A 63915-nucleotide genomic window follows, 5' to 3' on the forward strand; every position below is an offset into this window, starting at 1 on the left:
TTTACCCAAATCGCTAAACGGGTTGACCTTAAGCCACATAACCAAACGGGTCGACCTTTACTCATATTACCCATATTATCCAAGTCAATGTCAAAGATAGTATACTTTAGAGATAAGGGAAACTACATATACATAGCCATTTTGTTCAAACGATTTCCTCCCCTGGTAAACCTTAAGCATATGCTTCTAGCGGCAGGACTTGTTGGCATTTGACCGTGACACAAATTTTTCAGCTATCACGTGGCTCATGTATATATGTTGTTCGGCTAATTCTATGTCTGGCGGTGGGTCGTCTTTAAGCTCTTCGATATTCCCCCACTCTCATACCACCATTTTGGTCGTAGCAAGTCAACAAATTATAAGAAACATTTAAGTTTCATGATCACGGTAGTCCTATACGTCGGTGATATTTGGGCCCAAGAAAGATAATATCAAGGTATCTTACTAATAATGTCAAAGAGCATACGTAAAGTATTTCTGTTGAGACTGCCTGTCCATCTCAAAATCGATTGGCCGCGGCTCTGAGTCAGTGGCGGTACTAGAATTTTTTTCACCGGGGGCAAAAAAAAAAATTAAACGTAACAAATTTTTTGGGCAAAATATGGAGTCTTTGGGGCAAAAAATGGAGGTTTTAACTAAATTATGGAGGTTTGCGGCAAAATTTGAAGGTTTGGGGGCACAATTTGAAGGTTTTGGGTAAATTTTGGAGATTTTTGGACAAAATTTGAGGTTTTGGGGCAAAAAAAAAATCCACCAGGGCAAAGTCGAAAAATTCAAAATTTTTACACTGAAAATTGCAAATCCACTTGGGGCGACCGCCCCCGCTTGTCGCTTCATAAAACCGCCCCTGCTCTGAGTTGTTCTTCAAGTCCACTTCATCGCTACGTTACTTGCATAATTTGAAAATGTCCGTTTTGTCTTTATATTTAAGTATGGTTGATTGAATTTATATAAGAATAAGATAAGAAATAAATAGTTAAATGTAACTGTTGAAAGCTTCGACGAGCCCAACACACCCACTATAGAGGACCTAGGTTACACTCACTCACTAGACCAACACTTTGACGTTGGTTAGCCTTTAATTTTATAAATCCTTAGTGCACAATAATACTTAGGCGACAGTGTCGACCATATATCATTCAGGCGGTATAACCGACCATATATCACTTAGGCGGCAGAACCGACCATATAATAAAAATAACACAAGTGCACTAAGAACTCAAACACGAACTAAGGCTTAGCCAGGAAACTTAACAAATAACACTTTTATTAATACAAATAAACAATTACAATATTATGGACTCAACTCACACTCTTACTTCTTCACAACTTCTACTTCTAACTCTTCTTCACTTCTTACTTCTTCTCTACTTCACACTTCACTTACTCACACCTTACAAATGAAATCACCACCCATATTTATACTAGTCTATGGAAGTTTCTAGAAACTAGATATTTTCATGAAAAAATAAATATCTAGATATTTCTATATAAATATCTATATTTTTCTTTTCTAGATTTTTCTTTTTTAGATTTTTCTTTTATTTTCTAATATCTAGATATTTTCTTATACATATTAATATCTAGATATTTTACATATATACATCTACAAATTCCATATTATTTTATAATATCAAATTTGCATTGCATTTTAACACTCCCCCTCAATGCAAATTTTCTTCCGTTGATGACTTGCAGATCATTCCAAGTGCTTCTCTGAATTTTTCAAACTTTAGTTTACTTAGGCTCTTGGTGAATATATCTGCAACTTGTTCATCTGTCTTTGTTGGCACCATCTTGATCTCCCCTTCAAGGACCTTCTCGCGAACATAGTGATAGTGCACTTCTATATGTTTTGTTCTCGCATGAAAGACTGGATTTTCTACTAGACGTATAGCTGATAAGTTATCGCAGAAAAGCTTTACTTGATAATCTGTTGATTGATGAAGATCTTCCATTATCTGCTTCAACCAAGTAATTTCTTGTGTTGCTGATGTTGCCGATCGATATTCTGCTTCGGTGCTTGACAAGGATATTGTTGGTTGTCTCTTGCTGCACCATGATATTACTCCTGATCCAAGACTAAACATGTATCCAGTTGTTGACCGTCGTGTATCATAGTCTCTGGCGTAATCGGCGTCACAATATCCAGTCACGTGACATTCTTTTGTTTTCTTGTATAAAATACCAAAGTTGATAGTGCCTTTAACATACCTTAAGATGCGTCGTACAACATCAAGGTGAGGCTTCTTCGGATTGCTCATGTATCGACTAACCACTCCAACTGCATAAGATATGTCTGGCCGGCTTAGTGTGAGATAAATAAGACTTCCGACCATCTTTCGATACATGGTAACATCTTGAAGAATTTTTCCTTCGTCTGCTCGTAGTTTTGTATTCGGATCCATCGGAGTTGAGATAGGTTTGCAATTAAACATTCCGTACTTTTGTAAAAGATCTCGCGCATATTTCTGTTGTCCCAGAAATAATCCTTCTCTTTTCTGCTCTATTTCGAGTCCAAGATAATGTTTGAGTTCTCCAAGCTCCTTCATATGAAATCTGATAGACAGATTCTCTCTTGTTCTTTGGATCTCCTCATAGTGATCTCCCGTGATGATTAAGTCATCTACATATACTAGCACTATGGTTAGTTTTCCTTGATCTTGTTTCACAAATAAACTAGAATCTGAAGGAGCAACTGTGAAACTACTTTGTACCAAGAACTCGCCAATCTTCCCGTACCAAGCTCTTGGAGCCTGTTTCAAGCCGTATAGTGCTTTCTTTAATTTACAGACATGCTCGGGATGGTTTTTATTCTCAAAGCCTCTTGGTTGATCCATATAAATGTATTTGTCAAGTTCTCCATGTAAGAAAGCGTTCTTGACATCCATCTGCCACAGCTTCCAAGATTTGCTAGCGGCTAAAGTTAGTAGAGCTCGAATTGTTGTGATCTTCGCCACTGGACTAAACGTTTCTTCATAATCCAGCCCATATTGTTGAGAAAAACCTATAGCAACAAGTCGAGCTTTATACCTTTCAATGGAGCCATCTGATCGAGTCTTCACCTTGTAAACCCATTTACAAGATATTGGTTTTACATCTTTTGGCTTTGGAACTAAACTCCATGTCTGGTTTTCTTTTAGTGCATTAATTTCTTCTTCCATCGCTTTCTGCCACTCTCGACTTTGTGCTGCTTCTTCATAAGTGGAAGGCTCAATAGGTATTGATTCATCCACATGAGCAGCATTGGCATACCTCGGATTAGGTTGCCTCGGTCTTGTTGATCTCCGTAATTCTTGTACATGCTCCTCGACATCCATTTGGCTTGGACGAACCTCCTTGGATACAGATTGATGCACACCAGTTTTCCATGGACTCGTTTCCTTATAGTACGACTCTTCTCCTTCTTTAGTTGGATCTACTATTTGCTCTTTACGTTATTCTATTTCTTCTGGAACTTCTTCTAATCCATGAGATTCTGGAAGCTCTATATTTTTAGGTGACCACCATGAAAAACCTTCATCAAATACCACATTTCTTGAAGTATGGCACTTTTCAGTATTTGGATCACAACATCTCCATCCTTTTCTTGATTCATCATAACCGACAAAAATGCACCGAAATGCCTTCTTATCAAATTTGCTTCGTAGATGATCTGGTACGAAGACATAGCATACATATCCAAAAACCTTGAGATGATTGACGGTTGGCTTGATCTTCCATAATCTTCCATATGGTGAAATATATCCCAACTTTGTTTGTGGGAGTCTGTTAATCACGTATGATGTCGTCCTCATACATTCAGCCCAAAATCTGCCAGGTACATTCTTACCATGAAGCATACTTCGACAAGTTTCGGCAAGGTGACAATTCTTGCGTTTCGCCACTCCATTCTGCTGTGGAGTATTGGGGCAAGTTAATTGCCTTCTGATATTGTGCTTTTCAAGATACATATTGAACTCATTCGATAAATATTCTCCTCCATTATCTGTGCGTAAGCACCTAATCTTATTATTGAGCTCACTTTCTATCTTCTTCTTAAACTCTTTAAACTTCTGAAAAGTCTCCGACTTTTCCTTCATGAAGTAAACCCACATATACCTTGAGAAGTCATCAATGAATGTCACCATATATTTCATTCCTCCAAGTGATATTTGTTTCACTGGGCCAAAGACATCTGAGTGTATGAGCTCTAGTGGTGTCTTGGACTGGTGCTCTGACTCCTTGAATGGCAATTGGTGAGCTTTTGCCAAATTGACATCCAACACATATTGTATCTGTTCGGATATCAATTTGAGGAAGCCCATTTACTATGCGTTTCACCATCATCTCCTTTAACTTATTGTAGCCCACATGCCCAAGACGTTCATGCCAAAGATCAGCCGTCGCATTCTTTCGAGTCTTATCCACATATGCTGTTTCAGCAGATAGTACATAGACCGACTCTATTCTTCTTCCTTGCATAATTGGATTGCCAACCACCTTCACCCTCTTGAATACGGACACATCTTCTGGTCCAAAGAGCACATAATTTCCTTCTGCTGTCAATTGTGGTACTGACAGTAAATTCTTCTTTAGGCCAGGGACAAGATACACCTTCTCGAGTTGGAGCTTATGAGAGCCGCCTTCATTTGGAATTATTGTCTTTCCAATGTGAGAAATAGACAACCTTGAATTGTCGGCTGTCAACACTGTAGTGACCCGAACTTTTCCATGTTTATATATATTAATTGAGATTGATATTTACATGATTAAATGTTTCCAACATGTTAAGCAATCAAACTTGTTAAGACTTGATTAATTGAAATATGTTTCATATAGACAATTGACCACCCAAGTTGAGCGGTGATTCACGAACGTTAAAACTTGTAAAAACTATATGATGACATATATATGGATATATATATAGTTAACATGATACTATGATAAGTAAACATATCATTAAGTATATTAACAATGAACTACATATGTAAAAACAAGACTACTAACTTAATGATTTTTAAACGAGACATATATGTAACGATTATCGTTGTAAAGACATTTAATGTATATATATCATATTAAGAGATATTCATACATGATAATATCATGATAATATAATAATTTAAAATCTCATTTGATATTATAAACATTGGGTTAACAACATTTAACAAGATCGTTAACCTAAAGGTTTCAAAACAACACTTACATGTAACGACTAACGATGACTTAACGACTCAGTTAAAATGTATATACATGTAGTGTTTTAATATGTATTTATACACTTTTGAAAGACTTCAATACACTTATCAAAATACTTCTACTTAACAAAAATGCTTACAATTACATCCTCGTTCAGTTTCATCAACAATTCTACTCGTATGCACCCGTATTCGTACTCGTACAATACACAGCTTTTAGATGTATGTACTATTGGTATATACACTCCAATGATCAGCTCTTAGCAGCCCATGTGAGTCACCTAACACATGTGGGAACCATCATTTGGCAACTAGCATGAAATATCTCATAAAATTACAAAAATATGAGTAATCATTCATGACTTATTTACATGAAAACAAAATTACATATCCTTTATATCTAATCCATACACCAACGACCAAAAACACCTACAAACACTTTAATTCTTCAATTTTCTTCATCTAATTGATCTCTCTCAAGTTCTATCTTCAAGTTCTAAGTGTTCTTCATAAATTCCAAAAGTTCTAGTTTCATAAAATCAAGAATACTTTCAAGTTTGCTAGCTCACTTCCAATCTTGTAAGGTGATCATCCAACCTCAAGAAATCTTTGTTTCTTACAGTAGGTTATCATTCTAATACAAGGTAATAATCATATTCAAACTTTGGTTCAATTTCTATAACTATAACAATCTTATTTCAAGTGATGATCTTACTTGAACTTGTTTTCGTGTCATGATTCTGCTTCAAGAACTTCGAGCCATCCAAGGATCCATTGAAGCTAGATCCATTTTTCTCTTTTCCAGTAGGTTTATCCAAGGAACTTAAGGTAGTAATGATGTTCATAACATCATTCGATTCATACATATAAAGCTATCTTATTCGAAGGTTTAAACTTGTAATCACTAGAACATAGTTTAGTTAATTCTAAACTTGTTCGCAAACAAAAGTTAATCCTTCTAACTTGACTTTTAAAATCAACTAAACACATGTTCTATATCTATATGATATGCTAACTTAATGATTTAAAACCTGGAAACACGAAAAACACCGTAAAACCGGATTTACGCCGTCGTAGTAACACCGCGGGCTGTTTTGGGTTAGTTAATTAAAAACTATGATAAACTTTGATTTTAAAGTTGTTATTATGAGAAAATGATTTTTATTATGAACATGAAACTATATCCAAAAATTATGATTAAACTCAAAGTGGAAGTATGTTTTCTAAAATGGTCATCTAGACGTCGTTCTTTCGACTGAAATGACTACCTTTACAAAAACGACTTGTAACTTATTTTTCCGACTATAAACCTATACTTTTCTGTTTAGATTCATAAAATAGAGTTCAATATGAAACCATAGCAATTTGATTCACTCAAAACGGATTTAAAATGAAGAAGTTATGGGTAAAACAAGATTGGATAATTTTTCTCATTTTAGCTACGTGAAAATTGGTAACAAATCTATTCCAACCATAACTTAATCAACTTGTATTGTATATTATGTAATCTTGAGATACCATAGACACGTATACAATGTTTCTACCTATCATGTCGACACATCTATATATATTTCGGAACAACCATAGACACTCTATATGTGAATGTTGGAGTTAGCTATACAGGGTTGAGGTTGATTCCAAAATATATATAGTTTGAGTTGTGATCAATACTGAGATACGTATACACTGGGTCGTGGATTGATTCAAGATAATATTTATCAATTTATTTCTGTACATCTAACTGTGGACAACTAGTTGTAGGTTACTAACGAGGACAGCTGACTTAATAAACTTAAAACATCAAAATATATTAAAAGTGTTGTAAATATATTTTGAACATACTTTGATATATATGTATATATTGTTATAGGTTCGTGAATCAACCAGTGGCCAAGTCTTACTTCCCGACGAAGTAAAAATCTGTGAAAGTGAGTTATAGTCCCACTTTTAAAATCTAATATTTTTGGGATGAGAATACATGCAGGTTTTATAACTGATTTACAAAATAGACACAAGTACGTGAAACTACATTCTATGGTTGAATTATCGAAATCGAATATGCCCCTTTTTATTAAGTCTGGTAATCTAAGAATTAGGGAACAGACACCCTAATTGACGCGAATCCTAAAGATAGATCTATTGGGCCTAACAAACCCCATCCAAAGTACCGGATGCTTTAGTACTTCAAAATTTATATCATATCTGAAGGGTGTCCCGGAATGATGGGGATATTCTTATATATGCATCTTGTTAATGTCGGTTACCAGGTGTTCACCATATGAATGATTTTTATCTCTATGTATGGGATGTGTATTGAAATATGAAATCTTGTGGTCTATTGTTACGATTTGATATATATAGGTTAAACCTATAACTCACCAACATTTTTGTTGACGTTTAAAGCATGTTTATTCTCAGGTGAATATTAAGAGCTTCCGCTGTTGCATACTAAAATAAGGACAAGATTTGGAGTCCATGTTTGTATGATATTGTGTAAAAACTGCATTCAAGAAACTGATTTCGATGTAACATATTTGTATTGTAAACCATTATGTAATGGTCGTGTGTAAACAGGATATTTTAGATTATCATTATTTGATAATCTACGTAAAGCTTTTTAAACCTTTATTTATGAAATAAAGGTTATGGTTTGTTTTAAAAATGAATGCAGTCTTTGAAAAACGTCTCATATAGAGGTCAAAACCTCGCAACGAAATCAATTAATATGGAACGTTTTTAATCAATAAGAACGGGACATTTCAGTTGGTATCCGAGCGTTGGTCTTAGAGAACCAGAATTTTTCATTAGTGTGTCTTATCGAGTTTGTTAGGATGCATTAGTGAGTCTGGACTTCGACCGTGTTTACTTGAAAAATGATTGCTTAACAAATTTTGTTGGAAACTATATATTTTTAACATGTGAATATTATGTGATATATTAATCTCTTAACGCGTTTGATATTATGTGATAGATGTCTACCTCTAGAACAAGTCCCATTGACTCACCTAATAATAATGAAGAGTCAAATGTAAATTGGAATGATTCGTGGACTGATTCACAAGTTTCCGAAGAGGAACCGGAAGAAGAGTCGGAACCGGAAGAAGAATCGGAACCGGAAGAAGAATCGGAACCGGATGAAGAAATAGAACCGGTGGGGGAAATAATAAAACGGTTAAGTAAAAGAAAATCCTCAACCAACCGACCAAGGTTAATTATGGTCAATGGTGTTTCCGCCAAGGAAGCAAAATATTGGGAGGATTACCAATTCTCCGATGAATCGGATTCCGACGAGAATTCCGATGATGTTATAGAAATTACCCCAACTGAATTTAAAAAGGCAAAAGAAAATAATAAGGGAAAGGGCATAAAAATAGAGAAATCTAATTCCAACCCCGATGAACTTTATATGTATCGTCAACGCCCGAAGTCCTTAAGTTGTAACAATGACCCGGGAACCTCTAAACCACCAGGTTTTTCTAAACCAATGTGGACAACGACGGCTCGTATTAGGGGAACATCATATATCCCTAGAAACTTGGCAAAACGAACCAAAACCGAAGAAGAAGAAACGAGCGAGTCGGAATAAGATAGTTGTATTCGTGTGGTGTAATATATGTAATATAGTGTTCGTATGCTTTATGATATATGTAAAAATTGCTTGTATTAATAAGTATTTTTTTATGAATCTAACTCTTGTCTATTTTACAGTTTAAAAACACAAAATGGATAGACAACCAAATATTTTAAGAGACCTACCCGGAGACATGATTGATGAAATCTTGTCTAGAGTCGGCCAGAATTCCTCGGCACAACTATTTAAGGTGAGATCAGTTTGTAAGACATTCGAAGAACGTTCCAAGAATGTCTTGGTTTATAAGAGACTTTCGTTTGAAAGATGGGGGATATCACATTGGGAAACCCATAAGTTACGATGTGTTTACTTTGACGCATATATTGCGGGGAACCCAAATGCTATTTTACGCAACGGGTTAAGAAATTATTTTGACTCAATATATCCGAATATTGGACTTCGTGATTTAGAAAAAGCGGCTAACATGCAACATAAAGAAGCATGTTATGCTTACGGATTAGTAATGTTCGCTTCTCACCAAAGTGAGAACAAGAACATCGGGCTACAACTATTAAACAAAACGTTTCCACAAGTGACGGAGTCGGTAATTGGGGTAAGAAATGAGGTTTTTAGATTATTACGGGACTGTTGGACATTACGTAACCCTCGTCCCTTTGACGACGTTACAACACGCTGTCTTATCAACGGCCATAACGGTTATGTTGCACAAGACCAAGGATGGGAAGTAGTCCTAGTAAAACCAGAATGCATGACTTGTTTCTGGACGTATGAATTACGTGTCTTTATTGCCTTTGCTGAACGACTTGTGTACTAGCTAGAATTATCTTCACAACTATCTTGTATCAAAGTTATTGTGTGCTATATTTCATGCTTTATGTAAAATAAGCGGTATTGTAAGTTTGTAAAATATTGTATAAAAGTTTGAACGCGAAATATTATTATAATCAGTTTTTCATATAGAATTGTAGTAGTTGAATTGTATATTAGCTACTAAGTATGAACTTAACGGGTAGGTACTACCCGAATTTAAACTTATAAAACGCTAATATGAAGAAAAAGCTTTTATAAATGAGTTCATATTATGCTACGAAATACTATTAACTACTCTTAATATTCTGTATGATTAACTTGTTCCATTTAACTATTTTGAAGGAAATGGCACCGACTACTCGACACACCGTGAATATGAATGAAGAGGAATTCCGTACTTTTCTAGCTTCAAACATAGCCGCAGTACAGGCTGCGCTACATACCAACAATAACCTTGGATCTAGCAGTACAGGAAATCGTGTAGGATGCACCTACAAAGAATTCACTGCCTGCAAACCTTTGGAATTTGATGGAACCGAAGGACCGATCGGATTGAAACGGTGGACCGAGAAGGTCGAATCGGTGTTTGCCATAAGTAAGTGTACTGAAGAGGACAAAGTGAAGTACGCTACGCATACCTTCACAGGTTCTGCGTTAACATGGTGGAATACCTATCTAGAGCAAGTGGGACAAGACGATGCGTACACACTACCGTGGTCAGCATTCAAGCACTTGATGAACGAGAAGTACCGTCCCAGAACCGAGGTCAATAAGCTCAAGACAGAACTTAGAGGGTTACGAACCCAAGGATTTGATATTACCACGTACGAAAGACGATTCACAGAATTGTGCCTATTGTGTCCGGGAGCATTCGAAGATGAGCAAGAGAAGATCGACGCGTTTGTGAAAGGATTACCGAAAAGAATCCAAGAAGATATAAGTTTACACGAGCCCGCCTCCATACAACAGGCATGTAGAATGGCTCACAAACTCGTGAACCAAATAACAGACTGCTGAAGAGGCCAATGTGAAGCAAGTCAAAAGAAAGTGGGAGGAAAACGGTGATAAGAATCACCAATACAACAACAGCAGCAATTACAACAATAATCGCAACAATTATCCCAACAATCGCAACATCAATCGCAACTACAACAAACGGCCCAACAACAACAACAACAACAACAGCAACTACAACAATCATCCCAACAACAATAATAACCGCAACAACAACAACAATCAGAAGCAGCTATGCCAAAGGTGTGAAAAGTATCACTCGGGGTTCTGCACCAAATTTTGCAACAAGTGTAAAAGAAATGGTCATAGCGCGGCGAAGTGTGAGGTCTACGGACCAGGGGTTAATAGAACGAAAGGAACAAATGGTGTCGGAACGAGTAATGGTGGAGCAAGTAGTGTCGGAGCAAGTTATGCCAATGTAGTTTGTTATAAATGTGGAAAACCGGGCCACATTATTAGAAATTGCCCGAACCAGGAGAACACGAATGGACAAGGCCGCGGAAGAGTTTTCAATATTAATGCGGCAGAGGCACAGGAAGACCCGGAGCTTGTTACGGGTACGTTTCGTATTGACAATAAATCTGCTTACGTTTTATTTGATTCGGGTGCGGATAGAAGCTATATGAGTAGAGATTTTTGTGCTAAATTAAGTTGTCCATTGACGCCTTTGGATAGTAAATTTTTACTCGAATTAGCAAATGGTAAATTAATTTCAGCAGATAATATATGTCGGAATCGAGAAATTAAACTGGTTAGCGAAACATTTAAGATTGATTTGATACCAGTAGAGTTAGGGAGTTTTGATGTGATAATCGGTATGGACTGGTTGAAAGAAGTGAAAGCAGAGATCGTTTGTTACAAAAATGCAATTCGCATTATACGAGAAAAAGGAAAACCCTTAATGGTGTACGGAGAAAAGGGCAACACGAAGCTACATCTTATTAGTAATTTGAAGGCACAAAAACTAATAAGAAAAGGTTGCTATGCTGTTCTAGCACACGTCGAGAAAGTACAAACTGAAGAAAAGAGCATCAATGATGTTCCCGTCGCAAAAGAATTTCCTGATGTATTTCTGAAAGAATTACCGGGATTACCCCCACATCGATCCGTTGAATTTCAAATAGATCTTATACCAGGAGCTGCACCAATAGCTCGTGCTCCTTACAGACTCGCACCCAGCGAGATGAAAGAACTACAAAGCCAATTACAAGAACTTTTAGAGCGTGGTTTCATTCGACCAAGCACATCACCGTGGGGAGCTCCTGTTTTGTTTGTCAAGAAGAAAGATGGTACATTCAGGTTGTGTATCGACTACCGAGAGTTGAACAAACTTACCATCAAGAACCGCTACCCACTATCGAGAATCGATGACTTATTTGATCAACTACAAGGCTCGTCTGTTTATTCAAAGATTGACTTACGTTCCGGGTATCATCAAATGCGGGTGAAAGAAGATGATATTCCAAAGACTGCTTTCAGAACACGTTACGGTCATTACGAGTTTATGGTCATGCCGTTTGGTTTAACTAATGCACCAGCTGTGTTCATGGACCTTATGAACCGAGTGTGTGGACCATACCTTGACAAGTTTGTCATTGTTTTCATTGATGACATACTTATTTACTCAAAGAATGACCAAGAACACGGTGAACATTTGAGAAAGGTGTTAGAAGTATTGAGGAAGGAAGAATTGTACGCTAAGTTTTCAAAGTGTGCATTTTGGTTGGAAGAAGTTCAATTTCTCGGTCACATAGTGAACAAAGAAGGTATTAAGGTGGATCCGGCAAAGATAGAAACTGTTGAAAAGTGGGAAACCCCGAAAACTCCGAAACACATACGCCAGTTTTTAGGACTAGCTGGTTACTATAGAAGGTTCATCCAAGACTTTTCCAGAATAGCAAAACCCTTGACTGCATTAACGTATAAAGGGAAGAAATTTGAATGGAATGATGAACAAGAGAAAGCATTTCAGTTATTGAAGAAAAAGCTAACTACGGCACCTATATTGTCATTGCCTGAAGGGAATGATGATTTTGTGATTTATTGTGATGCATCAAAGCAAGGTCTCGGTTGTGTATTAATGCAACGAACGAAGGTGATTGCTTATGCGTCTAGACAATTGAAGATTCACGAACAAAATTATACGACGCATGATTTGGAATTAGGCGCGGTTGTTTTTGCATTAAAGACTTGGAGGCACTACTTATATGGGGTCAAAAGTATTATATATACCGACCACAAAAGTCTTCAACACATATTTAATCAGAAACAACTGAATATGAGGCAGCGTAGGTGGATTGAATTATTGAATGATTACGACTTTGAGATTCGTTACCACCCGGGGAAGGCAAATGTGGTAGCCGATGCCTTGAGCAGGAAGGACAGAGAACCCATTCGAGTAAAATCTATGAATATAATGATTCATAATAACATTACTACTCAAATAAAGGAGGCGCAACAAGGAGTTTTAAAAGAGGAAAATTTAAAGGATGAAATACCCAAAGGATCGGAGAAGCATCTTAATATTCGGGAAGACGGAACCCGGTATAGGGCTGAAAGGATTTGGGTACCAAAATTTGGAGATATGAGAGAAATGGTACTTAGAGAAGCTCATAAAACCAGATACTCAATACATCCTGGAACGGGGAAGATGTACAAGGATCTCAAGAAACATTTTTGGTGGCCGGGTATGAAAGCCGATGTTGCTAAATACGTAGGAGAATGTTTGACGTGTTCTAAGGTCAAAGCTGAGCATCAGAAACCATCAGGTCTACTTCAACAACCCGAAATCCCGGAATGGAAATGGGAAAACATTACCATGGATTTCATCACTAAATTGCCAAGGACTGCAAGTGGTTTTGATACTATTTGGGTAATAGTTGACCGTCTCACCAAATCAGCACACTTCTTGCCAATAAGAGAAGATGACAAGATGGAGAAGTTAGCACGACTGTATTTGAAGGAAGTCATATCCAGACATGGAATACCAATCTCTATTATCTCTGATAGGGATGGCAGATTTATTTCAAGATTCTGGCAGACATTACAGCAAGCATTAGGAACTCGTCTAGACATGAGTACTGCCTATCATCCACAAACTGATGGGCAGAGAGAAAGGACGATACAAACGCTTGAAGACATGCTACGAGCATGTGTTATTGATTTCGGAAACAGTTGGGATCGACATCTACCGTTAGCAGAATTTTCCTACAACAACAGCTACCATTCAAGCATTGAGATGGCGCCGTTTGAAGCACTTTATGGTAGAAAGTGCAGGTCTCCGATTTGTTGGAGTGAAGTGGGGGATAGACAGATTACGGGTCCGGAGATTATACAAGAAACTACCGAGAAGATCATCCAAATTCAACAACGGTTGAAAACCGCCCAAAGTCGACAAAAGAGCTACGCTGACATTAAAAGAAAAGATATAGAATTTGAAATTGGAGAGATGGTCATGCTTAAAGTTGCACCTTGGAAAGGCGTTGTTCGATTTGGTAAACGAGGGAAATTAAATCCAAGGTATATTGGACCATTCAAGATTATTGATCGTATCGGACCAGTAGCTTACCGACTAGAGTTACCTCAACAACTCGCGGCTGTACATAACACTTTCCACGTCTCGAATTTAAAGAAATATTTTTCTAAAGAAGATCTCACTATTCCGTTAGATGAAATCCAAATCAACGAAAAACTTCAATTCATCGAAGAACCCGTCGAAATAATGGATCGTGAGGTTAAAAGACTTAAGCAAAACAAGATACCAATTGTTAAGGTTCGATGGAATGCTCGTAGAGGACCCGAGTTCACATGGGAACGTGAAGATCAGATGAATAAGAAATACCCTCATCTATTTCCAGAAGATTCGTCAACACCTTCAACAGCTTAAAATTTCGGGACGAAATTTATTTAACGGGTAGGTACTGTAGTGACCCGAACTTTTCCATGTTTATATATATTAATTGAGATTGATATTTACATGATTAAATGTTTCCAACATGTTAAGCAATCAAACTTGTTAAGACTTGATTAATTGAAATATGTTTCATATAGACAATTGACCACCCAAGTTGAGCGGTGATTCACGAACGTTAAAACTTGTAAAAACTATATGATGACATATATATGGATATATATATAGTTAACATGATACTATGATAAGTAAACATATCATTAAGTATATTAACAATGAACTACATATGTAAAAACAAGACTACTAACTTAATGATTTTTAAACGAGACATATATGTAACGATTATCGTTGTAAAGACATTTAATGTATATATATCATATTAAGAGATATTCATACATGATAATATCATGATAATATAATAATTTAAAATCTCATTTGATATTATAAACATTGGGTTAACAACATTTAACAAGATCGTTAACCTAAAGGTTTCAAAACAACACTTACATGTAACGACTAACGATGACTTAACGACTCAGTTAAAATGTATATACATGTAGTGTTTTAATATGTATTTATACACTTTTGAAAGACTTCAATACACTTATCAAAATACTTCTACTTAACAAAAATGCTTACAATTACATCCTCGTTCAGTTTCATCAACAATTCTACTCGTATGCACCCGTATTCGTACTCGTACAATACACAGCTTTTAGATGTATGTACTATTGGTATATACACTCCAATGATCAGCTCTTAGCAGCCCATGTGAGTCACCTAACACATGTGGGAACCATCATTTGGCAACTAGCATGAAATATCTCATAAAATTACAAAAATATGAGTAATCATTCATGACTTATTTACATGAAAACAAAATTACATATCCTTTATATCTAATCCATACACCAACGACCAAAAACACCTACAAACACTTTAATTCTTCAATTTTCTTCATCTAATTGATCTCTCTCAACTTCTATCTTCAAGTTCTAAGTGTTCTTCATAAATTCCAAAAGTTCTAGTTTCATAAAATCAAGAATACTTTCAAGTTTGCTAGCTCACTTCCAATCTTGTAAGGTGATCATCCAACCTCAAGAAATCTTTGTTTCTTACAGTAGGTTATCATTCTAATACAAGGTAATAATCATATTCAAACTTTGGTTCAATTTCTATAACTATAACAATCTTATTTCAAGTGATGATCTTACTTGAACTTGTTTTCGTGTCATGATTCTGCTTCAAGAACTTCGAGCCATCCAAGGATCCATTGAAGCTAGATCCATTTTTCTCTTTTCCAGTAGGTTTATCCAAGGAACTTAAGGTAGTAATGATGTTCATAACATTATTCGATTCATACATATAAAGCTATCTTATTCGAAGGTTTAAACTTGTAATCACTAGAACATAGTTTAGTTACTTCTAAACTTGTTCGCAAACAAAAGTTAATCCTTCTAACTTGACTTTTAAAATCAACTAAACACATGTTCTATATCTATATGATATGCTAACTTAATGATTTAAAACCTGGAAACACGAAAAACACCGTAAAACCGGATTTACGCCGTCGTAGTAACACCGCGGGCTGTTTTGGGTTAGTTAATTAAAAACTATGATAAACTTTGATTTTAAAGTTGTTATTATGAGAAAATGATTTTTATTATGAACATGAAACTATATCCAAAAATTATGATTAAACTCAAAGTGGAAGTATGTTTTCTAAAATGGTCATCTAGACGTCGTTCTTTCGACTGAAATGACTACCTTTACAAAAACGACTTGTAACTTATTTTTCCGACTATAAACCTATACTTTTCTGTTTAGATTCATAAAATAGAGTTCAATATGAAACCATAGCAATTTGATTCACTCAAAACGGATTTAAAATGAAGAAGTTATGGGTAAAACAAGATTGGATAATTTTTCTCATTTTAGCTACGTGAAAATTGGTAACAAATCTATTCCAACCATAACTTAATCAACTTGTATTGTATATTATGTAATCTTGAGATACCATAGACACGTATACAATGTTTCGACCTATCATGTCGACACATCTATATATATTTCGGAACAACCATAGACACTCTATATGTGAATGTTGGAGTTAGCTATACAGGGTTGAGGTTGATTCCAAAATATATATAGTTTGAGTTGTGATCAATACTGAGATACGTATACACTGGGTCGTGGATTGATTCAAGATAATATTTATCAATTTATTTCTGTACATCTAACTGTGGACAACTAGTTGTAGGTTACTAACGAGGACAGCTGACTTAATAAACTTAAAACATCAAAATATATTAAAAGTGTTGTAAATATATTTTGAACATACTTTGATATATATGTATATATTGTTATAGGTTCGTGAATCAACCAGTGGCCAAGTCTTACTTCCCGACGAAGTAAAAATCTGTGAAAGTGAGTTATAGTCCCACTTTTAAAATCTAATATTTTTGGGATGAGAATACATGCAGGTTTTATAAATGATTTACAAAATAGACACAAGTACGTGAAACTACATTCTATGGTTGAATTATCGAAATCGAATATGCCCCTTTTTATTAAGTCTGGTAATCTAAGAATTAGGGAACAGACACCCTAATTGACGCGAATCCTAAAGATAGATCTATTGGGCCTAACAAACCCCATCCAAAGTACCGGATGCTTTAGTACTTCGAAATTTATATCATATCCGAAGGGTGTCCCGGAATGATGGGGATATTCTTATATATGCATCTTGTTAATGTCGGTTACCAGGTGTTCACCATATGAATGATTTTTATCTCTATGTATGGGATGTGTATTGAAATATGAAATCTTGTGGTCTATTGTTACGATTTGATATATATAGGTTAAACCTATAACTCACCAACATTTTTGTTGACGTTTAAAGCATGTTTATTCTCAGGTGAATATTAAGAGCTTCCGCTGTTGCATACTAAAATAAGGACAAAATTTGGAGTCCATGTTTGTATGATATTGTGTAAAAACTGCATTCAAGAAACTAATTTCGATGTAACATATTTGTATTGTAAACCATTATGTAATGGTCGTGTGTAAACAGGATATTTTAGATTATCATTATTTGATAATCTACGTAAAGCTTTTTAAACCTTTATTTATGAAATAAAGGTTATGGTTTGTTTTAAAAATGAATGCAGTCTTTGAAAAACGTCTCATATAGAGGTCAAAACCTCGCAACGAAATCAATTAATATGGAACGTTTTTAATCAATAAGAACTGGACATTTCAAACACGACTCTCTTTCCTTTGTAATCATCCATTTCTTGCAGCTTTGTCTCATCATTGGTCATATGATTTGAGCACCCAGAATCGATGATCCAATCATCTTTGTAGTTTATTGTTGACTTTAAGGTTGCTGCAAGAGCTTGATCATCCATGCCAGCTTCAACAGAAAATCCAGCTTCTGCATCCCATGTTTCCTCATTAATGGTTGCTTCAAATGTGACCTCTTTCTTCTCATATCTTGCGGTTGTCACATTTCCTTCAAAAGTTCGCCTTTTGGGGAATTTACAATCTCGAGCAAAATGACCCTTCTTGCCACAATTGAAGCATTCACCATTCTTTCTCTTATCATTTTCCCCATGTTGTTGGCGATGATCTCTTCTTCCTTGTTGAGCTCCCCGAGCTCCCCCTGAAGCGTTGCCTTTTGACTTTGGGTGACTCTTCCATCCATATGTCTGACTTTCTTTCATCGCATCTTGTCTTTGAGATGTTACTTTCTTCTTATTGGTGAAGAGTGCATCTTCTCCGTCTTTTATGATTACTTCATTCATCTGCTTGGCTAATGCCTCTTGATTAGCCAGTAAATTCTCCAGCTCTATTAATGATGGTTGAGTAGGTCATCCTCTCACAGCGGCTATAAATCCATTATACTCGGACCTTAAGCCGTGGATGATAATTCTCTTCATCCTTGCATCACTCACTTTCTCTTCAGGAGCAAGTTGAGATATCTCACGACAAATAGATTTCACCTTGGTGAAATACTGAGAAATAGATAGACTTCCTTGTGAGATAACTGCGAGTTCATTTTTCAAGAGCTGGAGGCGTGCTTCATTCTTCTTTGAAAATAATTTTTCAAAAGTTTCCCAAGCTGCCTTTGGTGTTTTCTCGTCACGAATGTGCTCCAATAGATCCTCCTCGATTGTAGTCTTCAATATAAATAAAGCCTTCCCGGCCTTGATGTTCCATTTTCTCATGGCTTCGGCATTTTCTTTCGGTGGAGGCGTTGTGTCACTACCATCAACTATTTCCCATAAATCCTGTCCTTGTAGGTAGGATTCTATGCAAGTCCGCCAATAACCATAGTTGTGGTTATTGAGACTCTTGATTCCACTGCTCATACTTGCAAGATCTGCCATCATGACGTCCAACGTCCAATAAACTTGGTCCCAGACCGATGAGCTTTCACAGTTCCTAACTGTGATCCGACAGAATCTCCCTTAGAGCCTTGGTGAAAACAAGTCGATGTAAACGTCCAACGTTTACTGATGAGTACCTCCACTAGCAATGGTCCCGAACGACCTGCTCTGATACCAATTGTTGAAAGCTTCGACGAGCCTAACACGCCCACTATAGAGGACCTAGGTTATACTCACTCACTAGACCAACACTTTGACGTTGGTTAGCCTTTAATATTATAAATCCTTAGTGCACAATAATACTTAGGCGACAGTGTCGACCATATATCATTCAGACGGTATAACCGACCATATATCACTTAGGCGGCAGAGCCGACCATATAATAAAAATAACACAAGTGCACTAAGAACTCAAACACGAACTAAGGCTTAACCGGGAAACTTAACAAAGAACACTTTTATTAATACAAAGAAACAATTACAATCTTATGGACTCAACTCACACTCTTACTTATTCACAACTTCTACTTCTAACTCTTCTTCACTTCTTACTTCTTCTCTACTTCACTCTTCACTTACCCACACCTTACAAATGAAATCACCACCCATATTTATACTAGTCCATGGAAGTTTCTAGAAACTAGATATTTTCATGGAAAAATAAATATTTAGATATTTCTATATAAATATCTATATTTTTTTTTCTAGATTTTTCTTATATTTTCTAATATCTAGATATCTTTTTATACATATTAATATCTAAATATTTTTCCATACATATTTACAAATTTCATATTATTCCAAATTTGTATCGTATTTTAACGTTAACAAATAAGTGTAAATTGAAGAATTTCATTATATTTAAACATGAAGTTGTACACGCTGTCACAGCGCTTGGTCTAATGGATAAAATTGGCGGGAATCCGCGCAACCCTAGTCATATTGGCGGGAAAGCAGAAGCCTACTTAATACTACAGTTAGCGCGGGAAGCCGATGAACACAGTTCACATATCACATCCATCACACACAAATCCACAAAACACAACAATTTGCATCTGTATCTAATCTTAATTTAACTAAATCTGGAGATGGTGGGACGTCAATACGACTGCCTGACTAACCCGCTCGGTGCCGTCCGGTTCACTTTTGACAAGGCGGTTGCTTCCGGTTCAGACCCGGCCTCTTTCGACCGCAAAGATTGGGGCGTCTCCGATATCTTCCGTGACTTCCTGTTTGATAACCATGGCCTTAATCAGGTACTACTATACATTTCTAGGGTTTATGTTACTTTACGATAATTGATAGTGTATATTTTATAGATTGCCGCCGGAAAAGGTTCTAGGGTTTATGATTTTGTATAACTGTTTTTTTAAGTTTGTTGATTGATTGATGAAATACTAGTTAATAAATTTAATTTATTAATTATTATTATTATAGGTCCCATTACTTACTCCGTTAACAGTTTCGTCGATTCAACCGAATTCGTTAGTTCGGTTTCGTGGAATGGTACAAGATATGTTGGGGAATGAGTTTTATGCTGGTGTTTATAAGGTATGTTATGCCTGCCTTTGGTTAACAACATTTATTTAGAATACAATTAAAATTTGGGATTATTATTAAGATTGTGCAATGTAATGTAGAATGAAGGGACGTGGAATACCAACAAGTTTACAGACATTTCTCAATTTCCTATGGGTTCTTCGTCCGATACACGATTATGGGAGCGTCGGCTACTCTACTGTGTTCCTGTGAGTACTCGCAAATTTAAAAAGAGAGGGCTTGTTAGAATCGAATTTACACTGTCAGTTGCTTATGTTATTTTGTTATTGAGTGCACAATTGTTTGTTTCTTTGTAGGTCCCTGGACTAAACTCATGGGCTGATTCGACTTCTGATGGTGCGATACATACGTCTACCGCATTGGCAAACCGAGAGAAGCGACAGAGGGATACCTATTCTGTTTCTGAAGAGGTGGAAATGCAAGTATGTTTGTAGTTAAGTTGAAATTATTAAGCATACCTTTAAAAAAGTTGAAAGCTTGACATGTTGTTTGACGTATAAGTTTGTTGATGATAGGATACTGGTAATGAGATGCCGAGTTCTCCACGTGCTAAGAAAATGGTGAGCTAATAAATTGTTTCGAACGACTATATATTGATTTTGGTTATTTTCTTTATATAGTTTGTCAATCAAAATAATTTTTACATTGTAGTTTGTTTATACTAAAATCTTGTTTGAACAGCGAGAAGGTGAATCTATTCCAATGGAGAATACGATTGAGGAAACAGGCTGCGGTTCTAGCACGGTGCCTGATTCTGATAGAAATATTTTCGCTTGTCTAGTGAAGGTGAAATTCTTTTTCATCTTAAGCCCCAATATCACATAATCGATAAAACTCAAAAAAGTCTCAATTTTTTTTAATTTTTTTTTGCAGATATATGACTCTCCAGAGTCTGAATTGAAGCTAAACGATGTGTTTGAGTTTATTGGTGTCCTTACATTTGACCCTGATGTTAAAGATGATAAAAGTGGTGAAAATGAAAATGAATTCGCAAATTCTTTTGTAGAAGAAGAATCAGTCAACCTACCGTCTAGCAAGGTTGGACTTTTAGCAAGTCTGTTCTGTTCTTTTATGATTGTTTTAACATGTTACTATTATGTTTTAGGTGCCACGTCTTCATTGTATTGTACACCGAAAGCTGTCACTAAATTACATGATTATTACCTCACCAACATTGGAGGTAGGTGGTGTTGATCTGATTCGTTGCTAAACCACTACTTTATTGTTTGTTGATAATGTTGATTACGTATTGCTTTTTGTGATCTTACAGCCAAAACCGCATTTGGTGAAAGGAATACGTGAGTCCCTGTTGCGCCATCTTACTGTAATTCTTGGTGACGATGAGTTAGCGGCTCATTTTTTGTTGTTACACTTGTTGTCAAAGGTTAGAATTTGCATCAAAAGTCTCAATTTTCCATTTACCTGTGACTGTATAGTTTGACCCGATCTGTCACCGTGTCAAATGGGTTAAATTCGAAAAATCAACTTTCAATGGGAACAGAACAAATGAGTTGTGAAAACTGTATTTTAATGCATATAACCTCAGAAATTGTTTTATTCGAAAGAAAAGTTTGTCACTGACGAATAGAGTTATGGATTAATCCATTTTGACCCATACCAAATATTAACCTGATTTGACCTAGCCCATTTTGACCTGTTGCCCAATACACCTGATATGCTTTTTTTCACCTCTACATAGCGTGTGATTCTTTATCAGTGATGCTTTATCCTTTTTATAGTAAGAATTGTTGGTACAGGTTCATGTAAGAGTGGACTCGATTGCAGTTGGGAAATTATCACTCAATCTAACTGGTTTTGACAAGTCAAGTATCTCGGTGTTTGGTAACCGTATAAACGATGCATTGAACAACCTCTTACCATTCACTCATCGTATGCCCCTAACAGTTGAATATCTTAACAATGCTTCACTTAGCCCTGTAAAAGATTACGAAACAAACAGGTATACTAGTGTAATGCTTTAGTATTTCAGTCTTTAACGTCTAAACTTAAATTTTATAACATATAAACGTTTTTGTGTCATGAATTTGCAGACTTGTGCCAGGCGTTCTTCAATGTGCAGAAGGCTCACATTTTACAATAGACGAGACAACGTTACAATCAGGGACTTTAAACAGTAATGGTGTGGAGAATACTCAATTGCTAAAGGATTTAATGGATCTCCAAAAGGTAGTTTGTATGTAAACATTGTTTATACAATGTGATAGACTATAATGTTGTGATTTATTTATATTTTGACTTATTTGCAGGTGGAATATGATTTTAAATATTATAAAATGAAGATGGATGCAGATGTTCAAATACTGATTCTTTCTGAAGGAAAATCAAACATCTTACCAGCTGATATTGTTCTCCCTTTTCACCCATCGTCTGTGGGCTCCATTGGAATTGAAAATGAACAAACGTTAAATGCGTGGAGATGGTATTTGGCGAGTCTTAGATCGTTGCCACATTCTATTGGGACAGAAATACAAAAGGTACATCTGAGTTGATTTTGTTATTCATTTACAACTTTCTATCGTATTGTATACAAGTTGTTTTAATTGTAAGGGATAAACGGGAAACACAATATCAAGATGAAATTGTTATATTGATATTAATTAATTAATGTGTACAATGCAATGCAATGCAATGGCAGGTGGTGGAAGATGATATGGTTGCAGCTAGACAAGTTGATCTGAGTTTGGGGACTGAAGATTTTAACAGGTTTGTTTTTGGCTGATTCTAGTCCCATCATATTATTGTAAGTAGAGGTGGCAAAATGGGTGGAACTGTTGGGTTGGATGATGGTTCGAAATGGTTAATTGTTGGTGTTCATGTTCACAAGGGATTTTATCTCTAAAACTTGGTTGTCAAGTGTGACGTACAAAAATATAAACAAGAATCTAGTATTTCAAGTTTTTGGTTACTTTTGTTCTGTTAGACATCTTTAATCCGGTTTCTTGTAATCAAAATTATATTGATTTGATGTCTAGGCCACGCCTATTGCTTATGAATTTTGCAATTTCTAATTTACAGATGGCTTACTATGGGTCGTTTAATGTCGTTGAGCATGGGTGAGACATGTCTTACACATGAACACTGGCAAATGGTGAAAGAATTCGAAAGGCTAAGAAAAGAGAGGCTCCAGTAAGGGGCAGTCAGTGAGAACCCATGATCAATTGGGTAGCTTTTGTGTTTCAGATTTAAATATGTTGTTTTAAGCATCCATGTAGCACCTCGTTTGAATATACGATTCCCTTTAATTCATGGCTACTGCGTTTTGGTCTTCCCATTTCCTGTCTAACTTTGGAAACATGTTTGGAAGAATGAGCTTGCACATAATCATACTGCTACTAGATGTTATTTCAAACCGATCATGTTAGTTTTTTTCCTGCAAATAACAAAAACTTACTGAATCAAGTTAGTTTTTTTTTTGGGTGCAAAAACGGATGAACTTTGTTACAAGGAAGTTCATCAATAGATGAAACCTCCTAGAAACATACAAACTAAACTAACGAGCTAAACTAAAAAGACGAACAAGCTAACAACACAAAAGCGGAACTAAGTCTAAAAATGACTCAAACTAAAACAAAAGAGATGAAAGTCAATCTATCCGACGAAACGGAAGATTAAGAACCATCTACTACCCAACGATCAAAAGCGCACAATAAAGTAATCAAACGTCTCTGATAAATACGCCGAAAGCTTCCATTTCCACCCATTGGACCCATTTTTTCTTCCTTTTCTTCTTATTATGCACCGAAACGTTAGTGGAAGGTAGAAATTGAGATCGATTAATGTGTAGAAATTAAGTTAGTAATCAAGAGGTTGTATACGTTTTAGACTTTTAATATACTTCCGACTTCTTAACACTAACCAAACAATATAGAAACGATATAAGCTAAGCATAGATCTCTAATCAAGAGCGAAGCACTAACCAAATTCGACAATTAAAAACCTCTTAAAAACGGCTCAATCTCTTAGCATTTTCCATCGTGAAGGTTGCCATAATTCTTAAATCTTAAATCCTTCAATAAAACATTCACAATCCGTCAATAAGTTACAACTCTTAATATAAGTCAACTTACTCGGCACTCTGTCATGAAAAGAGATAGTACTAAGATAAGAAACTGTAATGTTAGAATCCACAACAGGATCATACCTTGCTTTTGTTATTATGCAACTTATATTCACTTGGTTCACGCAGACTTGAAATGAATTTAAGCGAACTAGCAAGTAATTTCAGATTTTAGTTTGCATTTTAGCGAAAGGTCTTTTTCGCGAAATAATTTGTATAAAGCAATTAAGGGTATATTAGAAATTTTGAGAGGATATATCAAATATGAAATTAGAAATATCAATTCTCATTTTCAATAGTGTGAAAAAAAACTTCATTTGAAGTAGGGGTGTTCATCGGTTCGGTTTTCGGTTTGTTCGGTTTTTGGTTTGTTCGGTTTATTCGGTTCGGTGTTTTTTTAGGCAAAACCGAAAACCGAATTCAAAGTTAAAGCCAAACCAAACCGAAAACCGAATTCAAATTCATTTGAAGTAGGGGTGTTAAAACCGAATATTATGAAAAAACTGAGAACGTTGATAGTTTAATTGTGGCGTTACTGATGTCTTAGTTATTTATATCCTAAAACAATGACGTATTATTAAATTATCAAGAATTCGATGATTTATTAATATTTATAGCTTAATTATGACGTTTACTGCTTCTGTTATTAAGAAGAAGAACATAATAATTTAAGTAACATAATTATAATGTGAGCTACCAAATCTTCATATGGGTGAGAATATACTTTATTGATTGAATCCCAAATTATAATGACACTAAAACATAAATATACAAATTAAATATATAAAAATTTTGAATTCGGTATTGAAATCGGTTTTTGGTTAAACCGAATTCAGAATTTTCAAAACCGAAAACTGAACCGAAAACCGAATTCAAATTCGGTTTCGGTTTGACGCGATCCGAAAACCGTTTATCAAATTCGGTTTGGTTTTCGGGTTCCACGGTTTCAAACCAAATACTGACCACCCCTAATTTGAAGTCGAAATCCGTGTCTAATTTGGTAAAAGAAATAAAGTTCTGACGATGTCTAGTTTTGAGAGAGCAAATATTTTGATTATTTCATTAATTTTTTCATGAATAAATTTCACATGTCACTGTAAAATTTTTCTTCTATGGTCTAAAAAACCTCATTTGACGTCGAGCGCGATACAAAATAATTCAAATCCCCACTCATCTTCCTTTTTCTGTTGATCAATCGATTTCTTCTACTGTGATTCTTCACAACCACCATTAAAATTAGAAAAAAAAAATAAGTATATAGAAGATAAAAATTCAAATGATAATCAGTAGACAAAAATTAGAATCCTTCATATCAATATTCGTTACAATTCATCCTCATGAAACCTACAACGTTTTCTACTCCACTTGCTCTTTTTTCTTCGTAATTATTATTCACCTTCTATCAATTCATTATCTAATTTCCATAATTAAACCCTGAATTCATTACAATTTGAATCAATTTAATTGCAGGTATTAAGTGCATATTTTGTTGTTTTACCTCTACGAGATGAAGGCGCTATTTCATTAGGTTTAGATAACCTCCCTGGCCTATTTGTTGGATCATTGATTTTGACTTTAATTGCTGCCCCTCTTTCAACCCTAACTTTCTCATCATCCAAGTTTTCTAAAGCTAAGGTACGTATACAATCCCTAATATATATATATTTTTTTGTTTAATTTAATTATGTATATGTAATATGTAATATTTATATGTATATGTATCATGTATGTAGTTCTATTTAGCATTTACATGATGTGTTATTAGAGTGCTCCCAACCATGACAAGCTTCCTCATCTGGAGCAGCACCACATTAGTATTCCTTCCCAGGACTAAACACTAACAAGTAACAACTATGACATACTTACTCATAAAATTGGGACGTACTATATTATTTAATTAATTAAATGTACAAATATACATGCAAAAAGTACCATTAATATTCCATACCTCTTCCAAAAAATGACCTTTACTTCCATGCTGCTTTCTACTTTGAATAGAAGGAAACGCCAGGGCAGAGCAGGGCGTCCGTCAGGGCGGTTTGCTGCCATCGGCGCCCTGGGCGGTGGTGGTGACACAACCGTTGGGAGCACTCTTATAGGTTTTTTGTTTGAATTGATTGTTTTGTAATTTTTGTCATAGGGAGGTGTTTTTATTGTTTGGTAGGACATGATGATTACTGTTCTTGAAAGATTCTACAAATCTTCAGTTGACATTTATTCAAATAAAGAATATATTTAATCTTTTAGTGTAGTTAAACTCCTTTTTGGCTGTGACATTGTGCTCCATTGTTATTAGACCATGCATGTTATACGAATAAGAGTGTTGGCTAATGACAAAGACACATGAGAAGAGGATGGAAGTAGCAATTAATGAGGATGATTAGGTGGACGTGTGGTAAAACTATGTTTTTTTTGGAACGACAAACACACACACACACTGACACACACCCATAGTCCACTGTTGATTAGTTACCTCGATACCACTATGTTATTAGCCCTTTGGTTGTGGTAAAATCATGTTACGTGTGGTAAAACCTTATTAACCAAATTATAGCCTTCCATTATCACTTGACTTGTCTTGTCAAGTAACACGATGCCATCAAGAAGGCGTGAACAACCCATACGTGCTTTTTTGTTTGACCTTTTGGAGCAAGATAAGTGTACAACATCTATAGGACTACACTTTCCAAATTGTGTTTGAACTCCTATAGCTTCTGATCTAGAATTTATGTAATGGTAAATGTAATGTTCGTTACTTACATAGCCAAAATTAGACTCTCATTCTGTTATATGCCATTAATTCATTGAATAAGAATAGCCTAAATGAACTGCCAGAAGAATCAAGTAACTAATGAACATTTGGTACAGACCAGAATTTGCGGTTTTGCACACAACTTCCAAACTACATACCATAGATTGTACAAATAACAATGTCTCTTGAACATCGTTTTCTCGTTAAATTTATATGGATGCATTCAAAATACATAAATATATTTATTGAGCTATAAAGCTTAGCTAGCTCATTCCTCACTGATTCTGAAAATTCTTTACTTTTTTTGCAACAACTGTGTTTATTTTATCTACATAAATTTGTTTATGAACTTATATATTTTATTTAGTCGTATATCTTGAAATGTTATTTGATATAAATGTAATTTGAAATGCTACAAAAATTCCTTTTTCTCGTGGCACTTCCTTTGGCTGACGTCTAGCTTCATGACAATACATACATCATGGAGATTTACTCCTTTATAGATCACCCTGTAACAAATATTTGTTAAATTCCAGGCTTTGGTGTTCATACACAGGTTTTTTAGTGCAAGTCTTGTTCTGTTTTTCATTTTATGGATGGTGTCATCTCCTTCAAGAAATCCTAGTGATTCAGAGTACCATGGACGGTTCTACGTTTCAGTTAGAATTGGATTCTTCTTATGGGTATTAAATTATTTTCTCTTGTTCTCGCAACTATTCTTAGTAGTTGTGATTTTGGAACACCACTAACATAATTTGTGTTTTAAGTAATAATTTTCACAATGTACAGGTTGCTCTGTTAAATCTTATATCTATATCTTCAACCTGGGCAAGAGTCATTGATGCCATGGACAGTGAGGTATGCACTGCTATTTCAGGTTAAAAGAGATATTGTTTAGTACAGGTCATAATGGGTCAGCCTGGGTTGACTCTCAAGCACTTTTGTTTATTTTTAAAAAATGCTGTACGTAATTTATGTATTAGTTATAGTTACAAATAAACTAGTTTTTTTACCATGTAATTTTATCTCTGATAAAATAATACAATGTAGGAGGATATATAATTTAAAAATAGACTTAGGGAGACTTTCAACTTATCTAACCCATTCACATGTCAATTAAATATTTCGATTTGACCCTTATTAGGTAAAACACAACCCAACTCATGTAATGTGTTTAAGTCATCCACCTCTGACTGCAATGCAACAAGAATGCACATCTTCTCCTGCATATTTTTATCTTTCGCTTATTCAGTCAGGTTCAAGATTGTTTGGATTTATCGGTGCTGGTGCTACATTCGGCCAGCTTTTTGGTTCGTTGTTTGCCACAACAATGTCTTGGTTGGGACCATGTAGGTGTTCTCTTGTTCTTATCTTCCCACTTTTTACACTCATGTATGTGATTCTTATCTTACGTTTTTTTTTTTTTTTTTCCCCTTATTTCCAGATCTGCTTTTAATTGCTTCTCTCTTGATGGAACTGGCTGCCCAGTCATCTGAAAGAATACACAAGGATGTGTCTCATAGTTTTGAGTATAGATATTTCATATTAGCTTAATGTTTTGTTCTTAATTTTGAACTCGCTTAAATTTTGTTCTGCTATGTTCTATTCTGTTATTTATTTTTTCCTAAATTACTTATTGATTTTTTTTTTTTTCAATAATGGAAGAACTGAAATCAAACATCAGGATGAGAAATTTGGTAACAAGGAATCTTCTTTATGGACTGCCAGCTCAGCTGCTGCTTCAACAAAGCCTCGGTTTTGGGCTATGCTTGAAGGACTTCGCCTTATATGGTCATCAACTTATTTGTTATACGTATCGTTATTATTGTGGCTAAGTGCAGTTACCTCTTCGTTCTTCTACTTTCAGGTGAAGAAAATATTTATTTGCTGTTTTCATTTGCTGGTCATTTGAGCTGTAAATGAATTGAATGTATTAATTTGTGTTTACAAGGTTTCTCTTTTTGATAATGAAAGAGTATTTAAAATACTTAACGAATAATTGAAGTTTTCACATAACTAGTTACTACTTCTTTTGTGTTGATTTGTTTTATGTCAATCAAATGCAGAAAATGACTATAATTGCCTCAACTGTTGCGAGCCCTACGGGAAGAAGACAATCATTTGCACAGATCAATAGTTTCATTGCTGTTTTTATCCTTGCTGGTCAACTTACTCTGACGGTATGTTATATATTTCGAATATATTTATCAAACTATAATTTTTTTTAAAGGCAAGTTGTTGCCATCGAATACTCTCATTTGCCACGCACGCACTCGCTTTCGGGCAGGAAACCCGAACCGCATTACAGGGATCCGAACCTTATACCATCCCGAGGGGCAGGCGGTCGGACCTGGGTCCTGAATACGGATCGGTAAAACCTTCCCCAGGGCAATTCGGCTTTTAGGAAATAAATCCCACGAATATTTTTAAGGGGAGAGACTCGAACTTGAGACCTCCCCACCCCTATCCCAATGCAATAATGCAAAGGGGTGAACCACTGGACCACAAAGGTGGGTTCTATCAAACTATAATTAATATAATGTATTTTATTAGAATCATAATGATATACAGTACATTCATTTAATTTATTGCTAAGTAATGTTTTCTATTTTAGGGAAGAATTCTTACTGTTGCAGGGATTACTACAGCTCTTTGCTCGGCACCATTTATCGCCTTCGTAAATTTGATCGTGATTGCTATATGGCCTACCTACATGGCAGTTGCAGTGTTGGAGACCTTTCGGAAGGTTTAAATTGCTACTCATGTTATGAAGCATAATATGATCGTAATCGAAACTATATGTAGATTATTAGTGTTATTATTTGATGATACACCAAAGTAATGTTGTGGTTTACTTATATCATGTGGTCTAATCTTTATGCATTTTGGTGCATACATTAATTTGTTTGGTGTGAATATCCTCTCCCTTATCCTAAGGTGGCCCACACAATATTCAAAGCAATTTACCTTTTTTGCAGGTGGTAAACTATGTTGTAACCAGACCCGGTAGAGAACTCCTTTTTACAGTTGTGTCACAGGATGAGAAATACAAAGCAAAGGTACCCCCAAACCCCCCCCCCCCCCCCCAAATGTTACAGAACTCGGAATTACTCAGTGAGTAATTTTGCAACTCCGGGGTACTCGGCAAATACTCGGTCAAACTTGGTCAAAAGTGGTTAAAACTTGGCCAAAATCGGTGAAGTTAAACTCGGTCAAAATCGGTGAAGTTAAACTCGGTCAAAATCGGTGAAGTCAAACTTGGTCAACATCAGACTACTCCCCGAGTTGCAAAGTACTCTCTAAAAAATCCCGACCGAGTACTCTCCAAGTAGCAATTTTTGCAACCTTGACACACACACACACACACGTGTCGAATAACACTTGGTTTTCACAATCAACAACCTATGCGACAGGTATGCATAGATGTTGTTGTTCAAAGGCTTGGAGATGCTACTGCAGCCGGAATGTACAAGATGCTCTACAGTAGTCTTAATGGCAAAACCACCACTGTCTCTCTTTATGCATTACCGGTATGTATAATTTATTAGTGTCTAATTTTATAATTGGTTGATGTAACTGAATCATCATTTGAATATACACATCAGGTGTGCTTATTATGGATGGTAACAGGATTCCATTTAGGACGACGACAAACACAACTTGCAAAGTCGCACAAAATTTCTCATTCTTCTGAAATTTTACATATTTAGAACATTAAAATTCTTAGGTTACCGACCACAAGTGCTGTTGGGGCCTTTAGTACACTTTTATATCTGGTCATAACATTTGGATGGACAACATGATCTTACAGTAGGAAACAAATTTTTACCACAGTTTAAGATGTATGCAGCAAACATTTGAATGTGTTCAAATATGTAGTGGTGTATAAATTTTGATTAAGGGACTCCGAAAACTATCCCAATTGCGTGTTCTCTTGCATAGGTTTTGTGTATCAACTGATATTCGTGTCAAGATATAAATTGCCGGATCACTTGACGTGGCATGTTTCTTTGTCTTGTGAAGTTGTGACATTATTTCAAATAGGTATACAATACAACTGTGTCAATACTCAAAGTAACCCTAAATAACAACATGATGTAAATGGAGTTGTTACTTATACGCGGTCTTATCAGATTTTCAATTTTCTGAACAAAGGACAAGTTACTTGTAGGCATATTGATTTGTATTTGAGATGCACTACTTTCTAATTATATGTATGCAAGTTCTTTTATATATACACAATAATAATAATAATAATTGTTATCAACATCAGAAATTGATAACAAGATTCAAACTTTGAAACTTGACAAAAATTTACAGAAAGAAATTTAGTAGAATCAGTAAATGGTGTCAATTGTAAGTCTCCTTCTTGGAGGTGTTTTCTCTACAACTTGCTTCTGTAGTTCCATAAAAGTTGAACCCGTGTGTGCAAAAAGTCTTCGAAGATTGATCACCGATAGTTCATTAAATCCACCGACAGCAAGATCAGCCTGCACCAGATCATACCTGTAGGTTTTCATGTCAGATATTAATTAATCTTCATTTACCAAAATTATCATAAATTATCAGCGAGAGGTTTGAACTTCATACGCTGGATGTGCACCGATAAGTGCCACCACCATCATTGTGCAGTTGTGGGCGGCAGTTATGCCACGAGGATCATCTTCAAACACCACACATTTCGATGGTTTTCTATCCAACTGCAAAACGACAAAATTTTAATTCTCACTCGTGATCATTTTTGGAACATCATCTTCATTATCCATAACCCCTATTTCTAACCTACTCTGCAATACCTATTCTCATCTCAGCTTTTATTTGTGGTAATTTTATTACTAAAAAGTTAAATATTCTTATTATGGTAATTTTATTACTAAAAAGTTAAATATTCTTATTATCTGATTATTAAAACTTGTATAACATGCAAAGGTATTGAAATAGAAGGGCCAATTCATATTTGATTTCGGTAAGGTTACAGAAGGGGACTGTTTTGGACATTTACCTTAACTGCTGCAGAAAGTAATCTATGAGCCATGGAATCCATGCCATCTTCCTCTGTTACTATTGCCTATAAGTTCATATAAAAGAAAACATATTAGTCATGTGGATTTATTAACGTATTCTCGAAATCAAAGATGGCCTAGTGGTTGGCTGTGTTATGGTATATCGGACGTCTCAGGTTCAAATCCCACTAGCAGCACATGTTGCGGTGGCTAGGGAAACAAACGGAAAGGGTCACGGAATAGCCCGGTTAGGTCACGTACATCCGAGTAAAAAAACCTCACCCTCCTCAGGTAAGCTAAATGGGAAAATCTCATCCGTAAACCCGTTTAACAGATGACTTACTACTTTAGACATTAAATCATTTATTAATGACTAGCTGATTCGAAATACAAAACATTTAAAATTACACCCACAAAAGGAGTCTATGTATTTGTGTTATGAAACTAATTATTGCAACTTGAAGTGACAATGACCAGTTTTTAATGTTTGCATAATTAATTTTATACCAACTGTAACAGTACTGATTATCACCTCTTCTTTAACCTAAATTTTGACATAATAACTTACATTTTCATCAACCATGTCAGATTTTCATACAAACGTATTCTTTGCTCATACAAACGATAGCTCATACATACCTGAAAATACTTCATAAGCCCTAAGTTTTCCAATATTTCAACCATAATTCGCCTATCGAGACTCGAAACAACAGCACAAGGAATGCGTGCAGTACATACCGCATCCAACCATTCTTTCAGACCTTCCATGGGTTCTGAAAGCTAATATTGAAAAACAGAAGTATGATTTTCAGCAATGAGTTCTTTTTTAATATAAAAATAAACATAATCCAACAACTTAAATAATTAAAAAAAAAAAAAACATAACCTTGAGAAGATTGTTGCTATACAACTGTGAAAGCTTTGAACTTAATCTTTCCAATTCACATTCTTCCTTCTCCCACATTAACACCTAAAAGCTCAAACATTTAATAAAATAAATTCCGGGAACACCAAACGAATCAATTACAGAGCTTTTTATTAGATGTGATTGGTGTCAAAACGGAATCTTGAATTTTAATAAGCATCAAACCTTATCTAAAACATGATCCGGAGCACCATGAAGCAAAAGCCTTTGAATATTGTCGTTTTCGGGAATTTCTTTTCCTGCATAAATAAAACAACGCTAAGACTATTTCAAAAATTGATTCATGTATAGTTACAGTCTACTAAGAGAAATTTATAGAGCCTTGCCCTTTGTTTAAGTGGGTTCTCAATCTATGATATAAATCATATGCATACACCCTGACATTATCTTACATACACCGTTGTTGTATAGGTCGATTGAGGCAGCTGACGAGTCGGTTTAGAAACTAACCCGTCCAGTTTCTCCCATAAACACCTAAAAATTCGGCTTGCGTCGGTCAAAACTAAAATATTTATTAAAATTAGCTTTTGTGACTTATATATATGTTTGATTTATTTAGTACTAAAAGTCAATGTTGGTTAACACCCAACTCGCCCCCGTCTCATCCTTCCAAGTTCCCGACCGAATCGTCCCCGACCCGCGACTTTTACAACCTTGCATGCACACACGCATGTGTAACATGTCAGAATTTAGATGAAACTACTATGAGTAATATTTATTTGTGACTGATAACTTCTAATGTATAACTAAAATTTGTGTACTATCAAAGTCTTTTTTTTTCCCTCTCATTAATCCATGTACGATATTCAAATTTATGCGCAACGTATCGTATTTGTACAAGAATTCAAACTGCATTCTTGGAAACATGGGAAACACAACCACATACCTTCCTCACGTGCAAGTTCTTTCCAAGCACTCAACTTCAAAGCTTGAGTACCCGCCTGATCACGTCATACGCAAATACAGTTTAAAATTTGAATAAAAATAGTGCTCAAGCTTTTAAACCACACAGTAAACAATTAGAGTTCATCATTTCAGTTTAGATTCAAAATTCATTTAAATGAATTTTTTATTAAAAGGGAGCTCACCACCACATTATCCCATGAAAAAATAAGTCCATAAGCTTCATCAGGCTTCATAGCATATCGAATTCTTTTTAGAAAACCCTCTTGTAATCTATCATTCAAAAAATCCTTCATGCAAAGAAATACAAATTCAATGTTACATCAAATGGATGAATGATCAACTTGAACAAAATTCGACTTCACAATCTTCCTCAACAAAGCTGCTACGGGTGTGTCTGGTTTTGCTTACATAACCGATTAGTAATTACAAGTTTGTATCAAACACAATAATCAAATACTTAAATGTGAAAATCGGAGGTAGACGGATAAAATTTTAATTTAACAACATTTAATAAGAATTAGGTCAGACTTATTAATCACAACAAAGCTACTACAAAAAGCTAATAGACAGAATAATACTTACAACATCAACTTTCAATGGTCCATCTGGTCTAAATGTCTCAAAACCTTCTCCATATTCAGCTCCAATTGCCTAAAAATGCAATTTTTAGTAAACTCCATTATAAAAATACAATTTTTACCCAAAATATTTCAGAATTAACCCATCTTTCTACTAAATTAACCCATCTTTCTACTAAATTAACCCATCAGGATTACATAATATACATAAAAAAAAAAATTAATAAAAAAAATAATAAAAAAAAACTAACCTCTTCCATAAAAATCTTGGTGGGTGTAAACTGTAAGCCATCAAGGGGCCCAATTTCTTCAGACCCATAACAACTTCTAATTATGTTTTTCCTATTACTTTGTTGCTCAACGAAGCTCGAACGTTGTAAGCTCTGTTGAAACAATAAAGCAATCATCAACATATATATATATATATATATATATATATATATATATATATATATATAGATACATACATGTATATCTATAATAAATTACAAATAGAATGATTTTTTTCTTTTAATAAAACTAACCGGTAATCTGAGGTTAATTGGCAGGTGGGACGGAAGAAATGAAGTAGTAGTAGTTGGAATCAACCGGAAACCAAAAGCAGATTCCATGGTTTTGATTTAGTTAGTTACTGTTGGTTGGTGATAAAGAAGATGATGAACTATTGTTGTAGTGTTCTATTTGTGGTTTTATTTTTGGGGATGAATTTTGCCCCAATTGCGAGGGGAAAAATATCAAATTCCAGTAGTTTTTTTTTTTTTTTTTTTTTTTTTTTTTTATTAAATAGTGTGGCTCACCAGAATATTGTTTTTATTCCTATATGCTAAATTGGATTCACTATGGTTTTATAAATATTTGTTAGGAGTCGCTCGTTAAGTAGTCCACAACATAACTCGAACTTTACCCAGGTTCGAATCTTGGCAAAGCTATGTTTCGTTCAAAAAGAAAGTGTGACGTGAGGGTGCGCCTTGTACGTAATTCATCTGGTACCAAGTCTCGCGTTCAAGGGCTTGATTACCCTAGTTTACCCTCTATGGGGAGTAAAAAAAAAGAAGCTAAGACCGACCCTCTGGCGACCCACACCGACCGGTCTCACGGCCTACATGTGAGAGAAAAATCTCGTGTAATCCGTGCTTAAAGTGACATGGGGCAGGGTTCAACCCATGACATGTTCTCCAACCACTAAATTACCATCGCGGTGACCTCTACGGGGAATCAATATACTCGTTCATAGGGTTTTCCTCGCTAATAAAAAATAAAAAATAAAATAATAACTCGAACTCAAATATGTTGATGGGTTACTTCGATTTTCAAAGCCATATAATATTTCTATTTCTATTTCATTTTACTTTCTTTACGGTAAAGGAGCTGAAAATAATTTAATTGATTCATTAACAAGGTATTTATGTTAAGCGATGAGCCGTACACGACTAAAATTTATACGTACATCATTAAACACACATTCTAATGGTGTACATTTTTTTTTTGGACAGCACGCGTTCATCTCCTACACAGTTATACCCGCCAGGAGAAAACCCGCACCCATCCCATACGGGGCATGGACAGTAAAACAGGGATGAAATTGTGGGTTAATATGTAGCCAACGGGTGTCGAACTCCTAACCTCCCCTAAAAGAGGCAGACCACCAGCCGCTGGACCACATCACAACTTCACATTGTAATGGTGTACATTACAACCCTTTAACATGATTTAACAGTGAACAGATACAATTTAATAGTATACGAATAACACTTTAAATATTATGTCAGCCCAATTGAAAACTAAATAGAGGAGTTAGGTTCAACTATTATATCTTGGATATATTTTGTTTTATTCATAATCTAAAAAATTTCCTTACGTTTGATGATTGTAATGTAAATTGTTAATAAGATAAGATAAAGATGTTTATGGATAGATATAAAGAACTCGTTAAGAGAAAATAAGATCTTGATCATCTAGACAGATATAAAGAACTCTTTAAAAGAAAACAATCTTGTTCGAAGCTTATAAATGATGTTCTCTGGGATACGTTTGATAGATCAAGGATCATGCAATACAACCTTACAACCCTGATCAAATATGAGATAAGGAGGCAATATTTACTCTCAAGACTTTACCAATCACTTGGTCATAATTTTTTAAAAACAAAAGTATGCGTTTTGTCAAAACTTGATTCGATAAATATAATAAAATCGGATATAGTGTTAACACGGGTAGAAGATTTTGCTTGTTTTGTTACTATTTAGAGATCATACTAGGCACTAAGGACACACTTCGTGAAAAAAGAGTTTAAGGCTGGAACAAGACAGAGACTTAAAATAACATTGGTTTTGTTAATAACTTCCATAATACGGAGTAGAACACTATAAAAGTGTGAATTTTTAATGAGGCTAGATCACATGGAGGTCGGAGTTGCAAGTATAAATTTTTTAAACTAATGTATGGAGAGCTCTTGGTGCTCAACTTTTGAAGATAAGCATATACTGTTTTTAGATATTGTAATTTGACTTCAAATGTCAAAAAAACTTCAGAGAAGATGTAAATTCTGATGACTATTTAGCAACACTCAAATTCATATAGCCTAATCCACGGCATAGTAACACATACTAATATACAAATAACTCGAACAGTGGTCAACTGAAATTTACTACTGCCGTTAGTATTGAGAAGTCGAGTAAAAAGCATATCACTATGTTTTACAAACTTATATTAATGTCCTATATAATTTGGAATAGAGTACTTTTTGAAAAATATTCTAAAATAGTGGTGTCACGTGATACCACCCCTTCCTTAATAGAATTGCCGCTGTGCGTATGCCCGAAGAAAGTATTTTTCAAATTATCTCAAATTCATAACAAAATATCAACCATCATTAATTTAAGTTTGTTGTTTGGACCTCAACATTTTGAGTCTGCTGTATAAAATGATAAAGCTGCATTCAAAACTCATATTCATACTAGTTAAGGATAAATAGATGATTGTTACAAAAAGTAGGTACATTCGGCCAATAATCTACAAGTAACAAAACCAAACTCTAAATATCTCTAATCATATCAAGAATACATGTATTTAACAAATGCAACTGCTGAGAGAAATGGGTCATTGCAAACTGTTGAGTTGTACTCGATCAACTTCTTTATTAGAAATCTACATTCTAATTGCTTTTTGTCTTCTAATTTATTTTCTTTCTTTCTTGATGGTTGGATTGCGTGACATGTTGGCTCAGGATTTGACTCGCTAGGTACCAACTAATGTCATTGCTTTGGTGTTGTTTTGGTGTTGTAGATTGATATTAGTATTTCATGTCTAAAGATCTATAGAGCAATTGTTTGTACATCTCTTTACAGCGGTGGTTCCAGGAACTTTCGACGGGTGCAAAATGTTAAATTTCTTGAAAAAATAAGAAACCGGAGGCACAAGGTCGACTTTTAACATATGAATGCACGAAACTTCGAACTTTAAAACATATATACACTATCGTTGGGGGGCCAACCTGTGGAAGGTCCGCCCCTTCTCTTTATCGCTATCGAAATGACTAAAATGTGGCATCCAATTAAGAATGCTGAGCAAATACATTCATGTTGCGATCCGTTGTCTTCAACATAATCACATCAGTGAGAGTTGGTTAGTATGACTACTATGACCATTTACGGAAGGATTAACGTTGTGCATTCTTTATGTCGTGTGTAAATTTTATGTCACTAATAAGACCAAATTAATTGATAATAAAAAAAATTCTGAAAATTGAATATACAAACAACATTCAGATATTCAAGGTCATAAAATAGATTCAAATCTGCAATTCAATTCAAACCATGTATAACCTCATTGATGTTAACAACTATAACATGGCCACTTAGATAACTGTTATCGAAGTGATTATAATCCTTTTACCAAGTGATCGATGAATTGGAGTAGCGAAAAAAGCACAAAGTTAAACCTCTAAATAAAATCAAGAAAAACAATCCAAGTCAAGAAGTTATGGGAAATACCAAAACAACCACACCAGATGACCACGAAAAATGAGACAGCCATAAGATTTACATGATTTTGAAAATCTTTTCTACAACCATTTTCTAGGGCAAAAATGCCAATACAGTAATGCAAAGCATCATCCTTTAGTCAAATTGATTACGAAGTGCTTTATAGTGACATATAAAGTGTGACTGTACAAGTAACATTAACAGACTTAGACAGACCTTCATAAGTAATGAAGTAGTTGTTGTTGATCTTTAAACTCATACTTCTTCTACTAGTAACTCAAAGTCATCAATCTCTTTGAAATAAGCTCTCTGCTGCTCCACATATTCTTTTGGCAATGTGTATTCTTCCTTTGATGAGCATCTTCGTTTCTGTAGAACAATGCCCATATGTAACTAGATTTGGCAATTTCGACCCATATGAGTTAATATGGGTCAAACAGGCCAAAAGTTGCCCAAAGTGTCTTTTTAATGCATAGAGCTTTTAATGAATTGTTTATGGATTAAACTGGCATAAAACTAGCAAGTTGTCATATTTTATTACAGTACTTATCAACCCCACCCAACCCAACCAAACATCTTTTGCCCCACATTTTAATATACTTGTTCGATCTGCAAATTTTTATCTTTGTATAGCAGAAATAAACACTAGAGATATGCCACATTAGGGTTGGTCCACAAGCTTTCTCAACATTATGTGCTAATAGAAGGCATTTTGGTAGTTGATTATTCATTTAATAATCTGATTAAGCTATGGCTTAACGCCAAACAGTGCATTTTCTTTGTCATGTAGTAATAGATAAATGTTAAACATACCTTTTTATTTGGAGGAGGTTCTGTTTGTGGTTTAAGTTGAACTATATCTTCTGATCCAACTACCTCATTCCTACTCAACCAAACATCATAAGAGGACAGTCTCAGTAAGTATAATCACACACACACACACACACACACACACACACACACACATATGTATAGAGATATAGAGAGATACCTATTGCTTGTGGACCTCAAAGGAGGTGGACAGCTACTTTGTTTGTCCAGAGTACGATAACTGACAGGTGTCGCAACCGCCTTCCCGCCATCTTTGTGAACATGATCAGCATGACTAGAACCCGAAACAGTTTCCGATCCATCGTTAATTACTATTCCTTTAAGGGGAAAATGACCTTCCATCATGCTAATCTTTCTATAAGTCGTAGAAGGATAATCATCTGGCATAGCAATTGCCTTTCCCTTATCCTTTCTATTAATTCCAGAATTAGATGTAATAACATGACTAGATCCCATATCCATGTCCCCTCTATCTTTAATTATCACCTCTTTAAGGGGTTCGCGAGCTTCAGCCATGTTACTCTTTACATTTTTAACTGAACGGTAATTAAGTGGTACATCAATTGTCTTTCCTTTATCAGCAGATATCTCAATATTTTCCTTTCCTTTATCCTTTATGTTCACAGTAGAACGAGAAACAGGGGTGTCGTCCGCATTATTCTTTAAATTCTTCGACTGACGAGAATATTTTATTATGGTAGAATGAGGGACAGGAGTGTTAACACTGTTACTTGCATTCTTCATATGAGGGGCACTCGATGGAACATCAGTAGCCTTCCTTTTATAAAGAATCTGTCCATCGTTCTTCGTTTTATCCAACCGAGACGGATTTACATTCCCTTGATCCTTAGTTTTCTCCAGGGTCGGTGAACAAAGAGACGCAGAACTTTCTTTCACAGCGTTTCTTGTACGCTGACGAAAGGAAACAGCATCCTTTGTGTTACTCTTAGTATTCTGTGTGGTTTGTCTTCTTCGACCAACCAAATTACGATTCTCATCATCAACCAAACGATCTAAGCAACATAAACGTTCAACTTAGCCACACTTCTTTAAAAAACAATCCACATACAATTAATAAGCCCATAAATGTAAGCACACAGGATAAACACAATTTGCCTACAATAAGTATATGTAATAGATAATGAAGTAATTACAGAGCTAACTAAAGCCACACAGACACATTACTGCACTCAGATTTATACATACTTGAATTGTAATAAAACCATCAATCACTAAAACTTTACCATAAGAATAACACCATATCCTATAGTCATAACATTCCGGGTGATGATTCGTACGCCACATATTTTTAGCCATACACCACCAAACGTGCTTTACAGTGTTGTACTGAACAACCGTGTGTAAAACACATTTGTTGGTGTACGGCTAAAAATAGGTGGTGTACGAATCACTCTCCTAACATTCATGAAACAATAACTATATCTACAGCTGAACAAAAAATTATGCAATTCATATGTAAATAAGTATCAACAAAACGAATCCACTAACATGCGATCCAATATAAAATCGAATTTAGGCGACTCAGCTAATGAATAAACCCTAATCATATAAATTGAGATAGTGACAGTACCGGTCGCGAGTCTCTGAGGTTCAGAAGGAACGTGTTGACCCGATCGAGTGCTAATTGGGAGATGGATCGGGTTTTGGGTGGATCCGATACTTGAATTGGAGGCGGTGGAAGTTGTAGGTTTCTTCGATTGAGGTTTATGAATGATGTTAGTGAGATTGGCTAAGGGTTTTCGTTTAATTGATGATGATTTTGTAATCATACGTCGTCGTTGTTTATCTGATTCAGCTTCTGCATCCATTGCTTTGCATTTACAGTAAAAACGGTTAATTATTTGTTTTTATTTATTTATAGTGCCAAAAATGGTGTAAAGTAGACGCTAGAAGAAAGGGGAGTGCTAGAGAAGCTTTTAATTAATTCGTTAATGGTGGGATTAATTTTGGGGGTAATTTGTAATTTCAAAACCTAGGCTAGTGTTCTATTGGATCTGGGTATTGGTTTGTTAAGGCCGAATTTTGGTTTTCTATCTTGGGCTAATTGAAGTTGAAATTTGGATATTAATCGTTATCTTCTTTTTCTTTTAATCACAATAAATTAAATATAACATATTAATATTTCAGGAGTTTGTTAAAAAACATGAAAATCTAAATAAGATAAAAAAAGACATGTTATACAATAGGCACAAAAAAAGCTCTTTTAACATCAAACATCACTCCTTATGCAAATATATCTTTAAACTAGTGAAATGACTCGTGGAATCACGAGTTTATTTAAACGAAATAGTTTAATGATATGTTTTATGTATTAAGTGAATGTAAATGCTAAAATCATTTAATTTAATGACCTGTGGAACCACATATTCCAACTAACAAACTTGATAATCAAATTATTGAAGTTTATAAAATGCATATAGTAAATAATGACAACGAAAGCGTACCACAAATATTTTACCTGGAACATATGATCCGAAATAATCAAAGATTTTTAAAGAGAGAATGCTAAACCATTAATATGAAAGTAAGTGATATTATTTTGAAATTATGACTATATAATATGCAGGAGAAAATTTTTTAAATTTAGAAACATAATAATTGTTTAAGTTATATCTCTTTTGCATTTATTTTTCATCATTATCATTTTTCCTTTAATTGTTATTATTAATTTAATTAAGTCTATATAATTAAGATTAATAGTTATTTATGACATTATCATGGTATCCTAAGAATTTTTCAATTTCTTTTTGAATTATTTTTAAGTTTGGAAAATATTTATTTATGACATTGTTATTTTAGAACTCTAATAGAAACTATAGATACTGGTTGTAACTCTTTCTTTGCAATGAAACGGATCTTGTCAAATTGTAGGAAACTAATGGAGAGCCCGACCTTGCGCCGGGTTCATTAATTATCGATCGATTATGTTTACATTGTAAGTGTTTAACCCCGTTTTAGTTATATATGGAGAGGGTAGAATTAGGTAGGGGTATTTATGTTTGTGGTTTCTTCGATTTGGGTTAATAGTCATTGACTTGAATCTTAATGGTTATTTTCATAAATTTGGTTTAGGACTTTCACTTAGACTATTGTAGTGTGGATGAGCGTGGATTGGTAGTGTGAGTTGTTTTTTGTATTTTTTTTTTAACGACTAGGATGTATGCGTTTTTAATCTGGAGTAATAGTGGTGTGAGTTTTTGATGTGGGTGAGAAGTGTTGTAATAATGTCCTAAAATATAATTGGTAAAGGAGTATAAAAGATTTTAAAATTATAATTATAAATAATGTAAAATTAATAAAAACAAAGTCAGTCGGATAGCCACCCACGCCGCCGAAACGCTGGCTTCCAAATCCAGCGACGGAGCTTGAACATTAATGTAACGACCCGTCAAAATCGCTATTGACGCGGCACGTTAATCATTGATTCCACAGTGAGGTTTTGACCTCTATATGATACGTTTTGATAAAATATTGCATTCATTAAAATAAGTGACTTTCTAAACATAGAAAGTCATAAACATGTGGGCGAGTGCTTAGGTATAAGCAAAACCCCGAAATACATAAGTCTTTAATTTACAGGTTGACATCACAGTCCAATTATTTATTACACAACGCAGTTTTATTTTGAATGCAATAAACTTTGTACAAAGCATGAGAGACTCCATGCAGGCAACAAGCACATCACAGCGGAAGCATTCTAAGGACCTGGGAATAAAACATGCTAAAAAGTCAACACGAATGTTGGTGAGTTATAGGTTTAATTGCTCGAGTCATAAACATATATAAAGATAGACCACAAGGTTTCATCAAAAGTTTATCAATAGATTCTACGTAACAGAGCACCCTGGTAACTAAACTTAACGCTATAGTGATAATTACCCCATTCGTTTTAATACACGCAAACCAACGTGTCTTAAACTCAAATAACATACGTCCGTTAAAAGGCTAGCGCTCTAGCTCGGACGGGGATGTCAAGCCCTATGGATCCATATACAATTATTCGCGCCCACCAGTCCATATCCTATGTACTGGCAGCTACTAGTTACCAAAGCTAAGGGATTTTCGGTTTAACTCAGTGTAGAATTTTGTATGTACTTGTGTCTTATTGCGTTTAAAATAAATTGCATGTATTCTCAGCCCAAAAATATTTAAAGTATTTAAAAAGGGATCTATAACTCACAGTTCAATATTGCGATTCAATATTGTAGGCAAATTGCGTAGACGTAATGATGGTAGACGACTGTATGGTTGGTCTTGGATTCAAGAACAATACCCCGAACAATACCCAATATTTCCTTATTTTAAAACGGTTTGAAACCCGAATTAAAAATACCCTCGAATATACTTTATTATTATTAAACTTAAAATTAAAATTATAATTATAATTTTACGTACATAAATTTTTATGATATATTTCGTCGAGCAAAACTGACCTTTTATAGTACTTTTCGATTTACTGTAGCTCATGCGATCGCATGAGTTTTCAGTGTTTTTGCCATGCGATCGCATGGCCGCCTTTTCTGTTTCTGTTTGCTAGTTCGTCGACATCAAATAGTGTTTTACTGTAGCAAATAGTGGTACTGTAGCAAATAGTGTTTTACTGTAGCAAATAGTGTTTACTGTAGCAAATAGTGTTTTACTGTAGCAAATCACTGTAGCAAACTCGTTTTCACTGTAGCACTGTAGCAAAATACGATTTCACTGTAGCAAATAGTGTTTTACTGTAGCAAATTGTGTTTTACTGTAGCAAAGTAATTTTTACTGTAGGAAAGTCGTTTTTACTTGTACATATATATATACATACATATAATTGTTCATGAATCGTCGAGAGTAGTCAAAGGTAATTGTATATATGTAACAGTTCTAAAATTTTGAGACTCAATCTAACAGACTTTGTTTAACGTGTTAAAATAATAAATCGTATAGAGAATTGGTTTAAATAAGTCAAAAATTTTCGGGTCATCACAGTACCTCCCCGTTAAAGAAAATTTCGTCCCGAAATTTTGAGTAGTACCTGTTTCATGAGCGATATCAGTGAACAAATGTGGATACTTTTGCTTCATTTGATCTTCACGTTCCCAAGTAAACTCGGGTCCTCGTCTTGCGTTCCAACGAACCCTAACTATCGGTATTTTGCTTTGTTTTAATTGTTTGACCTCACGGTCCATGATTTCAACAGGTTCTTCGATAAAATGGAGTTTATCATTGATTCGTATTTCATCAAGAGGAATTACGACATCCTCTTCAGCTAAACATTTCTTCAAATTTGACACGTGAAATGTGTTGTGAACACTACTAAGTTCTTGCGGTAGCTTTAATCGATAAGCAACTGTTCCAATTCTTTCGGTGATTTCAAAGGGTCCTACGTACCTAGGACTTAGCTTTCCTCGTTTACCGAATCGTACAACGTCTTTCCAGGGTGACACTTTCAACATGACTTTGTCGCCCACTTGAAATTCTAGCGGTTTTCTTCTTACATCAGCATAACTCTTTTGGCGACTCATGGCCGTTTTCAATCGCTGTTGTATTTGAATGATCTTTTCGGTGGTTTCATGAATAATTTCTGGTCCAGTAAGTTGTCTTTCTCCTACTTCACTCCAACATATAGGAGATCTGCACTTTCTACCGTAAAGTGCTTCAAATGGAGCTGCGTTGATGCTCGTATGATAGCTGTTATTGTATGAAAATTCTGCCAACGGTAAGTGTCGATCCCAACTGGTTCCAAAGTCAATCACGCATGCCCGTAACATGTCTTCCAATGTTTGTATTGTTCTTTCACTTTGACCATCTGTCTGTGGGTGATAAGCGGTGCTCATATCTAATCGAGTTCCCAATGCTTTTTGTAATGACTGCCAGAAACGTGATGTGAATCGGGTGTCGCGATCAGATATGATAGAGATGGGTACACCATGCCTGGAAACTACTTCCTTCAAATATAGGCGTGCTAATTTCTCCATACTGTCTGTCTCCTTTATTGGTAGAAAGTGAGCTGATTTAGTTAGACGATCAACTATCACCCAAATAGTATCATGACTACTTGCAGTCCTTGGCAATTTCGTAATGAAATCCATGGTTATTCTTTCCCATTTCCACTGCGGAATTTCTGGTTGTTGCAGTAATCCTGACGGCTTTTGGTGCTCAGCTTTGACCTTTGCACACGTTAAACATTTGCTTACATAAGTAGCAATTTCTGTTTTCATATTAGGCCACCAATAAAACTTCTTGAGATCGTGGTACATTTTTCCGTTTCCTGGGTGAATTGAGTACCTCGTTTTGTGTGCTTCATCCAGTACTAGTTGCCTTAGGTTACCATGTTTTGGTACCCATATCCTACCAGCAAAATACAGGGTTCCATCGGCTTTTTCTTCAAGTTGTTTTTCTAACCCTTTGCTTATTTCGCCTTTTCTGTTTTCTTCTTTTAAAGCCTCTAACTGTGCTGCTTGAATTTGCTTTGTGAGATCAGTACGAATTGTAATATTCAAAGCTCGGACCCTAAGAGGTTTTACTCTTTCTTTTCGACTTAGGGCATCAGCTACAACATTAGCCTTTCCGGGGTGGTAACGGATTTCACAATCGTAATCGTTTAACAACTCTACCCAGCGACGTTGCCTCATATTGAGTTGTTTTTGATCAAAAATATGCTGAAGACTCTTATGGTCGGTGTACACTGTACACTTGGTGCCATATAGATAGTGTCTCCATATTTTGAGTGCAAAAACTACTGCTCCAAGTTCTAAATCGTGCGTCGTATAGTTCTTTTCATGAATTTTTAGTTGTCGTGAGGCATATGCGATGAATTTTGTGCGTTGCATTAATACACATCCTAAACCTTGGCGTGAAGCATCACAATAGATCACGAAATCATCATTTCCTTCCGGTAATGACAAAATGGGTGCAGACGTTAACTTCTTCTTTAATAACTGGAATGAGGATTCCTGTTCTGTGGACCAATCATACTTCTTTCCCTTTTGAGTCAATGCAGTTAAGGGTTTGGCGATTCTAGAGAAATCTTGAATGAATCTTCGGTAGTAACCAGCAAGACCTAAGAATTGGCGAATTTGTGTTGGAGTCTTCGGGGTTTCCCATTTACTAATGGCTTCGATCTTGGCGGGGTCAACTTTAATTCCATGTTTACTGACAACATGGCCCAAAAATTGTACTTCTTGTAACCAGAAATCACACTTCGAAAATTTTGCGTACAATTCTTCTTTCTTGAGTATCTCTAGTACCAGTCTTAAGTGTTGCTCATGTTCTTCCTTGTTCTTCGAGTAAATCAATATGTCGTCGATAAAAACAATGACAAATTTGTCTAAATACGGTCTACAGATGCGATTCATTAGATCCATGAATACTGCTGGAGCATTAGTTAATCCAAAAGGCATGACTAGAAACTCATAGTGACCGTAACGGGTTCTGAACGCGGTTTTAGGAACATCTTCTTCCTTCACTCTCAGTTGATGATATCCGGAGCGTAGATCAATCTTAGAATAAACACTTGATCCTTGCAATTGATCAAACAAATCATCAATCCTCGGTAATGGGTACCGATTCTTGATCGTTAATTTGTTTAATTCTCTGTAATCTATGCACATTCTCATAGATCCATCCTTCTTCTTGACGAACAGAATAGGAGCACCCCAAGGTGAAAAACTAGGACGAATAAATCCACGGTCCGATAATTCTTGCAACTGGTCTTGTAATTCTTGCATTTCTGAAGGTGCAAGTCTATATGGAGATCGGGCTACAGGTGCAGCTCCTGGTATGAGATCAATCTGGAATTCTACACATCTGAGTGGAGGTAGCCCCGGTAATTCTTTTGGAAATACTCCGGGATATTCTCTTACAACTGGCATGTCATCAATGCTTCTTTCTTCAGTATCGATCTTCTTTACGTGTGCCAGAATAGCATAACAACCTTTTCTTATAAGTTTCTGGGCCTTCATGCAGCTGATAAAGTTCAGTTTTGAGTTGTTCTTCTCCCCATAAATCATTAATGACGTTTCATCCTTACGAGGGATGCGGATTGCTTTCTCAGCGCAAACAACTTCCGCTCTTGTTTTGGACATCCAGTCCATGCCAACAATTACATCAAAACTTCCTAATTCTACGGGTATCAAATCAATTTTGAAGGTTTCACCAGCGAGATTCATTTCGCAACCATGGCAAATTTTATCGGCTTTTATCAGTTTACCATTAGCTAATTCAATAGTATATTTATCGTCTAGAGGTAATGATGCACATTTTAGTTTAAAACTAAAGTCTTTACACATATAACTTCTATCAGCACCCGTATCAAACATAATAGAAGCTAGTTGATTATTAACGGTAAACGTACCCGTGACAAGATTAGGATCCTCACGTGCTTTACTGGCACTAACATTAAATGCCCTCCCACGTGCGGGTTCTTTGTTCTTCTCCTTATCAGGGCATTGATTTATAAAGTGACCAGACTTCCCGCATCCATAACATTTCTTGACATCGGTCGATTTTGTCTTTACTTCAGAAATGGTGGCATAACAATCTTTCGCCACATGTCCTTTCTTGTTGCACTTATCACAGACCACTTGGCAATAGCCTGCATGATGTGTGTAACACCTTTTGCAGAACGGATGAGGTCCCTTATAGTTTGGACTTGCAGTTGCCCCATCTTGTTTACCTTTAAAAGTTTCTTGTTTCTTCAGGTGAGTACTTTTGCCCTTATAGTCTTCCCATTTCCTCTTTCCTTCAGTTGTCTTGACTTCGGTAATTGGTGCCTTAATCGAACTCTCTGTGATCTGGTCCATGAGTTGGTGTGCCATTGTCATGGCTTCCTGCATCGTATTTGGTTTGGACGATGTAACATTTCCTTTGATATTGATCGATAAACCGTCAATATACATTTCTATCTTTCGCTTCTCGTTTGGCACCAATTCGGGACACAACAAGGCTAGTTCCATGAAACGCTTTTCATAGTTATTGAGATTCGCGCCGATAACCTTCAGATTACGTAACTCAGATTCCATTTTTCTGATCTCGTTTCGAGGACAGTACTCCTCGATTAGCATCTTTTTCAGTTCTTCCCAAGAGATATCATATGCCGTATCTATTCCTTCTGCTTTAGCATAATTGTTCCACCAAGTAAGTGCACCATCTTGCAACGTGCACGAAGCATACTTTGACTTGTCTCCGTTCGCACAATTACTGATTTTGAAAACGGACTCCATCTTTTCAAACCATCGGGTTAGACCGACTGGTCCCTCGATTCCACTAAACGTCTGTGGTTTGCATCCTTGAAAAGTTTTGTATGAGCATCCGTTTCGTGAGTTTGTGTTTACGGCTGCTGCTTTGGCTGCTGCTTCGGCTGTTGCTTTTGCTGCCTCGGCTGCAGCAATTCTTTCATTCACACGTTTCTCGACTAGTTGCTCAAACTCAGCATCCGACATTTGAGACATGTTTCTTCAATAAACACAACAGATATAATTTAATCATATAGAATATTATAGGTAAAATGAGTTGTCAATAATTAATCGTAGCATATTAATAATATGAACCGATTATTATAAAAGCTTTTTCTTCTTATTAGCATTTTATAATTATTTCTAGGGTATTACCTACCCGTTAAGTTTATACATAATAGCTAGTACAAGGAATTAACTACTAAAATCCTAATAATATTCCACTATGAAAAATTATAGCGAGTTACTACATTATTATGTAATAATAATAATAAGAAGTAGTAATAATACAAATAATCATTCCATGCATTTATTATTAATAAACCAAAATAATACAATACTGATATTTTACATATGCTTATTTTACATAACAAGATAGAGTAGCACACATAAGCAATAAAATAGCGCATGGAAGATTTATGGTTGCGAGGTCGTTCATTCAGAACTATCAGAAACTTCTTCCCATTTGGTTCTCTCTGCCAATTGTTTGTGTGCACATGGTCCGACAGACATTCTGGCAGTGTATTTTATTTTTAGTTGGGGTTTTGAGGTACCCGTTACCTCAGTGGGTTTTATACAATAAGGGTGGTTACGGATCGAATGGTCCTGTTCTTTTTTAATAACTAAGGACATTTTATTATTGTGGTTGTTTTTATTATCTATTGCAAGTTGGAATTTCTCCTTAGTGATCTCTTTTATTTCATTAGTGAAATCCTCCTCCTTACTGATCTCGTCTGATGACGAACTGTCTGAGTCATGTGTAGGAGAATATGACGACGAACTGCAAGAATATGTACCGGTGGTCATGAACCGAAATCTGCCAGGCGTAATCGGCACAACCCGCCCGTCGGCGGTATATCTGGACCAATGTCCATATTTGTTTAAAAATGGACGATCCTCTTTTACTCCAGGGATCATGGGTCCATGCCAACGATACTGTGGCTCCGGAAAACTAAAGCTGGGTGGAGCTGGAACCTCCTCTGGGTTTACCGGGAGTTGAGATTCCCCTGCTAACACAATTTCTTCTTTAATAGGTATTTGAACGCCCTTTTCAGTTGTGGATAGAATAGATTCAGTGTCCGATTCCGAGTCGTACAAAATGATAGGATTAGAAGAAGTCATCTATCACATAATTGAAACAACAATTACGTTAGCATATAAATATATTACATATAATGTTTTTGACCAAATGATAAGCAAAAATCAGTAAAAACAAATATGGTCATAGTCCAGACTCACTAATGCATCCTAACAATTACCAGTTAAACACACTAATGTAATTTCTGGTTCCCTATGACCTCAAGCTCGGATACCAACTGTAACGACCCGTCAAAATCGCTATTGACGCGGCACGTTAATCATTGATTCCACAGTGAGGTTTTGACCTCTATATGATACGTTTTGATAAAATATTGCATTCATTAAAATAAGTGACTTTCTAAACATAGAAAGTCATAAACATGTGGGCGAGTGCTTAGGTATAAGCAAAACCCCGAAATACATAAGTCTTTAATTTACAGGTTGACATCACAGTCCAATTATTTATTACACAACGCAGTTTTATTTTGAATGCAATAAACTTTGTACAAAGCGTGAGAGACTCCATGCAGGCAACAAGCACATCACGGCGGAAGCATTCTAAGGACCTGGGAATAAAACATGCTAAAAAAGTCAACACGAATGTTGGTGAGTTATAGGTTTAATTGCTCGAGTCATAAACATATATAAAGATAGACCACAAGGTTTCATCAAAAGTTTATCAATAGATTCTACGTAACAGAGCACCCTGGTAACTAAACTTAACGCTATAGTGATAATTACCCCATTCGTTTTAATACACGCAAACCAACGTGTCTTAAACTCAAATAACATACGTCCGTTAAAAGGCTAGCGCTCTAGCTCGGACGGGGATGTCAAGCCCTATGGATCCATATACAATTATTCGCGCCCACCAGTCCATATCCTATGTACTGGCAGCTACTAGTTACCAAAGCTAAGGGATTTTCGGTTTAACTCAGTGTAGAATTTTGTATGTACTTGTGTCTTATTGCGTTTAAAATAAATTGCATGTATTCTCAGCCCAAAAATATTTAAAGTATTTAAAAAGGGATCTATAACTCACAGTTCAATATTGCGATTCAATATTGTAGGCAAATTGCGTAGACGTAATGATGGTAGACGACTGTATGGTTGGTCTTGGATTCAAGAACAATACCCCGAACAATACCCAATATTTCCTTATTTTAAAACGGTTTGAAACCCGAATTAAAAATACCCTCGAATATACTTTATTATTATTAAACTTAAAATTAAAATTATAATTATAATTTTACGTACATAAATTTTTATGATATATTTCGTCGAGCAAAACTGACCTTTTATAGTACTTTTCGATTTACTGTAGCTCATGCGATCGCATGAGTTTTCAGTGTTTTTGCCATGCGATCGCATGGCCGCCTTTTCTGTTTCTGTTTGCTAGTTCGTCGACATCAAATAGTGTTTTACTGTAGCAAATAGTGGTACTGTAGCAAATAGTGTTTTACTGTAGCAAATAGTGTTTACTGTAGCAAATAGTGTTTTACTGTAGCAAATCACTGTAGCAAACTCGTTTTCACTGTAGCACTGTAGCAAAATACGATTTCACTGTAGCAAATAGTGTTTTACTGTAGCAAATTGTGTTTTACTGTAGCAAAGTAATTTTTACTGTAGGAAAGTCGTTTTTACTTGTACATATATATATACATACATATAATTGTTCATGAATCGTCGAGAGTAGTCAAAGGTAATTGTATATATGTAACAGTTCTAAAATTTTGAGACTCAATCTAACAGACTTTGTTTAACGTGTTAAAATAATAAATCGTATAGAGAATTGGTTTAAATAAGTCAAAAATTTTCGGGTCATCACAATTAACAATGAGGGGGCCGTAATAATTTATTCAAAACAAGTAGTCTCTTATATATATATAAATAAAATAAAATCCATAAAGTTCAAAATAACGTAGATATAATGATTAATGGTGGACAAAGAAAAACACTACAACTCGGCTCGACGACCGTTAATGTTCATAAACTCATCAGTTACGGACACTGAATCAAACATTTCTGCAATTTCTCTTTAGATATAAACCACCAAGTTAGAAGAAAGAAAATCATCTGACATTTTATTACGAAGTCGAGTATTGAAAATGTTCATTGCTGAAAATCCCCTCTCAGTTGTTGCAGTTGAAACATGAAGTGTCAAAACTAGCTGCGTTAGTCTTTCAATCAAACCATATGCTTCACACTTTTTACTTTCTACGAGGATCCTACATAGCTTGGAAATAGAAGTGAAGCTGGTGAGGCCAATATTTAAATTCACCATGTGTAGTCCCTAAAACTAAAGAATTTGCTATTAAGAAGATCTTTTTTTGCGGGACCATGGCACCCCTGCCCTACATAAGCTCCGTCACTGCTTCCAATGCCGCGATACTCCATCGGCGGACGTTGCCTGAGCTCCACGTTTGCTCCAACAGGCGTTGGATATTCGCAATACAAATGGTCTTATAGCTTCGGACATAGGCATACAATTATAATGTTCTATATTGATATAGATATATAGATGATATATATATATATATATATAGAATATATAGAATTTTCAGTTTCGTATATACACTGTTTTTCTCTTCTTTTTTTTCTAAAAGAAAAAAAAAGGTTTTGAAGGGACGATTCGTATATAATGAAACTTGAAAGGGGATGTTATGAAACTTAAAGGGGGCTATACGCAATTTTTTTAACTGTAGATCCGAACCCGGTGATTATGAATTGGGTAAAATTAACCCGAACGCTGTTCCCTGATTCTAAGCTAAATCAGGCGTCCTCATTTGCCGGCGGTTTGTGATTACGATGGTGGTGCGTAATTTAGCAGCTCAACTCACCTCCGTAAGTTTCTCTAATGTCTTTCAACAATTCTCCCTATAATTTGAAAATTGACGATTTAGTTTTTTTTTTATTTAATTTAAATTGAATTGAATTGAATTGCAGCAATTGTGCAGAAGAAGAAAACCAGCAGATTTTGGATCGCGTCAGTATTCATCATCATCATCATCATATAATGAAAGAGGTTTATTTCTGTTTTTTGATAACTATAGATAATAACAATAATTGCTAAAAAGTATAAAATACAGTGGTAAATTTTTGCACTTGTTTTGTGAGGTACATACTACAGACTTACATTGTAATTCTTGTTATTAGGTTTTTGTAATTTGTATTAAGAGCTTAATTTCATACTTGCATATTGTATATTTGGCAATGAAGTTGAATGGTTTTGGAATTCAGATTAAAGTTGTTGAGAGATCATTTACTAATAGATTTAGGGATGTTAACTTGCATAGTTGCATAAATGTGTTGTATATAACGTTTATATATTGATTTAAATTTACGGTTATCGAATTGTACAATGTTTTTATTCACGTTAACGACAACCCTAAGGACATATCTTTGTGTAATCACGATTTCATGCATAACTGAACTACGTAAGTGCAAATTGTTTTATCCGCATATCAACAATTTAAACCCATATTTTCATGGATTCACCAAACTGATCTGTACAATTCTATAAAACAGCCTATGAAACATTTAGTATCACAAACTTACTCGTAGGAAAATAAATATAGTGATGTTATTCTGATTTACACTTTTATTTCAGGGTTTCCAGATGAACGAGCAATGGAGGAGGATGCTGAAAGAAAAATAGGGTGGTTTTTTAAACTTATATTTGCTGGGACTGCAACAATCGTCGGATATAGTATTTTTCCGTACTTAGGTATCCACTATTTTTTAAAAAAATAATCATTAATTAGTTACTTTAAAAATCAAATATATTTGTGTTTTAACAAGAATTTATTTATTGATGGATCTTTTTAGGTGATAATCTGATTCAGCAGTCTGTGTCACTTTTGAATGTCAAGGATCCTTTATTTAAAAGGATGGGAGCATCAAGATTAACTCAATTTGCGATTGATGGTATAGTTAATTTATCTTTTCTTATAAAAGAAATGGTACCATATTATCTCTATCATGTTTAAACATTCACGTTACACAATGTTACGCCTAATTGCACACTTGTATTTCACTATATTAGCAATGTCTCTGATACAAATTATACAATCCAGATTATTAACATGATCTTAATCTGTATAGTTTACACACTGTTCAATTATAGAAAATGTGAAGCCTTGCGTAAAGCATGATCCATATTAACGTATGTTTTAGATGAAAGAAGAATGAAGATTGTGGAGTTGGGTGGAGCGAAAAAGCTTGTGGAGATGTTGGGCGCTGCTACAGATGATAAAACACGTAAAGAAGCTTTAAATGCTATTGTCGCTATTGCTCGTTCAGGTCAGCATCTTTTATCAATCCTCCTTATCGGTTTATCTACATAATAATAACTTGTAATTTCATTGCATTAAACTATGTGCCGGTTTACCTATGTTACCATACGCTTTAGTTGCTATTGATAGACTTATTTGTTCCTAGTTTTGCATAATCATCACCTTCTTTGTTGCTATAAGATTTTTGTTTGCTTAAATGGACACAATTCAATTGTATAATCTTTTGTTCTCTATTTGGTGTCTACAATCACTTTCCCTAATTTCTTCCCAATAACATCAACATGACAAGTAGAATCCAATAGATTTATTGAATTTATAGTTTATAATTATTAGAAGGGATAAATGTCTCAAGACTCATAGTTATGACCAAAGGGCTTATGGCCCATCAACCTTGAGGTTGTGAGTTCGAGTCCCGTCGTAGACTATTTAAAGGGTGTGTGTTTTATGTTCCAAATGTTTTTTATGGTTATTAAATGGGTAAATTTATAAAAAAATATACTCAAGTTTATCAATTTCTTATTTCAGAAGCTCTGACTTCTTTTTCCTTTTTTTTTTCCTTTAATCAAGTTGAGGTATCTAAGTTTTTGCTACCAAAGAAGGGTTCTTGTTATGGTACTAAAACTGAAATTTAGATACTTTACCTTAAATTAATTATAAGAAAAAATAAAACAAGCGAAGTTTATGAAAAGAAGAATTAGTAACTTTGGGTTAATGTTACTATTAGAAATATGCACCTTGATATGTCCAGTTACTTGTTTGATAATATGTTAGATGAAGCGGCTGGGGCTCTGCATAGTGCTGGAGCAATTTCAGTGATCATGGCCACTCCGAAATCCAGCGAGGATGCTGAAATCGAGATATATAAGGCCAAACTGCTCAAGAGATTTAAGGATATGAAATTTGATGAGAATGCATCTTGAAATTATTGTATTGTATTTGTACTTCTCACAATTGAGCAATTAGAACTTAGACCAGGCAAGCTCTAAGGCTGTTGTAGTGCTATGCATCTTTTTCATAACTCGCTTCCTGCCAATACTTCATGTTTTAGCATCGAAGGGTTGTGCGGTTGTGCCCGCAGTGAAGTCTTTGTGCAATCTATCTATAACTTTTTTTTTCCTTCGAGAATATCGGTATCACCCAGGGGCACCTTCACTATCATATGTCACCTACACACACGTTAGGAGGAAATTCAATCGTGAGATTATCTTAATTGCTTTCAAGTTTTTAAAATTATAGTTATCTTCACAAGAGAGATTATAAATACTATTGAAAGAATTAAACTTCTGATATATGTTTATTAAAAAAAAAAAATTGGAACAAAAAAATCCTTAAAGCCAGCCCCTATTTTTAAAATTTTTAGACTTGCATGAAATGTTTGTATATAATGATAATTATCCACTCACTATTATTAATTTGTACAAGATATTTATACTCGAACCTAGTTAACGTAATAAACTTCTAATAATGAACATCAGAAATAATTCTCGTAGAATTAATAATATATTTTTAAATTACAACCGTTAGTGTTGTTATTAAGAGATAAATTGAATTGATGCATAAAAGGGTACAACAAATTGATGGTTGATGGTGGTTATCTCCAAGGAGTGAGTGGTTAATTTTGATCTACAAATAATTTAAACATGTCTTAATTTCTTAAAGACAACACTTAGAGCTGTTATTAGAAATTTACAATTAATAATACATGCAAAGAAAGCTCAAATTGTATAAGACAATAGTTATAGTTATGATTATTATAACCATCGCTGATACTGAAAGTGAATCCAAGCGTATTTGGGATCTGTTAAAAGTTAAAAAACCGTTTGGATATTATTATTATTATTTTTTATTTTTGTTGTTGTTGTTGTTGTTGTTGTGTGTGTGTGTGTCCTCGAGTTTTTTATAGCGAAATAGAATGGAGTGTTAAAAGAGATAATAAGAAGATATTAAAAGGAATAAAATATATGTCATATTCATTCTCGAGTTGAAAGTAAAGTAAAAGAAAGGAAATGAAGATAATTACATACAAATAATATTAATATTTTTCTGTTTTATTAAATATGACATAAGATGAATATCTAAGTAAATTTTTACGGGTTATTCGAAAATCGGATCGATCAAATTCATATTGTGTATTTCATATAGTACGTGAGAAAACGTATTGTGTTATGTTCATATATCACATTATCTTATATAAATATGAGTCACATATAAATTGATACAATATTTTCCCTTATAATCCGTTCAAATTTGAGCGTGATGCGTGTGAAACAATAATACATCATTTACCCTCACAATTTATACAAGATTCAAATATTACAAATAAGCACGCACAACTATCGTGCACTTAGAACCCGATTATTATAGCACATAATGTAAGTATTGTAACAACCCAAACCACACCCGACAAAACCCCGTTAATTTGCAACAAAAAAAAAAATTTGCTGTTTGCCATACCCGCGCGGCGCGCGCTGGGGACTGCGCGGCGCGCAAAAGCCGGCTGTCCCCGGTTACTTTAAATGCGAAAAAGATCGGGTGGTTCCCGGCATTTTTAGCCAAAACGCTTTTAGTCACGCGTTCATATAAGTAAAACTAGTACGTTTCAAACATAAAAATGAAGTTTCACAAGTGGGGCCCACACGACCCAAAATACCAAGTTAATACAAATTACAAGAGTTTCGACCACAAAAGTTTAAGTTCCAAACTACACTACGAGCATGGCGTTTGGGATTAAACTACCCATCTATCGGTCAAACTCCAAAACTCAACGCGTCCCAAAAGCATCCCTAGTCAACTACGGGATCTCTAAACCAAAGCAATGCCCTTACCTTTATCCACACCGGAACCTATAAAATGGTAAACAACGAGAGGGTAAGCAAAGCTTAGTGAATGCAATAATTATACATACATATATATAACCTATCTATCCGCATTCACAATACCAAATACCTCATACGAACTTGTAACACAATTAGTATATCAACATACTCGTAAATACTAACAAGTCGTACACCATCCCAAAACCACATTAGCATGTTCTCATCACAATATATATATAACATGCTATACAATCACAACACAATATGGTTAACCATAACGCTATGGTGCTACCGGCATGTGGTTCACACCATACGCATTTGAGTCTCACTCGTTTATAGTGCTACCGGCACATGGTTCACACTTCGACGCTACCGGCACGTGGTTCACGCCTCATTTTATAGTGCTACCGGCACGTGGTTCACACTCGATGCTACCGGCACGTGGTTCACATCATTATCATCATAGTGCTACCGGCACGTGGTTCACACTCACAATCCACATCACACACATGTTATGGTACTACCGGCACATGGTTCATACCATAACATTTACAAATAAATACGCCATATACATGAACGCATAATTATTCCACTCACCTTACGCCTTTGGTGATTATTAGACCAAGCTTGAACTCCAAGGTAACGTACCTATTTCACAAGCATATAATAAATCAATCAACTTGATCCAAACCCACATTACACACCATTCCTGGGTCATCTCGACCCATTTGGACACTTAACCCTAAATTGGGTCATCTTCACCAAAAACCCTAACCCTTGGCACTCAAGGCCTTCATACACATTAAATCACTAGGTTTTAACACTAATCACTAACCTTAACCAACCTTGGTCTATTTTGACCCATTTGACCCAATTAAAAGTCAATACACCCATTTGGGTCATCTACACCCAATTAACACCCATTTACACATCATTAAAGTGTTCTAACAATTTATTAGCCAATTAGGGTTCATTAACAACAATTATCACTTTTAAAACCCTAGCTAACCCATTATTGAGTCTACATGACCCAATTTACTCAAGAACACCCAATTTACCTACAAATGGGTCTTAGTGTTCATCTTCAACACAAACGCTAACCCATACACAAAATCAAAGTAAGAAATTAAAGTTAGGACATACCACAACTATCAAAACATAGCAAATGACGAGATGAACAACTTTAAAGCTTGCGATAAAACCCGAGAGCAACTTCTTCTCCTTCAAAGTGAGCTTTCTCACTCTACAATCACTCTCTCTCTAAAATTGAATTGGAGGGATAAGGTTGGTGGATTTTGAAGTAAATGACACTCCAATATTAGATCCCAAGCATTAAATCCGGCCTTAATGTGTTTTTACCAAAATGCCCTCATTTATAATTAAATAAAACAAAAGGAGCTGTCTGCGCGTACTTGCGCGGCGCGCCCCCAGGCCGCGCGGCGCGCACCTGGGCAAATTCTGATTCCTTGCTCCTTTTTAAATATAAAACGTACCCTGTCACTTTGTTAACATATATACACTATTTACAATAAATACACGGGTCTTACAACTCTCCCCCAGTTATTCGGATTGCGTCCTCGCAATCCAAGCCGCATGACAAGCGGGAAGATAAACCAACACAAACTCTTCGGGTTCCCATGTAAACTCGGAACCCTTATTCCGTCGCCATTGAACCTTATAGGTCCTAACCTCTTTATGCCTCAACCTTTTGACCTTCTCATCGAGTATAGCAATCGGCTCTTCCACATACTCCAACTTATTGTTTAGCTCAATTTCATCTAATGGCATCCATGAAGAATCATCCGTAAGACACTTACGAAGATGGGAAACATGAAACGTGTTATGGATCCCCGCAAGCTCTTCGGGTAATTCCAATCGATATGCAACTTCACCAACATGAGCTAAAACCTTGAACGGCCCAATAAACCGAGGTGCCAACTTTCCTCGTTTTCGAAATCGAATAATACCCTTCCATGGCGAAACCTTAAGCATTACCATGTCGCCTTCTTGAAATTCGATCGTTCGTCTACGTTTGTCGGCATACGACTTTTGTCTATCTTGAGCCTTTTTCAAATGTTCCCGAATAATATCGATCTTGTTATTCGTCTCCAAAACCAAATTGGTACTCCCGATTTCCCTTTGACCCACTTCTCCCCAACAAACGGGAGTTCGACACCTACGCCCATAAAGCATCTCATATGGTGGCATCCCAATACTAGTATGATAACTATTATTGTACGAGAATTCCACCAAAGGCAAGTGCTCATCCCAACTACCACCGAAGTCAATAATGCACGCCCGTAGCATATCTTCCAAAGTTTGGTTCGTACGTTCGGTTTGACCGTCCGTTTGAGGATGGTACGCCGTGCTCAACTTTAATTGTGTACCCATATCTTCATGAAACTTCTCCCAAAACCGAGATGTAAAACGGGTATCTCGATCCGAAATAATAGATATAGGAACGCCATGTCGCGAGACCACTTCCTTGATAAACAACTTAGCCAAGGCCTCCGACGATATTGCTTCTTTAATGGGAAGAAACAAAGCACTTTTCGTCAACCGGTCCACAATCACCCAAATCGTATCATATTGAGTTCTCGCCGTCTTAGGTAATTTTGTTATGAAATCCATGGTAATGTGCTCCCATTTCCATTTCGGGATTTCTAACGGTTGCAACTTACCATACGACTTTTGGTGCTCGGCCTTTACTTGCAAACAAGTAACACATTGTTCAACATATTTTACAACATCGCGCTTCATGCCCGGCCACCAATAATCTTTCTTCAAGTCATGATACATTTTCGTCGCGCCCGGATGAATGGAATATCTTGACTTATGTGCTTCATCAAGTAGCACCCGTCGATAATCACCCATCTTAGGCACCCACACCCTTCATTGGAAAGACAATAAACCCCGCGGGCCCATGGTAATGAACTCCGATTGGCCCACAATTCGTTCCGCATGTTTATTGTGAACATAAGCCTCGATTTGAATCTCACCAAGCTTCTCAAGAAAATCATTTGTAATAATCAAACGTAACGATGCTACACGTATCGCCGGATGTTGAGTCTTTCGACTTAACGCGTCCGCAACCACATTAGCCTTACCCGGATGATAAAGTATCTCACAATCATAGTCTTTCACCACATCCATCCATCTACGTTGAAGATAATTCAAATCTCTTTGAGTGAAAAGATGTTTCAAATTTTTATGATCCGAATATATCGTACACTTGACACCATACAAGTAATGGCGCCAAATTTTCAACGCATGCACGACCGCCGCCATCTCGAGATCATGAGTCCGGTATCTCGTTTCGTGTTCCTTTAATTGACGAGAGGCATAAGCGATGACTTTACCCCTTTGCATAAGAACACACCCGAGCCCATTTAAGGAAGCATCACAATAAACCACCATATCTTCAACACCTTCCGGCAACACTAACACCGGAGCTTGACACAACTTCTCTTTCAACAATTGAAAAGCAATTTCTTGCTCCTTCTCCCAATTAAACTTAGCACTCTTTCTTGTCAATTTCGTTAACGGAGAAGCAATCTTAGAAAAGTCTTGGATAAACCGACGATAATAACCGGCCAATCCGAGAAAACTTCGGATTTCCGTAGGCGTAGTCGGTCGTCCCCAACTTTTCACCATCTCGATCTTCCCCGGATCTACTTGAATACCGCTTTCGTTCACAATATGACCAAGGAATTGAACCTCCCTTAGCCAAAATTCACATTTAGAGAACTTTGCATACAACTTCTATTTTCTTAGCGTCTTCAAAACTTCACGCAAGTGACGTTCATGTTCGTGCATACTTTTTGAGTAGACTAGTATGGCGTCAATGAACACAATAACCGACTTGTCCAACATAGGTTGGCACACTCGGTTCATAAGATCCATGAATGCCGCCGGTGCATTCGTAAGACCAAAAGGCATCACCACAAACTCAAAATGCCCATAACGCGTTCGGAAAGCCGTTTTCTCAATGTCTTCCTCACGGACCCGCATTTGATGATAGCTGGACCGTAAGTCGATCTTAGAAAAATATGTTGCACCTTGAAGTTGATCAAACAAATCGTCAATCCTAGGTAACGGATAACGATTCTTGATCGTCACTTTATTCAACTCACGGTAATCGATGCACATACGCATACTACCATCTTTCTTCTTCACAAATAAAACCGGAGCGCCCCATGGCGAAGCACTCGGTCGAATAAAAGCTTTCTCAAGCAACTCTTGAATTTGATTCAACAACTCTTGCATTTCCGTTGGTGCTAAACGATAAGGAGTTTTAGCAATGGGGGTAGCCCCCGGAACCAACTCAATGCGAAACTCAACTTGTCTTTCCGCCGGAACACCCGGTAACTCATCCGGAAAAACATCTTCAAACTCATTAACCACCGAAATTTCATGAATAGGTGGTGGCTCATTACGAGTATCGACAACATGAGCAAGGAAAGCCACACCACTGGTAACAACGTGACGACATGCCCGTGCAAAAGTGCATATCGGCACCGGTCTCCTTCGCTTATCACCATGAATAATCATCTCTCCCCCACTTGGGGTCTTCACACGAATAAACTTATCGTGGCATGCGATATCGGCTCTATAACGATCGAGCCAATCCATACCAACGACAACATCAAAATCACCCAAGGTCATCGGGATAAGATCAATTTCAAAACTTTCGGCACCAAACACAACATTACAACTTTTACACACATCAACCACTAGCGCCTTCTTGCCATCCACTATTTCAACTTCTACCGGACGACTCAACTTTACTAGCGGTTTATTTAACTTAGACACAAATCTTGGAGATACGAAAGACAAATTAGCACCACTATCAAAAAGTATCCGAGCCGGATTAGAATTAACCATGAAAGTACCTGAAACGACTTCATTGGATTGTTTAGCCTCTTCATTGGTCATCAAATAATTACGACCCCTAGCCGTACCCGCCGCCTTCTCGATCCGCTTAACATTATCATTATTCAAGTCGGGACACTCCGTCTTCTTGTGTCCTTCCTTACCACAATTATAGCAAGTAAATTTGTTCGGGCCATTGGTACAATCACGGGCCATGTGTCCCCTTTGTTTACAATTAAAACACGTGGGCCTGAAATTCCCGGAAGTACTCTTCTTTACACTATTCACGCTTTCGGTGCCTTTCTTTGACTTCTTGTTTGAAAAATTCGAATGACTTGAACCTTCAAACTTTCTCTTTCTCAACACAAGTGCTTCAAAACCCTTCGCCATATTAAACAATTCATCGAAGCTCTTCACCACATTCACACTAATCTTTTCTTGATAACTATCATTCAAAGTTCGATAGAAATCTTCCTTCAACATCTTGTCATTCCCGACATACTCCGGGCAAAATTGAGTCTTGGACAAAAACACGGATTTGAGAGTGTTCAAGTCCATCGACCCTTGCCTCAAGGTACGTAGCTCGTCCTTAAGCCTTGTAAGATCGGCCGAAGTTCGGTACTCATCGAAGAACTCCGCTTTAAATTCATCCCAAGTGAAGTCCATACATTGTTCTTCACCATAAAGTTGGATCTTTGCATCCCACCACAATTTCGCATCACCCCTTAACATGCTACAACCATACCTAGTCTTTTTATCGGGAGGGCACTCACAAGTACGAAAAGCCCCCTCCATATCGGAGATGAATCGGGCACTCTTGAGTGGGTCTCGTTCGCCCTCAAAGGTAGGAGGTTGAGCATCCTTGAAGTTCTTAAAGAAAAAGTCTCGCCTCCCCACATTTTCTTCTTGAAGAACAATCTTAATTTGTTCCTTAACCATATCGACTAATTGTTCGTCAATCGTGTCTAGAAACATCTTCTTAACATCTACGAGAAACTCCGCCTTTTGGCGTTTAAAGATGGCCTCAACCTTGGCCGTGAACTCGGGGTCCTCACTTGTACCCCCATTATCATGTTCAGTGTCATGTCCGTTTCGCATCTTCATTCTATAAAACGAAAGAGATTAAACGTCGAAACAAAAACACACAACACATAAATATACACACGCCCCACACTACCCCATCTCGCTCAACAATCGTCGTACATTGCTTGTTTGACACGATTTGCACCCGTAGTAATGGTAGCTAGTCATTACTACGCGAGCACGTCGCGTTAACTCGCTAGTACAACGTCCATCTCGCTTGATGATTGCTACACAACCCAAGCAAATAACGCATGATTAGTTCACATAAACCTATGCACTAACCAAGTCCCGGTCCGACCCAAAGTCCTACAAGTCCCGCACAAAATGCGCATACAAAAAGTCTAAGTCTAGGCGCCTATCTCAAGTCACCTAAATCCCTTAGACCATGCTCTGATACCACTTGTAACACCCTAGGCAAATCCCACATCGCCCACGAACATGAGTGATCATGGGATTATAAGGTAATACTCACGCTTAAATGACACAACGCGTTTTGGGATCACAGGCTGAGTAGAAGTGCGAGTACGTTGTGGTTAAGCGTGCTCGGTCGAGAGCACTACCAGGATGGGTGACCTCCTGGGAAAGTGCTTCTCGTGTGTGGTCGCCAAGAAAAAGCCGTGCGCCTGCTGGCAAAGCGGACAATATTGTGGTCATGTTAAGCTGGGGTGTTACAGAATGGTATCAGAGCCACTCATGTGCCGTTGGGGGTGGTGGGGCAAACCTCATCGAGGACGATGAGTCCCTAAGGGGGGGTGAATGTAACACCCTAGGCAAATCTCACATCGCCCACGAACATGAGTG

The 63915-nt window shown here is 36.0% G+C and overlaps 5 protein-coding genes across 5 annotated transcripts; 3 read left to right on the top strand and 2 right to left on the bottom strand.

Moving 5' to 3' along the window:
• Nucleotides 1-19966: 19966 nt before the first annotated feature.
• LOC139843783 (mini-chromosome maintenance complex-binding protein) lies at nucleotides 19967-23846 on the top strand. The gene is made up of 14 exons (XM_071833934.1): nucleotides 19967-20153; nucleotides 20335-20448; nucleotides 20538-20645; nucleotides 20754-20879; nucleotides 20973-21017; nucleotides 21139-21243; nucleotides 21331-21495; nucleotides 21563-21637; nucleotides 21728-21841; nucleotides 22215-22417; nucleotides 22509-22644; nucleotides 22725-22952; nucleotides 23114-23181; nucleotides 23494-23846. Exons 1-14 carry the CDS (start codon nucleotides 19986-19988, stop codon nucleotides 23606-23608), a joined length of 1770 nt encoding a protein of 589 aa, XP_071690035.1. The 5' UTR covers nucleotides 19967-19985; the 3' UTR covers nucleotides 23609-23846.
• Nucleotides 23815-30997, top strand: LOC139840840 (uncharacterized). The gene is made up of 12 exons (XM_071831083.1): nucleotides 23815-23877; nucleotides 26006-26170; nucleotides 27824-27970; nucleotides 28077-28145; nucleotides 28540-28636; nucleotides 28732-28816; nucleotides 28953-29154; nucleotides 29354-29467; nucleotides 29902-30033; nucleotides 30266-30346; nucleotides 30701-30817; nucleotides 30893-30997. The coding sequence occupies exons 1-12, from the start codon at nucleotides 23815-23817 to the stop codon at nucleotides 30995-30997; spliced, it is 1377 nt and encodes a 458-aa protein (XP_071687184.1).
• Nucleotides 30998-31474: 477 nt separating this feature from the next.
• LOC139840106 (5-amino-6-(5-phospho-D-ribitylamino)uracil phosphatase, chloroplastic-like) lies at nucleotides 31475-35342 on the bottom strand. The gene is made up of 11 exons (XM_071830331.1): nucleotides 35224-35342; nucleotides 34951-35082; nucleotides 34704-34772; nucleotides 34304-34408; nucleotides 34102-34156; nucleotides 33381-33454; nucleotides 33177-33260; nucleotides 32930-33070; nucleotides 32290-32355; nucleotides 31878-31987; nucleotides 31475-31793 (listed from the first exon to the last, which is right to left on the bottom strand). Exons 1-11 carry the CDS (start codon nucleotides 35308-35310, stop codon nucleotides 31625-31627), a joined length of 1092 nt encoding a protein of 363 aa, XP_071686432.1. The 5' UTR covers nucleotides 35311-35342; the 3' UTR covers nucleotides 31475-31624.
• A 3352-nt stretch (nucleotides 35343-38694) lies between these two features.
• Nucleotides 38695-41443, bottom strand: LOC139843394 (uncharacterized). Its single transcript, XM_071833463.1, has 4 exons — nucleotides 41105-41443; nucleotides 39674-40526; nucleotides 39496-39565; nucleotides 38695-39051 (listed from the first exon to the last, which is right to left on the bottom strand). The coding sequence occupies exons 1-4, from the start codon at nucleotides 41340-41342 to the stop codon at nucleotides 38938-38940; spliced, it is 1275 nt and encodes a 424-aa protein (XP_071689564.1). The 5' UTR covers nucleotides 41343-41443; the 3' UTR covers nucleotides 38695-38937.
• An 11318-nt stretch (nucleotides 41444-52761) lies between these two features.
• On the top strand, nucleotides 52762-55463 carry LOC139843933 (uncharacterized). The gene is made up of 6 exons (XM_071834117.1): nucleotides 52762-52892; nucleotides 52995-53073; nucleotides 53659-53775; nucleotides 53877-53975; nucleotides 54225-54350; nucleotides 55115-55463. Exons 1-6 carry the CDS (start codon nucleotides 52857-52859, stop codon nucleotides 55261-55263), a joined length of 606 nt encoding a protein of 201 aa, XP_071690218.1. The 5' UTR covers nucleotides 52762-52856; the 3' UTR covers nucleotides 55264-55463.
• Nucleotides 55464-63915: the final 8452 nt, after the last annotated feature.

Source organism: Rutidosis leptorrhynchoides, chromosome 4, assembly GCF_046630445.1.
Source record: "Rutidosis leptorrhynchoides isolate AG116_Rl617_1_P2 chromosome 4, CSIRO_AGI_Rlap_v1, whole genome shotgun sequence".
In the NCBI taxonomy this organism is placed as follows: Eukaryota; Viridiplantae; Streptophyta; class Magnoliopsida; order Asterales; family Asteraceae; genus Rutidosis; species Rutidosis leptorrhynchoides.

What these genes read in the sequence shown, in the direction of transcription:
- LOC139843783 (XM_071833934.1), top strand. Translation starts at nt 19,986, where the DNA reads ATGGTGGGACGTCAATACGACTGCCTGACTAACCCGCTCGGTGCCGTC. An exon ending in AAAGATTACGAAACAAACAG is followed by an intron (nt 22,418 to 22,508) that starts GTATACTAGTGT and finishes ATGAATTTGCAG; the next exon opens with ACTTGTGCCAGGCGTTCTTC. An exon ending in GGGACTGAAGATTTTAACAG is followed by an intron (nt 23,182 to 23,493) that starts GTTTGTTTTTGG and finishes TCTAATTTACAG; the next exon opens with ATGGCTTACTATGGGTCGTT.
- LOC139840840 (XM_071831083.1), top strand. Translation starts at nt 23,815, where the DNA reads ATGTTATTTCAAACCGATCATGTTAGTTTTTTTCCTGCAAATAACAAA. An exon ending in GAATTGGATTCTTCTTATGG is followed by an intron (nt 27,971 to 28,076) that starts GTATTAAATTAT and finishes CACAATGTACAG; the next exon opens with GTTGCTCTGTTAAATCTTAT. An exon ending in CTTCGTTCTTCTACTTTCAG is followed by an intron (nt 29,155 to 29,353) that starts GTGAAGAAAATA and finishes AATCAAATGCAG; the next exon opens with AAAATGACTATAATTGCCTC.
- LOC139840106 (XM_071830331.1), bottom strand. Translation starts at nt 35,310, where the DNA reads ATGGAATCTGCTTTTGGTTTCCGGTTGATTCCAACTACTACTACTTCA. An exon ending in CCAAGATTTTTATGGAAGAG is followed by an intron (nt 34,773 to 34,950) that starts GTTAGTTTTTTT and finishes TTGCATTTTTAG; the next exon opens with GCAATTGGAGCTGAATATGG. An exon ending in CGGATCATGTTTTAGATAAG is followed by an intron (nt 33,261 to 33,380) that starts GTTTGATGCTTA and finishes TTGAGCTTTTAG; the next exon opens with GTGTTAATGTGGGAGAAGGA.
- LOC139843394 (XM_071833463.1), bottom strand. Translation starts at nt 41,342, where the DNA reads ATGGATGCAGAAGCTGAATCAGATAAACAACGACGACGTATGATTACA. An exon ending in ACCTCAGAGACTCGCGACCG is followed by an intron (nt 40,527 to 41,104) that starts GTACTGTCACTA and finishes TATGTTGCTTAG; the next exon opens with ATCGTTTGGTTGATGATGAG. An exon ending in AACCTCCTCCAAATAAAAAG is followed by an intron (nt 39,052 to 39,495) that starts GTATGTTTAACA and finishes ATTGTTCTACAG; the next exon opens with AAACGAAGATGCTCATCAAA.
- LOC139843933 (XM_071834117.1), top strand. Translation starts at nt 52,857, where the DNA reads ATGGTGGTGCGTAATTTAGCAGCTCAACTCACCTCC. An exon ending in AACTCAATTTGCGATTGATG is followed by an intron (nt 53,976 to 54,224) that starts GTATAGTTAATT and finishes CGTATGTTTTAG; the next exon opens with ATGAAAGAAGAATGAAGATT. An exon ending in TGTCGCTATTGCTCGTTCAG is followed by an intron (nt 54,351 to 55,114) that starts GTCAGCATCTTT and finishes ATAATATGTTAG; the next exon opens with ATGAAGCGGCTGGGGCTCTG.